The sequence below is a fragment of the Mustela putorius genome, unplaced genomic scaffold, assembly GCF_011764305.1.
Source record: "Mustela putorius furo isolate JIRA1106 unplaced genomic scaffold, ASM1176430v1.1 tig00537298_pilon_pilon_pilon, whole genome shotgun sequence".
Lineage (NCBI taxonomy): Eukaryota > Metazoa > Chordata > Mammalia > Carnivora > Mustelidae > Mustela > Mustela putorius.
This window is the reverse complement of record NW_025422436.1, coordinates 40,271-102,437: the sequence shown is the minus strand read 5'-3', so window position 1 is coordinate 102,437 and position 62,167 is coordinate 40,271. Positions and strand designations below refer to the sequence as shown.

General features: G+C 42.6%; 1 protein-coding gene and 1 pseudogene across 1 annotated transcript; one reads left to right on the top strand and one right to left on the bottom strand.

The window, feature by feature from the left end:
* Nucleotides 1–1,894: 1,894 nt before the first annotated feature.
* Nucleotides 1,895–36,082, bottom strand: LOC101694028 (doublesex- and mab-3-related transcription factor C2). The gene is given in 7 exon segments (XM_045074013.1): nt 1,895–3,240; nt 3,243–3,293; nt 4,278–4,422; nt 5,602–5,738; nt 6,411–6,568; nt 6,657–6,872; nt 36,016–36,082. Coding segments are annotated over 6 exon segments (813 nt in total). The 5' UTR covers nt 6,869–6,872; nt 36,016–36,082; the 3' UTR covers nt 1,895–3,130.
* A 281-nt stretch (nt 36,083–36,363) lies between these two features.
* Nucleotides 36,364–36,767, top strand: LOC123390307 (annotated as a pseudogene).
* The last annotated feature ends 25,400 nt before the right edge of the window (nt 36,768–62,167 follow it).

Here is a 62,167-nt window from a genome sequence, read left to right as displayed (position 1 = left end):
AATACTTTCCCTACATGTTGAGCTGTTCTTGGCCAAAAACCAGGAGATCAGACTTTTATGGCCCTGCAGTGTTCGTGTGCCCTACGATGGAAGAGGTTCCTTTCTGGGCAAGGGTTGAAAGCAGTGGAATGTTGGAGGGAACTCTTAATGGAACGTAAGAGCCAACTTAATTTTTCAGGAATTTTGAGAGCCAGCTATTGAGCACAGCTGTTTTAAAGACTGAATTATATAAAGTAGCAATAACATTACGTGCATTATACTAAAACCAAACAAAAATAACGCAATCAAAACTCATCAATCTCTAATTATTTTTCCTGCATTTTGCTATCACCTATGTTCTTGAGGTTATGTACGTTGATTGTACCTCACGGTGGGGATGCGTCTCTTCCCAATTCTGCCTTAATTGACATTATCTCAGTAGTTTGAAATTGGCAAATGCTACAGCACAGGTCATTTTCCCCAACCCACCCTCTCACCCAGAGAGCCTGTTATTAAACACTTACATTCATACCACCACCTGAAATTGATCCACTCTGCAGATGCTCTCATGTGGTAGATGTCCTCAGATCCAACCAATGCGGTTGTAAAACGCATGAGAGTCAAGGCCTAACTTACACTATTCTACAAAGTGATGCTTTGAATCTGTGAACTGGAGTAGCGTATGATGAAAAGAATTTTGCGTATTAACATTTATGACAAATTCCTAAGATGCTCATAATATGCCACCCTGAAGAGACTTTCTAAAAAGGTATAGTGTGGGGCACCCGGGTTGCTCAGTCAGTTAAGCGTCAGCCTTTGGCTCAGGTCACGATCCCAGGGTCTTGGGACTGAGCCCCACATGGGGCTCCTTGCTCGATGGGAGCCTGCTTCTCTCCCTCTTCCTCACCCTCTCCCTCTGCCTGCCTCTCCTTCTGCTTGTGCTCGCTCATGCTCTCTTTGTCAAATAAATAAAATCATAAATAAATAAATAGGTGAATAAGTAAATAAATAAATGTAAAGGTATAGAGCGGTGTACGTACACGTGTGCACTTGAGTGTGTGCATGTGTGTGGGGAGGTGGGGGCTGATGCATCAACCTCAGGTCTAAAAGGTTCTGCATAGAAGGGCAGGTGGGACTCAGAAAAATGAAAGGATCCAGAGCAAAGGGGCTCACGCCTTCTCCCAGTCTCCATCACTTCATTTCTCTTTTCCTCCCTCTTCTCATGCCACTTCCTGTAACTCCAAATACACTCTCTTTTTCCCAACTCAGCTATGGGATCATGGCACACCTTGGACAGAGTAGCACAACAGGGTTTTGGTCCCTTTTCCAGGCAATACTGCTTCCTTCCCCTGTGAATATGTGGGCTTGTTTATCTACTATCTTGGGGCGGGGGGTGGTTTGGGATCACTGATTTAAGTAGCAAATGAGGGAAGGGACAAAAGCATGAGATGGACGTCAGTCTTGCCCTGTGTGCCGAGTGATATTGCATGGTTATCTGGCATTAGATAAGGACGGGGAGAAGCCTGACTTCTCAAGGCCTGAAACAAGAAAACATAAGTTGTCAGATGTCACCACTATCAATCCTCTTGGGTAAAAATGAGGGAGGCAAGGAAAGAGGGAGAAAACACGATAGGAAACAGATAGGGCATATCCAATGGAGCTTTCTGTCTTTGGGGTGGGGTCTCCAGTTCTTCCTTTCTTTGGAGCATCAGCAGAGGACTGAGAAAAAAGAGTAGGTAAGATCTGATGCACAGCTACATATTGTTACCTTGAGTACAAAACAAAGAGATGATCTTTGTTTTCAAGGTTCAAATCTTGAAATGGCAGGCATATCTTTGAAAGACTCTTCTGACTGGATGCCTGCCATTTCAAGATTTGAACCTTTCACTCAGTGGTTGAGGTAGAGATAGATTATTGTTTAGAAGGTAAATTATTAGCTAATTTAGGGCCTGGCAGAGAAGGGAGTCTTCCCCCATCCGTCTTTGGCTAAAAATTTCCCCTAAAACCCTTGTGCAAGAGGGTGGTAATCATGCTTAGCTCAGAGAGCTGCTGGGAGGCTGTGTGTGTTTTGCATACACAGGGCACAAAATAAATGCATGAATATGAATCTTCCTCATATTTCATGAGTCCTTCAAAAGCAGGATCTGGGTCTAATTCACCTCCCCTCTTTGATTCTTCTGGCCATGATTGGCTTCAGTGTCCCCCACTATAGAGTACACATTGGACTAGAATCCAACCGGCATTCACTTGGCCATGGTTGGCCTGAATGGATGTTTTCTTTGGCCCACGTACAGGTCTTAAAGAAGAAACCAGAGCCGACATTTTAAAATGGAGATATTCTACATAGATATCTAGAATTCCGCTTTCTCTCGAAAAATCAGGAGCTGTGGCAGTGCAGAGTCCGCATTCCTGCATGGCAGCAATCGGCTGGAGCCAGGTGGCAGCTGGCCCCTTAGGTAGACCATGCACTGCCAGCTGGCCAGAGCCTGTCTGGACAGCTCCACTCATTTATAAGACCTGCTTGACGCTGCAGACAACTCAACTTGGGGCCCTCTGGACAGCTGGAAACAGTCTATGCCAGGCGGAAGGTAGGCACTTACTTGCTCAGTGAGTAAAACTCTTACCATTTTTTATCTCTACTGTTTTCTGGTCTAGTCGTGTTAAGAAATCCCAGTTATTGAGTAAGGTGATTCTCACTTTGGAACGTAAATGGAACATGTCTGTTAGAGTCAGGATGGTCTACGTTATACTGTGACCACAAACAATGCCTCTATCTCACTGCCTTACAACAGCAAGGGTTTATTATTTGTTCACACACATAAATGTGGACACAAAATGAAAACACCCTTAGATTTTGACAAGCATGGATATAGACGTGAGTGCACAGCTATGTTTGGAATCACAAGTCAAATGAAAACTCTGGCATATGAACACATGACCTCCTACAGAACCCTATTTAGAGACTGACCAGCTTAGATTGCACAACCCTGGTTTTATAAGAGACATAGAAGGCCCCAAAATACAAAGCAGTAAGAAATGGAGGTACAAGAATACGCACCCTCAGCCAAGGAATTGCCCCACATAATAAAAAGGGTCTGAAAGGCTTGTAAAAGAAAGTGAAGGTTTAAGAAAATGTTAAGCATATTGGATATTAAACGTTTTGCAAAAGCATAAGAGGAGTGAGGCCTCCTCTTCTGGGCTTCCAGGTCAAGAGGGAGATGCACCCCAGATGCCCAGTAGGCAGAGAAATGGAGCTGGCTCCCTGGGTCGCAGAGAAGGGTTAGGAGGCTGGGGTCCTCTATCTTCAGCAGGATCTGCAGAGAGAACGGAAGGCATCAGAGCCAGGTCATATCCACTTCCCCTCCAGGCTCTCCCCTCTCTTTTGTTTCACTCGATCTAGGCTTTGTCACCTGGACTACAGAGTGCAACACAGCACACTTCCCTGCTGATTTGCCCATCTCGGGTCTTGCCTCCTCCAATCCCTCCATCAGAGCCACCACATTTCTTTTTGTGGAGCCCAGGATCTCCGAATATGCTCCCCCCAGCTCACATATTCCCTGGCTCCTCACCACCCACAGTTTCTGGTCTAGCCCCTAAGCCTGGCGTTCAGGACCCCTGTAATTGGCAGCCTCTCCAGCCTCATCCCCTTCTGTTCCCAAAGTCCCTCCTTCACTCAGGTTGCTGCTTCACTCAAGCATCATATTGCACCCAACATTTTGGTCTGGGAATGCCCAGCCTTCCCTCTCAGCCTTCCCAGGCTTCAGGCTCCCTCTGGTCCTTCCTCTCCAGGCTCATCATTGAAACTTAGCCACAAAACACAAGGGAACTCTGAAGGCATCCAGGCTCCCCCTGGAGACAGGAATCAAAGACCAGATCTCCCTCCAGCCCAGGCTCTTATCACCTATGTGTATGCTGCCCACCACAGCAGACTGCAGGGGTGTGGGCGGAGAGTGTGGGTAGAGAGCTCTGGGCTGGGAGTGAGGAGACCTGGTGTTCCACTTGATAGGCTGCATGCCCCAGGGCAAGTCCCTGCCACCAGCAGGACCTCAGTAGCCTTGTTTCTCGACGCCAGGGCCCTGGGCATTTGCTTGTTGAGCACAGAGCTGGACAAACTGATGATTCACCGAGCAACCAGCGATTGCCATCTCTGGCATCAGACCAAGGAGCTTGCGTACCTGAGCCCTAGGAGGTTCAACCCACCAACCCCGGCCTCCCAGTTAGACCCTGCTTACCACAACGCCCTCCCCTTTCCCAACCATCCCCACCACCCCGTGTTCTCTTTTCAAGGACAAGGCTACTTGTCGCCACGCAGGGATGGAGCATGGAGCTGGAGCCAGAAGATGCCTGGGGAGAGTCTCTCAGAATCAGCAGAGCCTCGGCCGCTTCCAGTTTCCGCTGCCACTCTGAGGCGGAATCCGAGTCCTGGTCAGAAGATTCAGGGGCCTGCAATGGAAAGGGTGTGAGAGAATGGGACCTGAAAACCCATACCTCCGCACCTCATGGGGCCAGTGGCCCTTCAGTCCCCAGTTCCATGGAAGGTCCCCCCCCCACCCCCAGGGGCCTTCATCCTTTCCCATTCACTAAGCCTAGCCCCTGCCAGGGTTCTGGACCCCGCTATTTTCCCAGGATCTGCGGCTGCAGTAGGACAGGGCCAAGGGCGGCACAGGGCTGGAGGACCAGAGCTGAGTCTCTAGAGACAAGGAAAAGAGGGGCCTTGGGATTAAACCCTCTGACAGATACATAATACCAGTAGAGAAACAGGGCCAGGATCTTGCACTATCTGGATGTGGGAGTCTGAATGCCTGTTGGCCATTGGTCGTTGTGGCTTGCACAAGTCCTTTCCCCTGTTCAGCCTATTTTCCTTTCTATGTCCTTCCTCAACATCTCTCCTGACACACTAATTCCTGCCAGGATTTTCAAAACTCCCAGGCCAACAGTGATGGGTATGGAAAATCCCAGGTGTCCGTGGTCTAATCTGCAAAGCACCTGGAGAAATGGGGTCACTGTCCCTGCCCAGGGACTGCTTCTCACCCCCATATTCCCCAATCCCCATAGAACTTGAAGGACCAGCTTGGCTCATCTAATGGCCTGGGAGCTTTCTCTAATGACCTCTGGACTCTCCCTCTGGGCCCTGTGGCACTCACCGTCCTGCCCACCCCCTTCAACAGGACCTTCTCTCCCATCTATCTGTTTCCCCTTGGAATAACAGCCTCCAGCAGTTGAAGTCCTGCTGTGTGGCACTCCTGGACCTAGTCCTCTTGTCAGTGCTATGTCAGGTGTGGGATATTGTCCCTATCAGTACACTGCTAGTACACTGGAAATGGAGGCTTGGAAACGGAATGTCACTTGTGCAAAGTCTCACAAATAGGAGATGGCAAGGCTGGGAGAGCCCTGCCCTTGCCCGCTAGTCTGAGATGCTGCCTTCTCCACTCCTCCTCCCTGAACCCCTCCTCCCCCTGCCACTTCTTGTCCTGCTCCTCTACCCCGCACCCCATTCCTTCTCTTCCTCATTGGCCGCCTCCTCCACTCCTTCCTTCTATCTCCCATGGCATCAAGCACAAAGGTTGAGCACCTGGTCACACAATATACATCTAGCTCCATGGGCCTTCTCACTTTACTCACATCCTGGGCAGGGCAGGAGCCCTGTGGGTCTTCCTGGAAAGAGAAATTGTTAGTCGCGTCTTCAAGGCTGCTGGAGTCCAGGACAGAGACAAAGATTTTGGGGTAGGACTGGTCAGCAGAGCTCCTTGGGCGCTTGTCTGCAGAGGCAGAGAGCACAGGGTGGAGTCAGAGACCATGCCGGCCATGGAGAGAAGATGTGTATGGACATGTACTGGAATGAGGATAGGAGCCCAAAATGTCAGAGCTGAGAAGACCTTGAAGACCATCCAGTTCCTACTATTTATTTTCCACCTGGTGAAATGGAGACTCCAAGAGGACAAGTATTATTTCCTCAAGGTCCCGTGGCAAGCTGCAGTAGGATTAGGGAGGGAACTCATGTCTTCAGGACACAGAGAAGAGTCTGGGCAGTGGGTGAGATGGGAACTTCCCCCTCAGGCCCCAGACTCTCCTTATCTCCCTAGGGGTTGGGCAGGTTTGGGTGGGCCTCAAGCTGGGACATGATGTTCTCCTTCCCAGCTATGGAAAGCTGGGGACACCCTGGGTGAGCCTTTCCCTCTGAGCTCACACCACTCTTCCTCGCCCCCAGTCTGAGGTCTCATCTCACCGTGGACCATTTTGACCCCCCAGAGTTCTCTTTCCCACCAACACTTGGTAGATAATATTGATGAAGTTGGATAGGTGGGGCAGCTAAAGGCCCGAGGGGTAATTTGCCAAGGCGACATCAAAATTGGGTAGGAGGACTGGTGACAGGACAGCTCAGTGCTCCCTATCCCCAAACCCAGACACCCTCCCTGGCCAGAGACACTCACTGAGGGCTCCGGCTTGAATGGTCAACTTCTTGACATGGCTGTGAGCTTTGGGAGGGGAGGCCTCACTCCTCGTCTGCCCTTGAGCCAGGTGCCTCTTTAGGTTTTCCCCCTGCTCCCTCTTCAAGGCACTCTCAGCAGGCAAGACACTGTGGTGTTCCCTAAAGTGGGGAATAGCAGGTCTACAGTCAGTCACATTTTGGGGAGGCTCACCGCGCCCCCTCCCCCATTGTCAGACACTATACTCACGAGAAGGCGCACTTGTGACACTCGCAGGCCTTGAAGAGGCAGAAGTGATCCTGGTCCTTGATTTGGTCAGTGAAGCCATGGTTGTAGCAGCGGGCACAGCGACTCACAGCTCTTGTGGGGCCAAGTTCAATCCCCCACGGGGCTCCAGTCTCAAGCCCAATAGGGGGGTCGGAGGGGCAGCAGGGCACAGCAGGCATTTCATTGGGATCCATCGTCCTAGGGCCAGCCAGGAGTGGAGGTCAGGATGGCCACATGATCCCCTACCCTGAACGTACTTCCTCTGCCCTTTGAAAACCCCACCTGAGGTGCCTGGATGCTTCTTCACCCAGCTCATCACTGAAATCAGATCACACCCACCCTTCTCACTCATGCAGCCTCCTTCCCAGGAAGCCCGACTCACGCATAGCCTCATTCTAAGGAACTCTTGGCATGGCTCCTGTAAACTTTCAATCAAATCACTATTCTCCTTGCTTCCCTTCCCTCTACATAGACCCCCTTTTCAGGCATACGCATGCACTCATGTGCCCCCTTTCTTCAATTACTGCCTTCCCCTTCTCGTGTATCATCCTGTACTCTGCCATTCCTCATGATTTTTCCTGTCATGTACTTCCACAATTACCTTCCTAACCTCCTGCATTCATTCACTCCCTACTCATGATTCTAGCTCCCCCCATTCAATTCTATTATTAGTATGTCCTACATTCAACTCTCCTCTCACACCCCATCCTGATTTTCTTCCTGCACCCCACTGTAATCTTAATTCTTCTCTCAGCCCCCCAACACTTTAATCTGACACACCCTTTGTACCACCCCCCCCCACGAAATTTCATTATGCTGCTGGACCCCAAGCCCCTCTTTCAATAAGTATTTTTATGCATCCCTTCGATTATTCATTGACTAGATCCTCGCTGAGCCCCCTATCGAATGCCAGACCCTGATCTAGCCAACAGCCAACTCCTCACTGCAGTAATTGTTTTCTTCCACCAACAGAACCCTCTGTGCTCTCATGCAAACCCATGTACTCCCTGCTCAGCCTCCCAACAATCTTCCATGCTCCTCTTCACACTTCAACGGTCAGGCTTGGGTACACTTTCCCCACCCCTCACACCTGGGATGCACCACCTCATCTCAGGCCACCCAGTCATTCACTGCCACTGCCCCATCAGATTCAGAGGATCAAAGGCAAGGGCATGAGTCCTGCCTCAGGTTCCAGAGACCAGGGTTCAGGTGCTGAGGCAAGGGTTTTCCTCCCACAGCCATTCCATGGTTGTTGCATGGGGCGTGGGGGTGGAGAGGGAACGGGGCAGAGTGGAACATCAGGAGGTACTCCACTGAGGTTGGAGGAGAGGAGAAGGAGTTGGTCATCCCGAGCAGGAGGGAGGGAGGAAAGAAGATGTGTGGAGAACGAGGGCCCTATTCCTGATGCCAGCCTGTGGTTACCTCAGCCTCCCGCAAGTCGAAATCCAACAGCAGGGACAGAAGGCGGCAGGGAAGACCCAGCGCTCTCTCCCTTTCCCGCCCTTCCCACAAAGGCCAATGAGCTTCCAGCGCTGCCTTCCCCCTCCCACGGCTGTGACCAGTGACCAATGAGCTTCGAGTTCCATCGCAGTGCACCTACCAAAGCCCCGCCCCTCTTGCCTTCCTCCCACTTTTCCGTGTGCTGGCTTGACTAAGACAGTCAGTAAGTCGTGAAGTGAAGTGAAGTGAAACTTTGTGCTCCCTAAACCTTGTTTCCCAGACTTTGCTCTCTTTGGGTGTGAAATACAATATGTGCATGCATATTTAACTCGTGCCCTTGGTATCCTGTAACTGACTTTTATGAAATTCAGCATGTGTTTTTAAGATTCAACCATATTTCTATGTCAGGGTTTGTCAATGGGAAGGGGAGGGCGGGGCAATTCCGCACCCCCAGGGAACATCTGGCAGTGCTTGGAGTTATTTTGGTCCATCTTTGCGTGTCCCTGTGTCTGAGCTCCCTCTTCTGTTCCACAGATAAATTTGCCTATTTCTGTGCCAGTACATCATCTCCATTTTTACCTCCTGATAAGGCATCTTGATCTACCGTAGGGCAAGTCCCCACACCTTATTCATAACCTTCGAACGTATCTTCCTTATCCTTTGCCTTTCGCCCTTCCAGTATAAATATCGGAATCAGCGTGCCTTGTTCCTCGAAAACTCATTTGCCTTATATTTGAGTTGCATTTTCACTAAATCTGCGGATAAGTTAGGGAAGTATTGACTATCTTTAGGACACCCAGTATTGACTATCTTTAGGACACCAACATGGCATGTCTCTCCGTTTATGTGGGACTTCCTTAACGTTTTCATCTTTAGTATTTAATTTCGTCTTTCTGTACATTCAGATCCTGTACGTCTTTTCTTTTCTTGCATTTATCCCAAGATGGGCTAGAGTGCTGTTGCTCTTGTGCTAGTTATCCATTTAAAATGACATTTTCTAATTGTATCTAACTTAGAGAAATCCATTTGACTTTCTAAAAAACTATACTGACCTTAAAAGCCAGCCACCCTGCTAAACTCTGTGATATCTAATCATTTGTCTATAGATGTTCTGCGGTTTTTCATGAATCTGTGAGTTACAGAAGCCCAATAATCAATTTACAGGTTGCTTAAACCTGTACTCGTTGGCTAGGACATCCACTACAAGGTCGAACAGACATGACCAAATTCGACTTCTTTAGGGTGTCCCTAATATTAAATAGAATGCTGCCTACATTTCCATAATAAAAGGTGTTTGCTGTGTTTCGCTGTTTTCAACCTCCTTCACTTCCTCTCTTTGTTCCTCCATTCCTTCCTCCCTCTCTCCATTCCTTCCCTCTTTTTCTTGTTTCTTCTTTTCTTCCTTTCTTTTCTTCTTTCTTCCTTTCTCTTTTCTTTTTACCCCTTTTTCTTCCTTTTCTTTCCTTTCTCTCTCTCTCTCTCTCTCTCTTTCTTTCTCTCCCTCTTTCCTTCCTTCCTTCCTTCCTTCTTTCCTTCCTTCCTTCCCTCCTTTCTTCCTTCTCTTTATAAGATTAAGGAGTTTTCCTTATATTTCCAGTTTAATAAGTTTGTTTTAAAAATCAGGAATAGGTAGTGAATCTTAGTTTTTTGTCTCTATTGAAATGATCAAGAGTCCATTTGTTTATTCTGTTAATACAGTGTTATTTGTAGATGCTTTTTTTCAAAATCTTAAATGAAGCTTATAATCACACAAGGACAAAATTCACAAGTGTGTATCTTAATGAGTTTTCAAAAATTAAACATACACATTCAGTTAGCACCTAGAGCTAGCAACAGACTATGTTGGCAACACACAAACCTCTCTCATGACTCTATCTGTCTGTCTGTCTATCTATCTATCTATCTATCTGAATGCGAAGCCAGTTTTGCCCTCCTAGGATAAATGTAACTTCGTTACGGTGGATCATCTTTTGTAGATGCTGGGGGGTTCAGTTTGCTAAAATTTTGTTTAGAACTTCCACATCTTCTGCTCATGAGCAAGATTGACTTGAAGTTCCTCTTTCTCATACACTCCTTGCTGGTTCCAGCGTCAAGGTTTTCTAGTCTTACAGCCTGAGTTGGGCAATAGTTTCTTTTTTCTATCCTCTGGAAGTTTTGGTATAACATTGGGATTGCCTGTCTGGAGACTTTATTAAAACTTGACTACTAAACAGCTGATGTACCTGTTTTCTTCATTTTTTCCCCTTAAAAATGTGGATAATTTCAAACATATACAAACAGGGTTTGCATATAAACTTAACAATTTCCAGGTTCATCACAGTAGGGCTGTGCTCCTGGAACATTAGCTTGCATCAGAATCCAAATAAGCTTGTGAAAACAGATTGCTGAGCTCCACATCTATGGTCTCAGATTTAAAAATCTGGGTGGGACCCAGAGTTTGCTGCTTTTCTGGCAAGTTCCCTGGGTGACTCAGATGCTGCTGCTGGCGGAACCAGACTTTGAGAACACTGTACAAGAGAGAATAATGAGGGAACCTCCAAGTATCCATCCCTGGGCTGCAACGGTTAACTACTCACAGCCAGTTTCATTTCATTCATATCTTCTCCCCTCTGTCTCTTCCAGATTATTTTCAAGAAGATACCAGAAATCATCTCATTTTATTGTGGAACACTTCATCACACAACTCTAAAATATGAGCAATGCATTTTCCTCAACTGTCTCTTTGAAAATAGATTAAAAAACACACAAAGTTGAAGAGTGAACATTCTTTCACCTAGGTTTCATAATGTCCCGTTGCTTTCTATCTCCTTTTTCTCTTCTTTTTGCCTAACCACTCAAGTTCCAAACATTTCATCCGATTACATCCATATGTAGCTCCTAAGACCTTGGATATTCTCCTAACCATATAACTATTGTCTCACTGAAGAAATTTAATAGTGGCATGATAACATCATCTAAGTCCATACACGGTCCATATTCCAATTTCCCCCAGTTGTGTCCCAATGATATCCCTTTGAGGGTCAACAGTTCAATCAAGTATCATACATTGCATTCAGTTGTCATGTCTCTTTAGTATCTTCTAGTCCCAAACACAGGCCCTCAACTTAAATCTTCCATGACCATGACATTGTCCAGGAGCCTCGGCCTGTTTGCTTCCAACGTGTCCACAATATGGTTTTGCCTGATATTTTCCTCCCATTTGGATGATTTCTGTTTAACATTTTTGGCAAGGATGTTAAATAGGTGCTGCATAGTTCACATGACATCACATCTGGGAGCTCCTAAGGTCGGTTTGTCTGACAGTCGGTGCTGCTATTGGCATTACTCAGTTTGATCACTTATTTATGGTATCGTTGGACAGATCAGTCCACTGTAAACATCACTTTGTCCCTCTGTGACTTATAAGGAGTCTGTAGCATGATATTTTGATACCATGTGGGTATATTGTGCGTTTCCTCCCCACAGAATTTCACCTCTTGGCCTTGGTTTTTGTTCCTGCTTCTTGTGTGATTGGGTTATTACTTTGGTGGTTGAAAAATGGCGACTTCTTATTTGCTTTCATAACTTTCTACATTTACTGATGGACATTTTGCTGTAAAGATGAACATCCCAGCCCCCCCCAACCCCCACCTTGTTGCTGTGTGCTGCTGTTGTGTTTGTAGTAGCAGAGAAAGATGAGAAGCCATTCAGGTGTTGTGTTCAAAGAAACATAAAGAGAATAAAGTGGACAATATTAGGAGACATGTAAACAAGTTTAAGATGAATTTGGCAAGAATTTCTCTAACAGTCCGAACATAGTGACAAAATCTATTGTCTGAAATTAACAACAGCAAAGTTTTTAACAATGATTAAGAGGACCTGAGTTATAAATTTAGTCAGCTGTAAAATGGCTTGGATCCTTTGTGTATGCACACACACACACACACACACACACACACATTCTCTCTCTCTCTCTCTCTTTCTCTCTGTCTCTCTCTCTCTCTCTCTCTCTCACACACACACACACATACACAAACATTTTAGATGGGCATATGCTAAAAAATATAAATAAAAAACACTATTTCAGTTCAGAATGTATGTTAGAAAACTCTGGCATCATGTATTACATTTCACAATAGGCAGAATATCTTCCACTAAGTCTATATAATACAAAACCCTTCTGACAAGGTGAAAGAGGAATTGATTCAAAACCTGAGAAAAGAATTCAAATACCTTATTTTCACCATCACATGAGTTGTGAGACATGAGACCCTGGCCAATTAATACTTTAAGTACATTTTGTCTCCAAGGACTTTCCAGTTTGCAAAGACACGATTTATAGCTTAAAAATTGAACTCACGGCACAGGTATTGTGGAATCCGTTCTATCGTTTACAAAAGAATTTGAGTTAATTACAAAACAACAGTTTCTGTCATGAAGGGCAACAATCTAGCTCTTATGCTGGAAATCAAATTTCATTGTTGTTTTAAATCAAGAGTCTAATGTTTCTCTTATTCTTCTTCTCACTGTGTGATACATATTGAAAACACGGGTGCTTCAGGTTTCTAAAGTAGACTATATGTCAACTGTCATGGATAGAGTTATTAATGTCCTTCAGTAAATATGTGCAAATGTGGTGATTCATGGTAGGTTAATTTCCTGAGGTGAGAACTTAGATTATTGATTCGATGCTTTTCCTTTTACTTAATGGAAGCCCTTAATAATATAAATTTCCCTTTCAGCAGTGCTTTAGCTTTATTCCACTAATTTTTATATGCCTTATAATCATTTCCATTCATTTCTTGATGTGCTGGAGCATTTTCCCTGTAGTCCATAGATTGGGTGGCCTCCTTACCACTGGGTGTTGTTAAAAGTCCTGAAATCATTTCAGCAGGGATAGAGCAGGTTGCTTCCTTACTGCCTGGTGGGTATAACTCCAGAATTTCCACATGATTGATTTCCACTAACATAGGAGGGGCATAATAGCCCCTGCTTCTGCCAGTCAAATGTGGAATTCTAGGCCTTCCATTAGACCATTTACTGGCTTGTGTGGGCGCAAGGCCATAGTTTGTTCTGTGGTGGTTAGTGGAAGTGGAGCGGTTAGTGTCTGGCTAGGCTGCCACTTTTCTTGACCCTTATGCTAGAGAGAGCAGACTTTTGTTGTTGTTGTTGCAGCGGTTTTGTTGGTGTTGTCCTTGCTGTCGTGGTCAAGGTTGTCATCATCATTGGTTTGCCTGTGCCTTTTGCCATTTCTGGGTACCTGGTTTCTTCAGCTCAAAGTCTGGGATATATGACACAGAAAGAAAACCAAGGGAACACACCATTTTGTCCTTCCTTTGCTTCTGAAATCCCTAGTTGTTCTGCCTTCTCCTCTTCACTTTGCAGAGTCCTATGTTTATTTTATATATGGTGCCCAGGGTTTTAAGTTGTATTTAGAGGGAAGAATAGGGAAATGTGCTTCTACCCTATCCTCCCAGAAGCAAAAGTCTCTATATGAATTTAATTATAAGTCCTGATTTTTAGCATGCGTTTGGATTTAAAATTAAATTTAAGTTCAATTTTAATCCAAATTAAAATCATTGAATTTTAAGTGAAAATTAAAATTAAATACAGCTTTTGAATTCAATATATTTGCCTTTGATTAGAAACTCTAATTGCAGGAAATAAGCACATCTATCTGATAAGCTTTTTGAAAGGTATACCTAAAAATGCACTTGCTTTGAAGAAACTGAAATTGGCATTCGAAAGATTACCAGGTAGATCAGGAATAATGAAAGCAATTCTATCATAGGGGAACACTCAAATTTTAGGTTGGAATAATAGTTTCAGGGGGAAGTTTCTCAGCCCCAAACCCCCCAGCCCCCTCAAAACTGGTGTTTTCCCCAATTTCTAAGGTCTATCTACTTCATTGAGTTAATATTCAGAAACATACTTCAGCTTCAATAACCAAATATAAGTATTCCTATAAAAGCTGTTACAATGCCAATTGGGAAATTCAGTAGATGGGGCAAATTCATCACTTAGTAAATCCATTCATTTTAGGCGAGTTGATTTTGTTGTCACCCAACATCACAGAGCGTAACAGGGAGAAGCCTGAACAAACAGCGGTGGGGGGCTCTTCTCCCGGCCACTGTCCACTGTCCATCTGTGCAAGCACACAGAGGGAGGAACCCATCGTTGGCCAAATGATTCAAATGGAATCTGAGTCTTTTAATTTGGATCACTGTAATAGATTTTGCAGGCTTGTGGCATTTCAGAGGCTTGTCAATAGTAATTAGAGCTGATATTTAGGGGGCATTAGCTATTTGCCAGATAATGTACTAAATGTTCTACAGACCTTGTCACATTTAATACCCACCCCATTATTACCCTAAGTTTTGCAAACTGGAATCTGAGGCTGAGGAGAACTAAGTAATGTGCCCAGCTAAACCAAGTTTCAAATGAAAAACTGTCTACCTTAAATAATCAACAGTTGTGGGCTCTCGACATCTTTATAGACATATTTACCCAAGGTTCCAGAGTACCTTGAGTAATCAAGCCCTGAACAGACAGGTTGTATGCTAGCAGGCATCTCTTGCAGTTCAGAGGGTTTCACATAAGTAGACATTGTATATAAACTCAGATTTTAGGCTATTGTTGGGTATCTTTGATCAATTGTCAAGTGATATTCATCAAATATGCAGAGATTGATTCAAAAGGAGTAAGATGGAGCTATATTCCCATACTGTGGTGTGAAGAGTAGTCTTTTGGGTCTCTTCTATGTTTTATCCAAGAAGTCTATCAATAACCATCAGGGTGGTGGGCTGCATGGACATAAAAATAAACCATTTCAGTGGAAAATGCTAACTTGGTCCTATGGAATTATGAAAACCAAGCTGGTTGTTTCAAATGAATCTCTGTTTCTAACTCTTCATATGGGAGATCTCTGCAGTCCTTCATCTGCATTCTTACTCACTTGAGGCTCTCAGCTTCCTGAAGGGATTAGGAGTGAAATTAGTTGTGACCAGAGATATTAGTTCAGGCTTGCTGCCAAATATCCAGGTGAAAACCTGGTTATATTTAAGACATGAAGGCCAAAAAGAACTCCCCCTGAGCTGAATTAAGATATAATTTGGTAACTGGGGCGCCTGGGTGGCTCAGTCAGTTAATTGCCCCGCTCTTGATTTTTGGCTCAGGTCATGATCTCAGGGCCATAGGTTCGAGCCCATGCGGTCAGCAGGCTTCGTGGTCAGCAGGAGTCTGCTTCTTTCCCACGTCTTCTCCTTCTGTCCCTCCCCCTGCTCTCGCTCTCTCTCTCAAGTAAATAAAATCTTAAAAAAAAAAAAAAAAAGATATGATTTTGTGACCAGATGCAGGCTTGGCAATCAGTATGCTTCAAATGTTCCAGTTAAATTGATTTTTTTCAAGAGTGACAACTTTTAGATCAAAGATGGTATCTTGCACATCCTAGCTCCCACAGCTCCTGTTGTAGTCCCTTTCACATGGTCAGTGACCAACGAAAATTATTTCTCAAGAAACATGTAAGCGGCAAGCACAGCAACAAACACCATGATAGACAAGCACAGTAAAAGGTTGTACTGGAAGCCAGCCAACCAGGAAGGAAGAACCTCTGAAAAGTCTGCCCTTCCTGAAAGCCATGCAGAAACTGGCAGAAAATTTCAGAATCCATATCTTGGGAACTCTGGAAAGTCACCAAAAGCATGCAACAACCTCTGTACGTTTATTCTAGAGAAACAGGTGAATCCCAGTAGGAAGAGTGAGCTATGTGGCATTTTAACTGGCCCTATTCCTTGCTCCTCTATCCAACTCTGTGGTAGCCTTGAATATGGACAGCCTGCAATCGCAGGGAAAGCCAGCAGCCCGGCAGTGGCCAGAAGGGGCAGAAAGGAGATGGGGCTCCTGCAAAGTTTCATTTCCAGAGAGTTGTCATTATTTGATCTGTCTGGTTGTTCCCTGGATGACCTCACTTGCATGGCTGTCAGTATTTGGACTGACTCATACCTTGCCCATTTAAAGTGCCTCTTCCCTGAGAGCATTTGTCAAAAACATTTAGGGGCAATAGTTTAACATTGCAGCTGCCTCAGGCAGTAGGTAACACTTGGAGTGAACAACAGGTGAACCAAAACCTTAAAAAGGGAAAAACCGAGGAAATGAGATGTCCATAGGGACTTTAAAAAAAGCTATGACATCAGGCACCTGGGTGGCTCAGTGGGTTAAAGCCTCTGCCTTCGGCTCAGGTCATGATCCCAGGGTCCTGGGATCGGGCCCCACATCGGGCTCTCTGCTTGGCCGGGAGCCTGCTTCCCTGTCCACTCCCCCGCCTACCTCTCTGCCTACTTGTGATCTCTGTCTGTCAAATAAATAAGATCTTTTAATAAATAAATAAATAAATAAATAAATAAATAAAAAGCTATGACATTATCCCTATGAATCTGAAGGCCAGACACATTCCCAAGATTACAGCATGCCCTGAAAAGACTCAAAAAGGCCCCACGCTACCAACTCTGGCTTATTTTGAGGCTCTCTGACAGCAGAAATGAAGGCTGTTACAGAGTGGACCACTGCCTGGCTGAGTGTTGAAGGCATGTCCAACATACACACAGAGCTCCGTGTCAATGACTGAGAGTCTTTGCAGTTATACAGGCATTTAAAGGCCTCTCTGCCCAGTCATTAGATAACCACTAAGCTAGCCAAGCAGTGAGTTCAGTGGCCACACACAGCAGAGGATACAGACTTTACCTAAGTAGTTCAGAGAAGTCACTAAGCAAACAAATGACAACAAGAATACTGAAACCAAACAGCAACAGCAAAACCTGGAAAGGGGGCAGAATCTGAATTCCAGAGTTGCCACATTCTCTTACTTAGACTAGATGTCCAACCTTTGACCAAAACCTATCTGACATGCAAAGAAACAGGGGAGTATGGGACATACAAAAGGATATACCCAGATGTTGGACTTACTAGTCAGAGACATTAAATCAGCTCTTGTAAATATGTTCAGCATCTAATCAAAGCCATGTCCTATGAATTAAAGGGAAGTATGAGACTGATGAGTCATTAAATAGATACACCATCAAAGAGATAGGAATCACTTTAAAAATATCAAACAGAAATTCTGATTTGAAAAGTATAATAACTGCATGAAAAATTCACTAGATCAGCTCAACAGAAATTGCAGTTGGGATTTAAAAGAATCACCGAACTTGGAAGTTAAAGCCAACTGAGACTATACAGTCTGAGGAAAAGAAAGAAAAAATAATGAAGAAAAGTAAACAGAGCCTCAGAGACCTTATAGGACATCATTAAGCACACCAGATTATGCATAATGAGAGCCCCTGGAGGAGAGGAGAGGAGAGGAGAGGAGAGGAGAGGAGAGGAGATAAAGGGAAAGAAAGAAGATTAGAAAATTAATGGCCTGATACTTCCCAAATTTTGTTAAAATTATTAATCCAGAGAAACAAAAAGATCTGAAACTCCATGGCGGATAGACTCAAGGAGATCTTCACCTTGAAACAACTTAGTCAAACTCCTGAAAACCAAAGACAGTGAGAGAATGTTGAAAGCAGAACCACAAAAGTGGCTCATCACATACAAGGGATTCCCCAGTAAGATTAACAGCTGACTTCTCCTCAGAAATTATGGGGCACATGATACAATGAGCATTGGGTGGTAGACTCAACTAATGAATCATTGAACATTGTATCAAAAACCAATAATGTGCTACACCTTGGCTAATTGAATTTAAATTTAAAAAAAAAAGTTAAATGACCCGGCAATTGCACTACTGGGTATTAACCCCCCAAATACACAAGTATGAAAAGAAGGGGCACCTGCACCCCAATGTTCATAGCAGCAATGTCCACAAAAGCCAAACTGTGGAAGGAGCCAAGATGTCCTTCAACAGACAAATGGATAAAGAAGATTTGGTTCATATATGTAATGAGATATTACTCAGCCATCAGAAAAGATGAATACCTGCCATTTTTGTCAACATGGATGGAATTAGAGGCGATTATGCTAAGTGAAAGAAGACACCAGAGAAAGACAATTATCATATGGTCTCACTCATAAGTGGAATATAAGAAATAGCGCAGAGGATCATAGGGGAAGGAAGGGAAAACTGGATGGGAGGAATTCAGAAAGGGAGACAAACCACAAGAGACTCTTGATTCTGGGAAACAAACTGAGGGCTGCAGAATGGGAGGTGGGTGGGGGGGGGGGGGGGTAACTGAGTGATGGGCATGAAGGAGAGCACATGGTGTGATGAGCACTGTGTGTTATACACAACTAATGTATCATTGAACACTATCTCTGAAACTAATGATGTACTACATGTGGGCTGATTGAATTTAAATTTGGAAAAGAAAAGAAAAAATAAAAGAAGCCATGGGGAACAGAAGATAGTAGGAAGTCATATTCAAAGCGCTGAAAGAAAAAGACTGTCTGGCAAGAATTCTCTATCTGGCAAGGATTCTCTATCCAGCAAAACCATCCTTCAAAAATGAAGGTGAAATAAATAAAGCCATTCTCAGGTAATGAAGAACGGGGTGAATTTATCGCTAACAGGCCCGCCTTACAAGAAATATTAAGGGGAAGTCTCCAAAAGACACTAGAGAATAATTCAAATCCATGTGAAGAAATAACGAACATCAAATACAAGTGCATGAAGAAGCAATAATTATAGAACTACCTGGATGGGCTTAAAAGGTATAAAGAGGCAATTTTGATGACAATAGTAGTACAAAGGAGCTTGAAGGTCCGGGGCTATTTAAGATCAAAGTTTTTACATAATATTGAAATTAAGTTGGTATTAATCTGAATTAGATTCTTTTAAATTAAAATCTTAATTGTAATCTGTGAGGCAACCACTAAGAAAATAATTCAACATTGTAGTAAACAATAAGGGAACAAAAATGGGTAAGAGAGAAAATACTTTTCACACAAAATGGCACCTCAGTCGTGTGAGAGAAAAACATAAAAACATGAGAAAAAAAATGACAATGGCAGACATAAATCCTCCAATATCATTAATTACATTAAATGTAAATGGAATGAACACTAGAAGGCAAAGAAGCTATTGGCAGAATGTCATACAGATAGAAAGCAGAATGGTGGTTGCCAGGATTGTGGGAAGAGAAGGGAAATGAAGAAGAATTAGTGTTTCATGGGTACAGAGTTTCATTTGGGGTAAAGGAAAAGATTCTGGAGATGGAAATGTTGATGGTTGCACAACAATTTGTACTTAATGAAACAGAGGTGAGTGCCTAAAAATGGTTAAATGTTCAATTTTACATCGTGCATATTTACCACAATTTTAAAAAAGGAAAAAATGAAAAAGGAAAGTCATCCATTTCCCATTGTTTGGGCAACTGAATATTGTTAATCTGGCAACATACCCCAAACTGATCTATAGATTCAATGTGATCTCCAACAAAATCCCAGCTGACTTCTTTGCAAAAATAAATTAGCAGATCCCAAAGCTCTCACGGAAATTCAAGGATTCGAGGATAGCCAAAGCAATCTTAAAAAGGAAGATTAAAGTTGGGGGACTCATTCTTCCCAATTTCTAATCTTACTAGGAAGCTCCAGCAATCAAGACAGTGTGGGTCTAACATAAAGATACTTAAATAGATTAATGGAATAGAATTACAAGTTCATCAAAAAAACCTTTCCTATCTATACCCAATTGATTTTTAAATAGGTGGCAAGATAATTATATGGGGTAAAAAAGAGTATTTTCAGCAAATGTTACTGGGACAACCGGATATCCACATACAAAAGAATGAAATTGAACCCAATCCTTGTCTCACTGCACATACGAAAATTAATTCAAAATGGATCTCTGATCTAAATAGCGACAAGTGTAGAACTCTTAGAAGAAAGCATAGCAGTAAATTGTCATGACGTGGGGTTAGGCAGTGTTTTCTTAAGGCCAAGGAACTAAATAAAAAGAGATATATTGGACTTTGTCAGATTCTAAAAACGTTATCTGCTGCAAATAATACCATCCAGAAAGTGAAAAGAGAACTTGAAGAATGGGGAAAGTATTTGCAAATCATATAACTATAAGGAACTTGTACCCAGATGATATAAATTAGTTTTACAAACCAGTGATAAAACATATAACCTCACTGAGAAACGGGTAAAAGATGTGAACAGTCACTTTCCCCCAAAGATAGAGAAATGGCCAATAAGCACATGAAAAGTGCCTTGATGGCATTCATCCTGAGGGAAATGCAAATAGAAACCACAATGAGAACCTACTTTACACCCACTAGAATAGCTAAAATCAGAGAGGGAAGGTGATTGCTATTGAGGATGTGGAAAAATTTGAACCCTTGGGCATAGCTGCTTTGAAACACAGTCTGCCATTCCCTCACATATTAAACACAGGGCCATCATATAACTAAGCAGTTCCAGTGCTCGATATATACCCGAGAAAAATTAAGATATATATCCATACAAAAACTTGCATACCAATGTCCGTAGCAGTATTCTTATAATGCCCCCAAAGTGGAAACAAACCAAAAGGCCATCAACTGATGAATGGATACATAAAATGTGAAACAGCCACACAACGGGATGTTATTTGGCTACAGAAACAAAGTACTAAAAAGCACTCCAGAAGGTGGTGGTGTAGGAGGTTCACCACCTCCTGCGGATGCACTGAGCCAACTGCATGTATTGCAACTCACTCTGAATGTGACCTAAAGACTGGCAGAGCAGTTCTTCCACAGCTAAAGTCATAAAGAGAAGGCTACATTGAAAAGGGTAAGAAGAGCAGAGATGCAGCCAGGAACCAAACCACCAGTGTGGCTACCCACAGGCGGGGGGGGGGGGGGGGCGGATATCACAAGTACAGAGGGGTGGAGGAGCAAAGGAGCAAGGGCATCAAGCCCCAAAGCAGGCACCCCTGGCCTTTGGGACGTGCACCAGGAAGACTAGTCCCCAAGAATTCTGTCTTTAAAAGTCAGTGGAGCTTAACTCTGGGAGATTTAAAAATCTGTGGGGCTTAACTCCCACTGTGGGATTAACATATTCCAGTGGGGTGTAAAGTAGCTCTGGGAAACTGAGTATCTCCTCTAAACAGCTAGCACACTATATCACTTGGCACGAGACCAAGCATAGAAACAATGCTTTGCAAAACACCTGGGTTATATGTGAAGGAGATTTATTGACTAATTGTGGGATGTGTGCTGGGGGCATGAGGATCTGTAGGAGCTCTCTCTGGGAAAGGAAGTGACCTTTTTTTTTTTTCTTGCCCTCCTTTAGCCTAGAGAGCTGGACACTTGCAAAAGCCAGATCTGACCCTCTCCATCTACCTTGCTAGTACCACTTGCCCTGCCCCAGCATTCACCTGTAGGCCACCCCACCCAATCATTCTGCCCTAGCAGGCACCCCACCACCACCACCACCACCACCACACTGGCGGGCAGCCTCAGCTGGAACCAACATCCCCTGCAAGGAGAGTACCACCCCACAAAACCCAGTGATCGTACTTAGCCAGGACCGGTATACTGCCAAAGACAGTCCTGCCACAAGTAGGGCACGGGAGACGAACACCCCCCCACACACACACAAACCTGCCTGCCATAGGTGCAGCTGAGTTTCTCAGCCAGCTGTGCCAAAGGCAGTCCCTGCCCACCAGTGCACATGTAGCAGTTGCAGCTGAACATTGCAGATACTTGAGCTGCAGGCCAGCTTTGCCAACCATTGAGCCCACAACTGGTGCAGCTGGGCATCTCAGCCAGCTGTCCAGGGGGCAAAACCTGTGCCACGGCATGCCCACAGTAGCTGCAACTGGGCTTCTCAGCCAGCTGCACAAGTGACAAGCCATGCCAACCACTGCTCCTCCAACAGTCATGGTTCAGCCACAAAAAGGAGGGTGTACACAACCCACAAAGGGAATACCCCTGGAGTCCCTGGTTTGGGTGACCAGCGTGGATTGCAGTACAGGGCACCACAGGATGCCTTCATAAAACCACTATGTTCAAGACCAAAATATCTCGCTGACCTAGTTAACACATAGAAACAAACACGGAGAGCGGGACAAAATGAAGACACGGAGGAATATGTTCTAAATGAAAGAACAAGACAAGACCACGGGAAAGAGCTAAATGAAACAGATAAGCAAACTGCCTGATAGAGGTGAAAGTAATAGTTATAAAGATACCCACTGGACTGGAGAGCAGAGTGAATGAAGCCAGTGAGAACTGCAACAAAGAGGGAAAAAATGTAAAAAACAAAACAAAACAAAATAAAACAAACCAGGGCTGAAGTACACAGTGACTGAAAAACAACAACAAAACCACTAGAGGAAATTAACAACATATTAGAGGATGTAGAAGAACAGGTTCAATGATCTGGAAGCTAGGGTAAATGAAAGCAACCAAGTTGAAGAGAAAAAAAAAGTTTTTAAAATGAGGATAGGTTAATTGAAGAAATAATAGCTAAAAACATCACTAATCTGGGGAAGGAAACACACATCCAGGTCCAGGAAGCATGGAGACCCAAGAAAGATGAACCTAACGAGGTGTGCACCAAAACACATAATATTTAAAATGGCAAAAAAATTAAGGATAAAGAGAGAATCTTAAAAGCAACAAGACAACAGCAAAGAGCTGTGTACGAGGGAAACAGGATAAGGCTAGCTGCTGATTTTTTTTTTTTTTTTTTTGGCATAAACATTGCAAGCCTAAAGGAAGTGACAGGATATACACGAAGGGATGAAAAGAAAAAAGGAAAAAAGAAAAATCTCTACAACCAAGAATGCTCTATCTAGCAAGGTAATCATTCAGAATTGAAGGAGAAATAAGAAGTTTCCCGGACTAACAAAAATTACAGGAGTTCACCACCACTACACCAGCCTTAAAAGAAAGGTTGAAGTGATTTATCTAAGTGGAAAATAGAAGGCTATTACTAGAAATTTAAAAGATTATGAAAGGAAAATATTTCACTGTTAAAACATACAGTAAAGATAGCAGATCTATTGCTTATAAAGCTAGCAGTAAGGTTAAAACACAGAAGTATAATCAATTATATCTACAAAAATTATCCAAGGGGTACACAAAATAAAAAGATGTAAAACATGACATCATATACATAAAGTGTGAAGGGGGAGTAAAAACGTAGTGCTTTTAGAATGTGTTTGAATTTAAGTGATCACCAACTTAATATAGACTGCTATATACATAAAATGTTATATATGAGCTGATGGTAACCACAGACCAAAAATGGATGATAGATGCCCAAAAAATAGAGAAAGGAATCCTGGAGTAACATTAAAGAAAGGCATCAAACAAAGAGCAAGAGAAGAAGAGAGAAACAGAGAACTACAAAAACAACCAGAAATCAACTAACAAAATAACAATGAGTACATACCTATCAACAATTACTTTAGATGTTTTAAGTATTCTAAATGCTCCAATCAAAACACACAGGGTGACTGAAAGGATAAAAAAAGCAAACCAAGACCTATCTAGATGATGCCTAAAACTGACTCACTTCAAACCTAAAGACACATGCAGACTAAAAGTAACAGAAAGGGAAAACGTATTCCATGCAAATAGAAGTGGAAAAAAAAAAAAAAAAGCAGAGGTAGCAATACTTACATCAGACAAAATAGACATTTTTGTTTGTTTGTTTTTGTGTTTTTTGGTTTTTGGGTTTTTTTTAAATTAAATTTATTTTTTATTTATTTTCAGCATAACAGTATTCATTATTTTTGCACCACATCCAGTGCTCCATGCAATCCGTGCCCTCTCTAATACCCAGCACCTGGTTTCCCCAACCTCCCACCCCGCCCCCCGGCCACTTCAAACCCCTCAGATTGTTTTTCAGAGTCCATAGTCTCTCATGGTTCACCTCCCCTTCCAATTTCCCCCAACTCCCTTCTCCTCTCATTATGCTGAGTGAAATAAGTCAAGTAGAGAGAGTCAATTATCATATGGTTTCACTTATTTAGAGAGCAAAATAGACTTTAAAACAAAGACTATAGGGGCACCTGGGTGGCTCAATGGGTTAAAGTCTCTGCCTTCAACTCAGGTCATGATCTCAGGGACCTGGGATTGAGGCCCACATAGGGCTCTCTGCTCAGAGGACAGCCTGCTCGCCCCCGCTCCCGCCTGCCTGCCTCTCTGCCTACTTGTGATCTCTGTCTGTCAAATAAATAAATAACGTCTTTTAAAAAAGATTATAACAAGAGATAATGATAGGTATTACATAATGATAAAGGTATCACTCCAAACAAGAGACTATAACAATTGTAAATGTGTGTAAATATGTGACCAACATCAGAACACCTAAGTATATAGGCAAATATTAATGGACACAAAAGGGCAAAATTGACAGTAATACAACAATAGTAGGGGACTTTAACACCCTACTTGCATCAGTGGAAAGACCCTTTAGTCAGAAAATCAATAAGGAAAGAGTAGCTTTGAATGACACTTAGACCAGAAGGACCTAATGTATATATACATGACTTTCCATTCCAAAACAGGAGAATATTCATTTTTTAAAAGATTTTATTTATTTATTTGACAGACAGAGATCACAAGTAGGCAGAGAGGCAGGCAGACAGGAGGGAGGGGGGAAGCAGGCTCCCTGCTGAGCAGAGAGCCCGATACGGGGCTTGATCCCAGGACCCTGAGATCATGACCTGAGCCGAAAGCTGAGGCTTAACCCTCTGAGCCACCCTGGTGCCCGAATATTCATTCTCTTGAAGGGCACGTGGAAACATCCTCCAGGACACATCACATGTTAGGCCACAAAACAAGTCTCCATGAATTTAAGAAATTTAAAGCAGACCAGCCTCAATTTCCAACCACAACAGGACAAAACTGAGGTCGATGGCAAGAAAAGAACTAGAAGACACACAAACACATGGAAGCTAAACATGCTACTAAGCAACAGGAGGGCCAATGAAGTGATTAAAGAAAAATAACTAGGGAAAAATGAAAATGGAAACACTGCACTTCAAAATCTTTGGCACTCAGAAAACACAGTTCTAAGAGGAAAGTTTTTGAGAAAAATCTCAAATAAACCATCTAACCTTACACCTAAAAACCTAGAAAAAGAAGAGCAAGCAAAACCCAGTGGTTCAAAGGAAGGAAATAATAAAGATCCCAGTGAAAGGGCACCTGGATGGCTCAGTTGGTTGAATGTCTGCCGTTGGCTCAGATCATGATCCCAGGGTCCTGGGATCTAGCCCCTCACCAGGCTCCCTGCTCAGTGAGGAGCCTGCTTCGCCCTCTCCCACTCCCCCTACCGGTGTGCATGCTTTCTTTCTCTCTCTCTCTCAAATACATAAATAAAATCTTTTTTTAAAAAAAGATCACAGTGAAAATAAATGAAATAGAGACTTAAAAAATCAGGAGAAAAAGATCAATGAAACTAATAGCTGGTTCTTTGAAAAGATAAACAAAATTGATAAACCTTTAACTGCTTTAGCCAGACTCATCAAAGAGAGGGAGAGGGAGAGAAGGAGAGGAAGAGAGAGAGAAAGAGAAAGAGAGGGAGAGAACTCATAATAAAATCAGAAATGAAAGGGCAGTTATAACTGACACCACAGAAATATGAAGGATCGTGAAGGACAACTACAAAAAAAAATTGTATGCCAACAAATTAGATAACTTAGAAGAAATGGATAAATTCCTGGAAATATGCAGTGCTCCAAGACTGAAGCCTAAAGAAATAGAAAATCTGAACAAACCAATTACTAGTAACAAAATTGAATTGGTAAGAAAAGAAACATCCAACAAACAAAATCCAAGACCAGATAGAGCTTTGCAGGTGAATGCTACCAAACTTTTAAAGAAGAGTTAATGCTTCCCTTATCTGGCTATTCCAAAAACTGGAGGAGAAAAGAATGCTTCCAAATTTATTGTAAGAGATCAGCAGAGATACCAAAACCAGATGAACCCACTATAAAGACAGAAAGATACAGACCAGTATCCTAGATAAACAGAGATGCAAAAACCTCAACAACATACTAGCAATTTGAATTCTGAATTCAAAAATACATTAAAAAAATCATCTATCACAACAAGTTGGATTTATTCCAGGGATGCAGAATGGTTCAATATATGCAACGTGATATACCACATTAACAAAATAAAGGATAAAAATATGATTGTCTCAGTAGATGAAGAAAAAGCTTCTGACAAAATGCAACATGTGTTCATGATAAGAATTCTCAAAAACTGGGTTTAGAGGGAATATACCTCAACCCAGCAAATGCCACATATGACAAATGTACAGCTAACATCATATTCACTGGTGAAAAGCTGAAACCTTTTCCTCTAAGATCAGGCATAAGACACGGATGTCTACCCTCACCACTTTTATTCAACATCCTATTGGAAGTCCTAGACACAACAATTGGACAAGTAAAAGAAACAAAATATATCCAAATGGGTAAGGAAGAGAGAAAACTGTTGCTATTTGCAGGTGTCATGACACTCTATATAGAAAACCCTAAAGACTCCACCAAAAACAAAACAAAACAAAACACCAAATAGTAGAACCAAAAAATGAACTTGAAGTTGCAGGATACAAAGTTAATATACAGAAGTCGGTTTCATTTCTATATACAAATTACAAGATAGCAGAATGAGAAATCAAGAAAACAATCCCAAAGACAATTGCACCCCAAACAATAGAATACCTAGGAGTAAATTTACTTAAGGAAGTGAAGGGCCTGTGCTCTGAAAACTATAAGACATTGGTGAAAGAAACTCAAGATGACACATATAAATGGAAAGAAGTACATGCTCTCTGAGTGGAAGAATTAATATTGTTAAAATGCTTATGCTACCCAAAGCAATCTACAGATTCAATGCAATCCCTATCAAAATACACCAATAGTATTTTTCACAGAACTAGAGCAAAAGAATCCTGAAATTTGTACAGAACCATCAAGGGTGTTGGATAGTCAGAGGAATCTTGAGAAAGAAGAACAAAGCTGGAGGTATCAGAGCCCCAAATTCCTCACTGTACTACAAAGCTGTAGTCATCAGAACAGTGTGGTACCAGTGCAGAAATAGACCCACAGTTCAATGGAACACAATAGAGAGCCCAGAAATGAACCCACATGTATGTGGTTAATTAACCTATGGCAAGAAAGGCAAGAACATACAATGGGGAAAGGTGGTCTCTTCAATAAATAAAAGCAGTCTCTCCAAAAAGCAGTCTTTGGAAGAACTGGACAGCTACATACAAAAGCAGGAAACTGGACCACTTTCTTACACCATACACAAAAACAAAGTTAAAATAGGTTAAAGACCTAAATGCATGCCTTGAAACCATAAAACTCCTAAAAGAAAACATGGGTAGTACATGCATAGATATTGGGCTTAACAATATTTTTCTGGATATGTCTCCCAGGCAAGGAAAACAAAAGCAAAAATAAACAACTGGGACTCTATCAGACTAAAAAGTTTTGACACAGTGTAAGTAACCATCAACAAAACAAAGAGGCAGCCTATTAAATGAGAGAAGATATTTGCAAATGATATATCCAATAAGGGCTTAATATCCAAAGTAGGTAAAGAACTTAGGCGACTCAATACCAAAAACGAAGCAAAACAAAACAAAGCAAAATACTCTGATTTAAAAATCGGCAGAAGACCTGAATAGACGTTTCTTCCAGTGGAGATATACAGATGGCCAACAGACACATGAAAAGTTGCTCAATATCACTAACCATCACGGACCTGAAAATCAAAACCAGACAGAGATAGAGCCTCACAACAGTCACCCTGGCTGCTATAAAAACGGGAAATAATAACAAGTGTTGGTGAGGACATGGAGAAAAGGGAACTCTTGGGTGCTGTTGGTGGGAAGGTAAATTTCCAAATTTCCAAATTTCCAAATTTTCACTCTGGAAAACAGTATGCAGATTCTTCAAAAAACAAAAAATGGGACTATCTTACAATCCAAAATTTCCACCTCTCAGTATTTATTCAAAGAGAACAAAAGCACTAATTTGAAAAGATTTATGCACCGCCATGTTCATTCATCGTGGCTTCCTTTACAATAACCACAATATAGAAGTACCTGTCAGTAGACAAACGGATAAAGAAGCTGTGGTATATATACAGAATGGAACTTTATTTGGTCATTAAAAAAAAAAAAAGGCAGTGAAATCTTGCCATTTGTGACAGCATGAAGGGCCCTAGAGGATATTATACTAAGTGAAATATATCAGATAGCAAAAGATAAATACCATACGATTTCACTTCTATGTGGAACCTACAAAGCAAAGCAAACAAACGAACAAACAACAACAGAACTAAAATAGAAGCAGACTCACAAACATAAAGAAAAAACTTGGTGGTGGCCAGAGGGAGGAAGGTTGGGGGATGAAGAGGTACAAACTTCCAGTGATGAAATAAATGAGTCACAGTGATGAAAAGTACAGTATAGAGAATACAGTCAATAATACCACTATAACTTTGTATGGTGACAGATGATAATTAAATTTATTGGAGTGAGCCTTTTGTAATGTATGTAATTGTCCAGTCACTGTGTTGTACACCCAAAATGAATATTATATGTCAGCTATACTTCAATTTTAAAAATGCATAAATAAAAGTTTTTTAAGTGGAATGACGTGGTGATACATGATACAACCTCGATGAACTTTGAAAACATTATTCTATGTAAAAAAAAAAAGAGATATAGTCACAAAAGTCCACACACAGTATGTTTCCAGCAAGTAGATTTAATTATGGCTTAAATTTCAGGTGATGTGGTTGTGGGAAAATGGGAAGCAGCAGGTAATGGACACAGAGTACTTAACAAGTGAAAATATTCTAAAGTTTTTTCATAGCGATGGCTGCACAACTCTTAAGTATGCTGAAATAAACTGAATTGTAAAATTTAAATGAGTTAGTTGACTGGTATGTAAATTGTATCTTGACAAACTGTTCTTCACTAAAAGAAACGTTAGTTAAATGGAGTTCTGCAGTCAGAAGTAAAATGATACCACACAGAAACTTGGATTGGTCTAAAGGAATGATTGAAAAAAACACGTGTGTGTGGTGTGGTGTGTGTGTGTGTACATATATACACACATGTATATATACATATACACATATATATACACATATGTGCACATATATGTATATATATGATATCATTTTCTCATCTACAAAGTTATAAAAGACAGTTGGCTATTTATAACAAATTAATATGAAAGGGTAATGGTGTCTACAACGTATGTAGAAGTAAAATATATGCAGAGGATGCACCAAAATGCCAGGAGGAGAAAATTTCATTGTATATGAAATGGTGTCTGTTATTTGAAGATAGAATATAACTTAAAGGTGGATATTGTAAGCCCAAGAATGACCACTACAGTAAAATAAAAGAGTTGTAGCTAACTTGAATGAGAGGAAAAAAGAACAGAGAAAGAATGTGACAAATAGTAAACTACCATCAAGTTTGCAGTCTTAAGCAAAATGTATTGATAATTACACTAAGTTTAAAGGACCTAGACACTTGAAGACAAAGGTAGATTTCCAGATGGAAGAAACTGAGACCACACTATATGCTTTCTACATAACTTTCTACAAAACTTGTAGATAGCATATACAAAGATGCAAATAGATTAGAAATAAATAAGCAAGAGAATAGCTGAGTGTGTACATGACTATCAGACACATCATACTGAAGGATATGACCAGAGGCAAAGTTGGATATTCCATGAAGACAGGCTCTCTATTGGGCCTTAAAACAAGTCTCAAGAAACATATAGGGGCTGAAATCATACAGAGCAGGTTTCCTGACTGTGACAGCATTAAATGATAAGTGAATAACATAAACATGGCATACAAGTCCCATATTACTTGTAAATTAAACAGGAAAATTTTTAATAACCCGTAGGCCAAAGAAGACATCACAAAATAAGTTAGAAAATATTGTTAGTTGAATGGAAATGAAAGCACAGCATAACAAAACTTGAGGGATGCAGATAAAGCAGTGCTTAGGGGAAAATTTATTGCATTGAATGCCTATACTGTTTATTTATTTATTTATTTTAAAAATTTTTTATTTTTTAAGAACAAGGGCCTCAAATCAATAACGTATGGTTCCAAAATATAATAAAGAAGAAGAGCAAGTCACATAGAAATGGGACGAGGCCCATTAAAAAGAATATAGATAGACAGATGAGAGTTCGATAGCTAGATGGAGATAGAGATCACCAGAAACAGTCCCTAAAGAAATAGATGCATCAAAATTACTAGATGGAAGCTAACATGACACCATAAAAAAAGAATTCTAAACAAAAAAATAAAATAAAATAAAATAAGATAAAATAAAAGAACTCCTTTAAATATGTTCAAAGACCTAAAGGAAAACACAAAGGACCAAAGGAAATCATGAAGATGATATATGAAAGAAAGGCTCATAGAAACAAAGACAAACTACAGTGCCGAACAAAATTCTAGAACTGGAAAATACAGTGACAGAAATGGAAAATTCACTAGAGGGTTTCATCAGCAGACTTGAGCAGGCAGAAGGAACAATCAATGAACTTGAACAGAGATGATTTGAAAGTATTGAGTCTGAGGAGCAAAAGGAGAAAAGGATGAATCAAAATGAAGAAAGACTAAGAGGTTTCTAGGATTCCCTCAGGTGAAAGAATATATGCATTACAGGAGTCCCAGAAGGGTAAGGGAGCATGCAGAGAGATTATTCAAAGAGATAATGGCTGAAAACTTAGCAAATTTGAAGAAAGGCATAACTATTCAAGTCCAAGAAACCAAAGGATCCAAGCAAGATAAACATAAAGACATCCACCCCAAGACACATTGTAATCAACCTGTCAAAAGCCAAGGATAAAGAGAGAAGAATCTTCAAAAGAGCAAGAGACTAAGTGATTCATTATGTATAAGGGATCCCCTAAGAAGACTATTAGCAAATTTCTCAGCAGAACTGTTGAAGTCCAGAAGGCAGTGAGATGATACATTTAAGTGCTGAAAGAAAAATATGGACTCTGAAAAACAATCTGAGGGGTTTGAAGTGGCGGGGGTGTGGGAGGTTGGGGTACCAGGTGGTGGGTATTATAGAGGGCACGGATTGCATGGAGCACTGGATGTGGTGAAAAAAATAATGAATACTGTTTTTCTGAAAATAAATAAATCAATTTAATTTTTAAAAAGTTAAAAAAAAAAATAAAATGCTGCTAGTACCCTCAAGCAAGAACAGTATTTCCAGGAACACTGTCCTTCAAAATGACAGAGAAATAAAGACATTCTGAAAGAAAGAAAAGCTGATGGAGTTCACTACTACTAGGCCTGCCATCCAAAATACGTTAAATGGAGTCCTTCAACTTGAAACTAAAGGACACTAGACAGTAATTTGAAGCCATACAATACTAATAGATTCTCCAGTAAACCTAAATATCTCCGGTAAACCAGAAAAACGGGTGTTATTGTAATGTGCATTTTTATCTCTATTTTTGCTGTTATAGAATATGAAGGAGAAATGCATAAAAATAATAATAAGCCCACGTTAAGGGGCACACAGCATATAAATATAAACGTTGTGAGATCAATAATATAAAAAGGGAGGCAAAACTGTAAAGGACTAGAGTTTTTGTATGCAATTGAAGTTAAGTTGGGATCAGTTTAAGATAGATTGTCATACTTTTTAGTAGGGCGTAATATGCAATCGCCATGGTGGCCACAAAGAAAAATATCTATTGAGTACACACACAGAAAGACAAGAAGGGAATCTAAATGTGAAACTACAAAAAGCAACTAAACATAAGGAAGAAAGGAATGGAGGAAATGAGGGACAAACAAATGACAAGGAATACAGAAAACAAAAAAATAGAATGAAAAAGTAAGTGTTTCCCTACCAGCAATTACTTTAAGTGTATCAAATGCTTTAAACTCTCCAATTAAAAGACACAGATTGGCAGAATGGATTTTTTAAAATAATTGATACGTCTATATGTGCTCTACTACAAACACACTTGAGATCTAAGGGCACACAGAAGATTAAAGTGGAAAGATGGGAAAAGATTTTCCCCTGCAAAACTAACAACAACAACAACAAAACAACAAAAGAGCTGGAGTGGTGAAACTAGTATCACACAAAATAGAATTTAAGAAAAAAATACTGTCAAAAGAGACAGTGAAGGTCATTATATAATATAAAAGGGGTTGATGAACTGGAAATATATAATAATTATAAACATATTTGCACCAAATATCAGAAATCCATGGACAGAATTGAAGGGAGACATGGTCACTCTACAGTGATACAGGGAGACTTCAATACTCACTTTCAATAATGGGTAGAACTACCACACAGAAGATTGAAAAGGAAATACAGCACTTGAACAACCCTGTGGAACAACTGTATCTAACAGACATACAGAGTACTGCAGTCCAAAAAAAAAAAATTACACAATTCTCCCTAGTGTACCTGGAATATTCTCCAGGATAAACCATAAGTTAGACAACAAAACAAGTCTGAATAAATTTGAAGACATGGAAATCATGCAAAGTATTTTTTCCCCAATCACAACAGGGTGAAACTAAACTTAGTAGCAGAAGAAAAACAAATACGTGGAAACTGAATTGGAAATTGAGATTATTTCATAAAGAAAACTTCATTCTTAAACGGGTTCACTGGTGAGCAGTACCTCACATTTAAAAGAAAAAAAAATACTAACAGTCCCACAGAACTTTTCCAGAATATCCAGGAAGAACACTTGCCAATTCTTTTTATGAGGGCAGCATTACTTTTACACAAAAGAGAGAGAGAGAGAGAGAGAGAGAGAGAGAGAATTGCATTACAAGGGAAAGAAAGCACAACAGACCAATATCCCCGATGAACATAGATTTAAAACTCACTTATGAAATTTTAGAAATTTAAATCCAATGATGTATGAAAAGTATGATCCATGACCAGGCAGACTGTATCCTAGGAATACAAGGTTATTTTAACATTTAAAAAAAAATACATCACTATTTTGCCATACCAAGGGAATGATAGAAAAGCAGTGATTATTGTAAGGGCCTACTTAATCAGAGGGAGCCATTTTGTTGTTTATGCAGTAAACTTAGATTGACCCTATGCAGTAAACTTAGATTGACCCTGCCCCTCCCAGAGGAACTTACTTGCAAAGCCCAGATACAAGGGCGGGTCAGGCCAGGTAGATTCATCCAATCAGTGGGGCACACATATGTCTACTAGGGTGAATTGTAATTCAATTGGCCGCCTGTGTGTGACCTAACATGACTGTGCAGTTTTCTCTGTGTATTGCAATCTCATTGGCCACCTGTGTATAGCCCAGCTAAACTACCTCTATAAAAGTTAGTCCGTAAGGCTGGGAGGGGTCGCCTCTTTGCAAGAGACAGCCTTGATCGGTCAATTTGATTCCTGATGCTTGGCGCGAAATAAAGCTTTGCTTGACCTTCGCTTTGTATCAGTCTCGCTCCTTTGATTACGGACCCTAACATGATTATCACAATATATGACAGAAGAGTTATTTGATAATATAAAACATCCATTCATGATTTAAAAAAAAAAAAAACCATCTTGTATCTTAAGAGCATAAGGGAACATGCTCAACCTGAAAAAGTAATTCTACCAAAAACCTGCTGCTGGCATCATACTTATGGTATGATACTTATGGTATCTTATCATAAGTACTTATCATACTTATGGTATTTATGGTGAAAGACGGAATGCTTCTCCTATAAGATTAGGAATATGGGAGAATGTCCACTCTTATTGTGTCTATTTGACGTGATATTTGAGGTCCTAGTTGATGAGATAAGGCAAGAAAAGGAAATAGAAGGCATACAGATAGAAAAGGAAGAAGTAAAAAACTGTATTTTCACAAAGCATGGTCGTCTACAAAGAAAATAGTAATCTAGGGGAAAAAAAGGCAACAGAAACCAAAAATCATCTCCCAGATCTAATAAACAATTTAATAATGTCACGGGACAGAAAGTCAATATAAAGAAAAGTGTTTTTTATTTCAATATGCTAGGAACAAATATCTAGAGATGGAGATGTTCTTATATGTCACTTACAATAACAGTAAACTAATTGGAATACCTACTGAGAATTTTAATGTAATCTGTGCAAGACTTGTACACAGACACCTATAAAATATTGCTGAAAGAAATTAAAGAAGACCTAAATAAATGGAGATATGCTATGTTCATGGGTCAGAAGACTCACAAATTTTAAGATGCCAAATCTCTAGTAATTCTTCCAGGGATTCACCAGAATCATAATTACAATGAAAAACTGTTTCTAAAACTTATACAGAAATGCAAAGGATGTAAAATAGCCAAGGCCATTTGGGAAAAAAATGAAGATGGAGGACTTGCACTACCAAATTCCCTGACTTAATATAAAGGCATGGTAATCAAGACAGTGTGGTATTACTGTAAAAATAGACATACAGATCAAAGGATAAAATAGAAATCCCAGATAGACTTAGACATGTATGGTAAGTGGATTTGTGACAAAAGTTCTAAGGTAACTTAGTTAACTAATAATTAACTAGTGGTGCTGGGAAAGGTGTAGCTCCACAATGGGAAAAGAAAGCACAAAGAAACTTCAATACCTCATGCTGTATGCAGAAATGAACTCAAAATAAACCATAGATCTAAGTGCAGATTGTAAAATTGAAAATCTACAAGAAAACGTATGAGAAAACTGTTGTGTTGTGAAGTTAGGCAAAGATATTTAGGTAGAACATTCATTCAAAAGGTATGAATCACAAAGGAAAAATAATCAATGGACCATTGTCAAAATTACACACACACACACACACACACACACACACACACACACACACACTTCTGCTTCTCTAAAACCAGGGTTTGATATCTCTGTGTGGCACCATTTTCTACTCCTGTACCAGAACCTCACGACTGACCTTGACTTCTACTTAATCCCCAGAACAGGGTCTACTTACTTTTTGGTTACAAAATCTCACTTTATTGCCCTGGGTTTCTGCTTGCAAAGCACTCCCCTTTCTCTATTTCCTTGTCAACTTCTTTCCTCACTCATTTCAGGCGTGGGTCCTCTGGGAAATCTCCAAGACTCTCTTCTCTCTCCCGAGGCTGGGAGGCTGTCCATCTTCAGTCCTCCCATAGCCATGTAAACTTCTTTCCGTTGCTCTCCACTGTAACCATCCTTCTCTTGGCTTCTCTCTCACAGAGTGGCTTGCAGCCCCAGCCAAGCCTCATTCATTCCTAGAACCCTAGGCCATGGCCCATTGATAGGTTCCCAGAGAAGATTAGCCCTGAATCCTCACAGTTATATAAGAGAGTTTTTCTTAAACAACACTGTTACTTCAAAAACCAAATAAAAGATTCTGAGGCCGCCTACTTCCTCTTTTCCTTCCAGGTCCTGTTTGCAAGGGAGCTCCTTTGAAGTCAGTGGTTCAGTTTGCAAGGGAGTTCCTTTGAAGTCAGTGGCCCAGACCCTCATGGCTCTTAAGTGGTGAAAAGGGGGCATAAGTAGACAGCTTCACTTGAAACCCAAATGTCAAAGATGAAATTTCATATAGCAGAACGAGGCAACAATGAGCTCTTACCTCACTTGTTTTGCTCTCAACCTAGCCCCACCCAGACCCTTCCCCTCTGTCCCTTACATTTTCCAATCTACCCACTAGGCCCCAAAACACCCATCCCTCTACCCACCAGATGCTGGCTCATAGATGTGGTATCTCACACAACCCTCTGAGAAGAAAAGCTCTGCTGTTGATTGGGACTATGGTTGCCATCACCTAGCTCACCCTCCTTGCTTTGATAATTCATTTGGACCCATACACCTCCCCAGGGCTTTGATGTACATAATCCTGTGAACCTAAATGTGGGGAGGGCCCACGTGAACCCCCCGTCTATGGCAACCCCACCAAATGCCACCCAAAACTCACCGTCTGCCTGAACACCTCTGCCTTTTTCGGCCAGCAAGCAAAACCCTGACTTGAGCCTGTTGGGAGGTCCAGAGAAAATAAGAGAGAGAAAGAAAGAAAAGGACAGGAGGGGTGGGAGTAGAAGACACGGGAACAAGGGGGATGCCACATACCAGAAATGTATCCACTCCTTGAGCACAGTGCACTCAGCTGTAGGAGGGAGGAAAGACAGGGCGGGGCCAGAGGGGCTCGAGGGTGTGGAGGGACCAGGCCCTTAACCTCTTTGCGCCAAGCAGAGTGAGGAGCTCTGCTGGTCTCTTCAAGGAAGTCCTGTCCGTCACTACTGGCACATCACACTCTCCTGGAAGCATGATCTTCACTCCCTTCCTTCCACCTCCTGACCTAATGAGTCTGCTTTCCCTGTTATCATGGGGTCAGCTCCCAGGGGCTGGGGTTTGCACTATAGTGGTCCCTACTCTATCCCCAGCACCTGGAATAGGGTCAGGGATGCACATAATGCTTATTGAGTGAGTTAAGGAGTGCCAGGGAAGGAAAGGACCACGTGGGATGAGGCTATTTACTCTTCGTGTTTCTTTATTTGTTGTTTGTTTTCCAGAACGTGAAAGACACCAAGGAACTGGTTTTTCTGTCTGACACCACAGAGAACCCATCCAGTGCAATGGCCCAGGCTCACCCAGAGAGCCTGCTGGTCCCCAAGGGGCTTGGAGGAGCTGGCTCCAGAGGGCCCTGGCATGTTTCACCAGGTCCTTCAGGTAAGAGCTCAGAGCCAGCCTCTGCCTCTCTCACTGCCCACAGCCAAGCCAGCACACCTCTGCTTCCTACCTGACCCAGAACACCCCCAGGCCAGGCCTGACTTCCCCAGAGTTCCCAAGGTTACAGCTGTCACTCTGCTTTGCCTTTGTAGGGGAGGATACCAGACACTCGAAAACCGAGATCATGGGACCCACAGAGACAGACCCATGAACGGTGGTTGATCCCACTCTGCTGCCGCATCCCCCTTGCTTTCCTCAGTTTCTCAGTCCCTGGGCCTGAAATAAAGGCCGGCACGCCTGACTCTTTCTGCTTCAACTTTTCAACAGTGTAACTTGCGACACTGACACCAGCCTCAGGTGAACTGGGGGTTTTCAGTTGTGGTGGTGGTGGGGAAGGTGGCAGAGGGAGGGAGTTAGCATCTTACTTAGCTCTGTAGGCTGTGCACCTGCCTTCTTGGGGCAGTGCCACTGGTTCCTCAGTCACGGTTGTAATGGACTTTAGCCCAAGAAGAGTGAGTGTTTCACAGCAGACTGCTCTGACCCTAAGTGGGCGCGGAGGGGGATAACTGCAGGAATGACCCTACACCACACACAGTCTTCATATCTGGGAATAACTGGACAGTGCTTATATGGAGGGGAGAGGGAGGGACACATGCAAAGAGAATCTCTGGGGCCTAAGAAAACCTCTTAGACTCATATAGGTATAGTCCGCTCCCAAGCACCCGACTCAGGCACAAGACTGAGCCTCTTCAACAGGCGACCTCCTCTCTAACTACAGATTGCTCATTTTCATGGTGAGGTTCTCTTTCCCCTTTCCTGAGGTGGTCTTGATGTGTACTGCCTCATAATATCAGCACAGGTAGTCTATCAGAGTGGTTGGAGCATGTATGTCCCTCCAACCCGGCAACATGTAGAAGCCCCGCTAGATATTGCAACACCTAGAATCACCGGGCCAATGGCAAAAAAATACAGGATGTGTCCTTTAATACCAAAGAGCCTAACTAGCACACAGAAACACCAAAATATTTGTCCCCCCTAACTCATGTGGTCCCCTATACAAAACCAGGAGAGGAAAAAGTACTTGTACAGGGGCTTGCTGTGGCAAAAATACAGGATGTGTCCTTTAATATCAAAGAGCCTAACTAGCACACAGAAACACCAAAATATTTGTCCCCCCTAACTCATGTGGTCCCCTATACAAAACCAGGAGAGGAAAAAGTACTTGTACAGGGGCTTGCTGTGTGAATTCATTACCTTTAGTTGTTGTGGAGATCCAATGCCTTTAATGAAGACTCCCTAGTGAAGCTCAGGTGAGGTAGGGTTCGGGTACAAAACCACATTTGGGAGTCTCAGAGCCCTTTCATGGCCCCTTTCCTATATCCCTGAAGTGCAGCCAAGGTGGGACCCATAGGTACAGAACAGAGGAAGCTGTTAACTTAGTGCAACAGGTTTGCTTTAGGTCTGCTGTCTCAGCAGCCATTCCTGATGGCCTAGGAACCACCTCTCTTCCCACAATGCCTCTGTTGTCCTAACTCAGTGGCCCCCGACTCAATGGGAATGCTCAGCTCCATGTCACTGCTTCTTCAAAAGGCATTGAGATCTCACATCCTGGGTCTCAGCCCTGTCCAAAAGAAGAGAGGAGCTCCAACTCTTAGGGGCTGCAGAGACTGCTGGGCATCTGCTCCCTCACAGCTGCTGTCACATCAAGTCACCAGACACGACTGGGGGCGTCAGGGAGAGTCTGGGCATGCACATGCACGTGCACCTCCCTGTGCGTGCGTGCGTGTGTGTGCGTGTGTGTGTGTGTGTTAAGGATATGAACATTTGTGGAAAACAAGAAATGATACGGTAAAATCTGATAGATAACCATCTGATAGATAAAATCTGATGGATAAACACAACTCGGAAGCCACACTCGAAACCTAAGCAGCAGAGATGGGAATTAATAAAGCAGGGCTTGGCAACAAGGAGCCCTCACTTTTGTTCCTCATCCTTGGCACAATTCCACCTTATCTAGGGATTCTCCAAACCGAGAATTTTATTTTCCAAGCCCTCTCCCCCGCCAGGCCCAGAGCCACCTGCCCACTACCCACCAGATGCTGACTGACTACCCAGACACAACCCTACACATCATCTCTCGAAAAGAGTGCCTCTGCTTTTGATTTGGCCTCAGACTGCCATCACCCACTTCAGCCCCTCTTAGCTTAGATACACCACGTGGCCTTCCCTGCCTCCCACTTTGTACAGGCCTTTGGATTCCACAGCCTCGCAGCAAAAGATACTTTCCTCTGCCAACCCCACACTCACAGGATATTCCTCCTTATGCCTCCCCATTAACATCCCTGTTCTCCCTCCTGGGAGAACCGTGATCTCTCTGGCTGACCTTGAGCAAGTCCTCCTCCCCCTTTCTGTGAGCTCAGCACTTTTAGACATGATTGCCTGCATTTTCAGTAAGTCATCTTCTCCCAGCAGTGCCGGTCCTTAAGCCTTCTGGTTCTTCTCTAGCTGTGCAGGACTCAGAATCAGCCAATAAACACCCTCAAATATGCCCTCCCTTATTGTCCACCATGACTAGGATTGAGTGAATTTGTACACTCTCACAGGGGTCCCGTAACCCCATGAACAGTCGGAGCACACAAAGGCAATTACATGGTGGAGGGGGACAGAGAGGTCAGCAGTAGGGAAAGGTGTGGGTCATCAGTTTTCCATCTTTGTTTCTGAAATGTGACTGAACCCAAGTTCTGAGCTCTCCTCCTTTGCTTAGATCCCTACCCTGACCCTTAACTACATCAGCTCCCGAACCCTGAACCCGAGGGGATGGCTCCGTTGGTGAGGAAAGTGGACAGTTCCTCCGGGGGAGGCATGGGATCAGCAGGATCTCCTGGCTCTTATGGCGAACAAGATGACCATTGGCGTGTACAAGCAAGCAAGAGATTACGCATGTTTTGTTTGTGTTTTTGTTTTTTATCTCATCTACCCTCATTCTGTCTGGTCCTATATCCCAGTGAATCTTGAGCAGCCTTAGGAAGGGGGCAACGTGTGTCCTCTGCTCCGCCAAACATTGTATAGCCTACTGTGTTATAGGGGTTTCATGTGAGTCTGTTTTATTCTCCACTCATCCAAAACAAGGAGGGTGGTATGAACTCTGTTGTGAGGTCACACCAGCAGCATGGTATCCAGAGCCAGGATCTGGTCCCTGGTCGATCCACAACAAGGGCCCTTCCATTACAGCAGTGCAGCCCAAGCACCATTGTTCCCGGCTAGGAGCCATGAGCCCCAGCTCATTGTCTTAAAGATGGGGATTCTGTGGGCAGAAGACACGAGCAGACATTTCTCCAATGAAGACATACAAATGGCTACCAGACACATGGAAAAAAAAATGTTCATCATCACTAGCCATCAGGGACATTCAAATCAAAACCACATTGAGATATCACCTTACACCAGTTAGAATGCCCAAAATTCGCAAGACAGTAAATAATGTGTGTTGGAGAGGATGTGGAGAAAGGGGAACCCTCTTACACTCTTGGTGGGAATGCAAGTTGGTACAGCCACTTTGGAAAACAGTGTGGAGATTCCTGAAGAAATTAAAAATAGAGCTTCCCTATGACCCTGCCATTGCACTACTGGGTATTTACCCCAAGGATACAGATGTAGTGAAAAGAAGGGCCATCTCTACCCCAATGTTCATAGCAGCAATGGCCACGGTCGCCAAACTGTGGAAAGAACCAAGATGCCCTTCAACGGATGAATGGATAAGGAAGATGTGGTCCATATACACTATGGAGTATTATGCCTCCATCAGAAAGGATGAATACCCAACTTTTGTATCAACAGGGATGGGACTGGAAGAGATTATGCTGAGTGAAATAAGTCAAGCAGAGAGAGCCAATTATCATATGGTTTCAATTATTTGTGGAGCATAAGAAATAACACGGAGGACACAGGGAGATGGAGAGGAGAAGGGAGTTGGGGTAAATTGGAGAGGGAGATAAGCCATAAGAGACTGTGGACTCTGAAAAACCATCTGAGGATTTTGAAGGGGCGGGGGGTGGGAGGCTGGGTGAGCCTGGTGGTGGGTATTATGGAGGGCACGTATTGCATGGAACACTGAGTGTGGTACATAAACAATGAATTCTGGTACGCTGAAAATAAATTTAAAAAATAAAATAAAAAAAAAAAAAGATGGGGATTCTGTACTTGCAGTCCTACACCCAACAGAACTAAAACAGTAAGGGGGTCAGTGTTCCTTAAAAAAAAAAAAAGATTTGATTTATTCATTTATTTGAGAGAGAGAGTGGGGGGGGGGAGAGAGAGAGAAAGAGGAAGGGCATGGGGAGGAACAGAGGGAGAAGCAGGTTCCCCACCGAGCAGGGAGCACGACACAGGGCTCGATCCCAGGACCCTGGGATCATGGCCTGAGCTGAAGAAAGATGCTTAGCTGACTGAGCCATCCTGGTGCCCGGTGGCGGAGGAGGGAGTTCAGGGTTCCTGGGTGATAAGGTCACCTAGAGACAGTTGCCACCACTCACTGGCCAATCTCATCCCATACAACACCCCACTGGGGTATTATTCCTGCTAATAAAATGATGGTGGGAACCCAATGAGAGAAAGAACTACATCTGCCATATGCTTCACCTATTGCTCCCTATGGTCCCCCGAGGCAATTCTACAGACCTCCAGGGAGCTCCCTAGCATGGTGTGAAAACCACTGGTCTCGTGCAAAAGATGGAGTTGAATGGTGGGCCTTTCAAGCACAGAATAATGAGAGAGCGAACGTCACAGGGGTCCCCATCAAATCAAACTAATCTTCTGTTTTCTTACTGTTTTGGGGAATGCTACATCTCAGTGGGACTTCCAGCGTGGGGCCCTCAGCTTCCCAGGGTGGGCAGCTCAACCTTTTAGCCTTCTCAAGGGAGAACACACTCCCAAGGACCAGTCCCACTCTGGAGGGACCATCCTCCCTGCACCAGTTATAAAGAGGGGCTTCATAACTGGTGACTGTGACTCCAGTGTAAGGATATGTACTGAGATCTCGCCAGTGGGGGAGGGTGGGCAACATGGAGTTTGTTTGAATCCATGACCCTCTCAGCCAATTTTGTTCATCACTGTCCATCTTCAGACACTCCTGGTGTCAGTCACAGACGCAAGGCAGGCGGACAGAGAAATTGCACTCACAGAATGCCCTCTCACTTGTGGGTTTTAAAATGTGTGCTAAAATAGTAGTGGGAGAGGGGGTGAAGGGAAAGGGCATGCTTTGAGAGACGTTTCACATAGGGTAGGTAGGATGGCACTGTTTTAGTTTGGAGGTGGGCCCGGGTGGGGAAGGGCAAAGAGGAGCCAAGGATGACACTCGGGATTCCAGCTTGAGTGACCTGTGGTCTGGGGTTGCCATTCATCAAGATACGGATCACAGGTGGAGAAAGCAGGATTCAGAGGGAGGCAGAAGACATCAGGTCCTGACTTGGACTCTGCTAAAATCCATAGAGCGGATGCGCTGACGACCAGCTACCTTACATATACTTTTAATGACAAAGGAAACCAACAGAATTCTATCCCACTTGTGTGTGTTTTTTTTTACATACATGATCACACACGTAATGAGAGTGTTGTGTTTTGTTGTATAGTGTAAAGGTGGGGCTTGATATTGGTGGCTCTTAGTCATTTGGGAAATGCTAGTATGAAACTTTGATGTGAATGGAAGAGGCTGCCTTAGGCCCTGACTGGCTACCCAAGAGCTGACAGAACCCTATGTATTCCAGGGGCACCCATAAACCATTTGTGGCACACACCATGGGGGATGGATTACGAAGGTTCGACCTTGGATTACTTGCTCATCAATGTCCTCTGGGGGTGATGAGGGGAAGGTGAAGTATCTAGGCAGGAGCTAGACCTAGAAACCATAATCCTTATGCTCTCTACTTGCCATGAGAACTAAATGAGATAAAACCTGTAGAGGAGGGCCAGGCAAAACCTGGCCCCCAGTAACAGTGACTGGCCATATTTCCCTACAGGACAGAAACCATGATTTTCAGGGGGTGGCGTTTGTAACACTGCCAGGCATACGATCAGCAGTGGGCATTTAATAATGAACAGTGACAATAGTTACCATTCATCTCATATGGACTAGAAACAGCTCTGTTGTGTCTTTTTTTCCCCTGCAGTTAACCTGAATGGTCAACTTGGACTTGTATCATGCTCCATGCTTCTTAATATCTCCCAGTGCTCTTAGATTTACTTCATTAAACTCCACAGCATTCTTGAGGGGTTGAAGACTGATGTTGTTACCCTTTTGTGGGGGGAGGGGGACAAGTACTGGGACTCATAGGAACAATAGTGGTCTGCCTCAGGGTAGGGCTATGGGGATTATTTGGGACGCCCTTTCCACAGAGCAGCAGGTGTTGAACCGGGCCCAGAGCCAACACTCAGCAGTTTCCTTGAGGTCAGGCCGTTCAGTGTAGGCTTTGGATCTGATTTGTCCTCCAGACCTGGGCCAGCATCCATTTGCATGAATATCATGAAGACACTAGCAATAGCTGAGAGCTCTTGCTATGAGGAGGATTACGGGCTGACGAAATGACTGCTGGATGAATACCACATCTTCTTTTTCAATCAAGCTGGGGTCCAAGAATCCCCCTTCACTCCAACTCAAGAAGTGAGGGTCAGAACTGTTACTTTGGTGTTAGAGAAGTGGCCAAGAGAGACTCCATTACTTAGCCAACGTCACAGTCAGTGAGGGGTCTGGATCTGCCCTTTAGATCTCCTGACCCTCATTAGAGTCTTCTTCTGTCCAGCAGGCCCCATGTCATGCCCCATTCTTCTGCAACACCTTGTTGTGGGGGTCTAAAGTAGGCTCACTCTTTTGCAGGTAAAAGGGGGATAGTTTTGCTATGTACTTTATTCCCTCTGTGCTTGGGAGGAGGCAGGGGTGAAGAGGGGCCTTAGTGTTTGCTGACAGCCTGCCACGGGCCGGACTCATTACTTAGTTTCCAATTCTTGCACACACAAAGTTAGGATCTCAGATTAGCATCTGGGGGCAAATCATTGTACCTTCTCAAAGTCCTGCTTTCCCAGTTTAAAAAATTGGGGCAAGTATTACCAATTTCGCATGGTTGTGGTGAAGACTAAATAAAGCAGCCAGTATGTACACCCCCAGATGAAAAGCAGCCATATGAGAAGACACAAGAAGTGCAAAGAGAAGTGGGGTCCTGGGAGAAAACATGTTCTTCAATTAGGACAGACCAAAAATCATATTTACGACGCGCAGAGAACTCTGATGAAACAATTCAAGAAACACACACCCACAAACAACAATAGGAAGGTTAGCAACAAATTGAACAGGCCACGTACAGCATTGCAAATGGCCAATACCAAAGGAATGGGAGCTCAACAGCACAGGCAATAACGGAGACAAAATAGCAAAATGAGTTTACATTTTTCAAGTTGCAAATTGAAAAACATTTTAAAAAATTCATGATGCCAAATGGGTATCACACACTGATGTTTTGTGGTTCTTTGGATTCTTTGGAGATTCTTTGGAGAGTCACTCTAGCACAGAATAACCAACTGTAATATATTTACCCAAAGTCTCCTTCTTCCTGCTGCCACAGACCAAAACCAGAAGCAGTGTGGGACAACGGATGTTTCCTAGCACAGGGCCCTGGGGGCGCGGATGTCATGGCCTTTAGACCCATTCCAGTGTTCTAGTAAGCCATTTTTTGAGCCCCGGACACTCCCCTTGAGCATCCTCAAGGTCAGGACCTTGGGAGGGATTCCCAGAGCCGAGCCTGAGCCTTGATGGAGCAGCCTGACACTCAAAGAATTACAGACAAAGGTCTTGGGGTTCTCTTTGAGACACAGGTTTCTAGATCTGTGCTTCCTTCAATTGTCCTACCCTGGCTTTCACTAACACATGGAGGAGAAACCTGGAGTTTGACTATGCATCGCTAGCAAAGCTAGGGCTCTGCTCATTGCGAATTGGGGGGCGAGGGGGGGCGTCCTCAGAAATTTGGCAGAGCCTTCCTATCTACAAACTGAGATTTTGCATATGAGGAGGGGGCTGGTGAGGGGAAAGGGCAACTGACAGTGACCTGGGTTTGAATTTCATTAGAGCTCAAAATAATGCACAAATCAGACTTCCCTTAAGTCTTTGGGCTTATATAGTCATAAAAAGAGTAATGTAAAAGTTGGGAGCCATCAATTCCGATTAGTCCCCTAACCATCTATGTTCTATGTTAATGTAGAGTGGGGAAGCTGGAAGCCTGATTAGAGTGTGTTTAAGTGAGAGTGAGGGAGGAGAAAGGGAAACAATGATATTAGTCAGTGAGGCATCTCAGTACTTGAAGGAGTGGCAGAGAAATGCCTGAACACAGTGTACCTAGCTGCAGGATGGGATGATGGAAATCCGGGCCAGGGAGGCGGGGTGGAGTTTCAAGGAGGGGACAGGCCCTTAACACCTCTACAGCCAGTAGCATGAAGAATTCTGCTGGCCTCGGACAATAACTCCTTTCACACACGCCATGCACATTGCACTCTCAGAAAACATGAACTTCCCTGGCAGTCTGTGGCTGCTGCTGCTGCTGCTGCTGCTGCTGCTGCTGCTGCTGCTGCTGCTGCTGGGTCCTGACCTGGTGAGTCTGATTTCCCTCCAGCATCAAGGCTAGATCATCAGCCCCAGGAGGGCTGGGATCTAGGTCTCTAGAGAGTTCACTGTTGTATCCCCAGTGCCGAAAACTGAGCCTTGTGTGCACATAGTGGGTAGGCCCTCAGCAAACACTTGATGAAAGAAGGAATGTCAGTCCTGGGCAGAATGATTTTTCTCTATTTTCCAGAACAGGACTGACTCAGCTGAAGACACTGTGCCTTTCATGTATTTTTGTCAGCATCGTGCAGAACGCATTCAAAGGCACAGCCTGGCCCGGGGAGCCTGCCGGTCCCCAAGGGTCTTGGAAGAACTGGCGCCAGAGAGCCCTGGCATGTTTCACCAGGTCCTTCGGGTGAGAGCTCAGAGCCAGCCTCTGCCTCTCTCACTGCTCACAGCCAAGCCAGCACACCTCCCCTTCCTGCGCAAGCCAGAGGGCCCCCAGGCCAGGCCTGAATTCCCCGAGGGCTCCCAAGGGCCCAGTTGTCACTCCACTTTGCCCTTATAGGGGAGAATACTGGAAACTCGGAAACTGAGACCACAGGACCTGCACACACCTATGAAGAGTAATCCAGCTCCCCCTCTGCTGCCACATGCCCCTATTTTCCCCGTTCCTCAGTCACTAGGCTTAAAATAAATGGGGCACACTCGATTCCTTTGGCTTCATGATAGTTATTGTCCTTTTACACACCAGCAGCTGCCTCCTGTGGTTTATGGTTTGCCTCTTTTGGTGGGGGCACTGGGGGAGGGTGGTGCTGGGGAGAGGGAGTTACCCCATTACTTAGGCATATGAATCGGTACTCCTGTGCCTTGGAACAGTACTGCTTATTTCTCAGCCGCTGTTGGGATAGGACTGTGTTGACAGAGAGTAATCGTTCCACTGGTTCCAAACACTTCAAAAAGGATGGCTGTTGGACCATGATTGACTGACAGTCATAGGGGTGGCGGACGAGACTAGTGAGTGGAGGGACAGGGAGGTTGGGGTCAGAAGGAGGAGAGAGCTGTTGCAGAACCCAAGGCAAAATTTTAGAGGTGTGAGCACCACTAAGTTCTAATCTGACCACAACGACTCTCACCGCACCTTTGGAAAGAGTTCCTCACAGCACAGGGCCTCACTCGTCCGTTGCCTCAGGTCAGTTATCTCCTATTGTGACACCATGTCTCTTTGTAAGCTGCTCTAAGTAGTATTGCAGTGAAGTATCAGCAGGGGAAGATCTGAGTCTGGGGAGTACTTCCGGGAACTGGGAAATGTCTGAGATTTTCTGGGACTGTTCTGCTCCTGGCTAAGGCTGTACTAAGGGAGTCCCACCCCCTGCAGTCCATACCCCCATGGCCTAATGGAACCACTTGGTGCCTGGGAAACTCCTGAGCCCCACCGGCCTCTCGACTTCCTGCATTTGGCTCCAAGTCACACTGAGGAAATGTGGGGTGCAGAGGCTCTGAGACTCCATTCTTCTCTTGTATTTTCCACTTTTAGAGTACTTTCTCCTATAATGTTCCAAACTTGCAGAAGAACAGAGAGAACAATACAGCAGTCACCACCCATACCTAACACCACTTTGCCATACGTGCTTCAGCTCCCTCTCCACCTTTGAGTTAAATATCATGGACACATGTAAATTATCCCCAGCCCATGCTCACTCATCTCCTTCCTAAATTAGGTCCCCTCCCCGGTGTCGGAATAATCCTAGGTAGGTCTTCATGCAGCTTCGGAGCAGTTCCCCCTCCTGCATGGTTGGCCCCCACATCACCTTAGAAATGGCCCCCTGATGCCTCCCAGTGAACATGGGGGATTCTACACCCCTGAATCCCAACCCAGAGGGCAAAAGCAAGAGCACCACCACAGCTTTTACAGATAACCCAGAACCCAGCCCTCTCCCACCCATAAACTTGTTCTGTTGAGGTGGGCCCCGTCACACTGTGGCAGCTGAGCTCTTCATCTGTTTTATTCAGAGAGGCCAGGAACACCACCCTGGGTCCTGGCCATGCTCAAGTGTTCCATCCACACAGGTAGATGGTCTTTTGCCTGCTGCTGTCTGCACCCCAAGGGCTCAGTGACCATCCCAATGGTGGCGATGGGGAAGAAGGCAGGACCAGGCAGACCTGAGTCCTGATGAGACCCATCCAGTGGGCCTACTGGAAGCTGGCTGGGATAACCAGGCCATACAGCACTGTTCAAGGTGACCCACCAACCATTAGCTCCATCAAGGCACCTGATACCTGCAAGGGCTCACTCTACTGAAACGGACAGAGGGTTTGTGTGGTAGGTTGCGTTCTAAAAGGGCTTCTACAGATCCCTACATCCTGGCACTCATTCCCTGGTACAATCCCTTCCCTTTGAGTGTGGGCTAGACCTAGTAACTTGCTTCTAACCAACAGAATTTGGCAAAAGTGATGGCATGCCATTTCTGAATTTAGGCTAGGCCAAGTCTGTGACTTTCATCTTGCTGGAATTCATTCTCTCTCTCCCTGGCTCTTCTTGTGTTCTTGTTCTGATGGAGAGAGCCACATGGCAAGGAGCTGATGGCAGTCTCTGGCCAACAGCCTGAGAGGAACTGAGGCCCTCAGACCAACAGCCCACGAGGAACTGCATCCTGACAGGAGCCACATGAGTGAGCTTGGAATTGGATCTTCCCCCAGTCAAGTCTTTCGATGAGACCACCATCCCTGGGCTGACAGAGACTTGATCGCATCCTTGTGAGAGATGGGAAGTAGAGGATCCCGCTAAGTCATACCCATGGTGGTTCCTGATCCACAAGCCCCTGAGATAGTAACCATGTATCATTTTAAGGTACCATGTTTGGGGGTGATCTGTTATGCAGTGGTGAACAGTAATGAAGGTAGCAGCAATCTCTGGAGGCTAGGGGCAAGAGACAGAGGCCTGACTCAGGCTGGGAAGGGCTTCCCAGGGGCCAGAGTGACATAGAACGTGCCCACATCCTAGTCTGACCTGCTGTCTAGTCCCAGCCTTGTCACTAATCACCTGTGTCACCTTCGGCAAATCATGTAAAGTCTGGCTCAGTTTGTTCTTTTGTACCATTTGACTGATAACCAGCTTGCAGGACTGTTGGAAAGAAACCTGTCAATTTAAAACCCACACGACAGAATGTCTGATAGATACTAGGCCCTCAGTAAATGGCAACCATGAGTCTTAACATAGTTGATCTGGGACCCTGCATGCACCTTACAGGAGCTCTCCAGTGATCCAGGAGGATTTCAGTACTCAATAACAAGCAAACATGCAAACCAACCAACGAAACAGCCAACCAACATGCAAGAACCAAACAAAACCCAGGCAAAAATATCTTTCTACCAAGTGGTACAAAAGCGTTTGTTCTCTAGGAAGGGAGGCATATCAGAGTGGATACTTTTCTAAAAAATTCTGATGTGAGGGAGGCAGTCCCAGCTGAAGGCTATATCCCTTTTACAAAGGAACCAATATTCGCATTTCTCTCCCCCTCTCCCTCCCTCCCTCCATTATTGTTCTCTTCCTTACTCCCTCACTCCCTCCTTCCCTTCCTCTCTCTCAGTTGCCTGTTTCCAAGATCCCATCCCCACAATGCTGCCTCTTCTCACACACTTCACACCTACTAAATACGCAGCACCTTCTTATGATTTCCTTGTTTTAGTTGAGATAAACTCATATCAATATTCTCATTTTGTGCTGGTCTCCAGGTCCCCCAGGCAACAGAGGATAGCCCCTGGTTACTGGCTTCCGGGTGGTGGTGGGGGGGGGGGGAAACAGCTCAAATTAGGTGGCCCTCTCCATAATTCCCTAGAGCTGGTGCATTTAGAAAGACCCATTTACACAATATAGAAATCTGCACAGGGATGGGAGCTCAGGACACAGTCCAGACCAGGAATGGAAACATCTTTCTGGACTACCCAGATACAAAATAAGACAATTCTGTAAGAGCCCCTTCCCACTTTCCATCCAGGATTTTTGTCTCCAGGACCTTCCTTCAGACCTTGCACCTAAACATTTGGACTCTGCTTCTCTCCTACAGTTCTCTCTCCTCTCTCTCTCTCTCTCTCTCTCTCTCTCTCTCATGTCTAAAATTTGCCTTCTGACCCCAAAAGGAACGTTCAATTCTACCCTGTCTAATGGTGCACTCCTCTGACACCACAATTTCCCTAACTCAGCTTTCCACTTGTCCTTCTGGTCTTTTGTATTCTTACCCCTATAAAAATTGTCCTTCCTTGTAACCATATCTCCCCAGCCCTTGGTCGCCTGTTCCTCCTCTGCTGTGCACACAAACACACAGGATCCTTTCCCCCATCACAGCATTTCATATGTTAAACTGTCACCTCTGGAGGGTTCATTTACATGACTGTCTCACCCAGACTCTCTTCTCTGGGGCAGGAACAACCAGTCCCTGATGCAGGGATTTTACATACAGCAGGGACCCAACAAATGTTTACTGAAAAAATGAGTGAGTGGGTGTGTTTTCTTTAAGCCTTTATTGTGCCTATACACTCTAGTCAGGATACAATGGTGAGCAGTATCCTTCTTTTATTTCTTCCATCGTGGAGTCCAGAGCTTCCTGCCCAGCAGAAGCTGGATGTTTCCAAAGTCTGGGCTGAGAGCAGTCTTCCTGGAAGTGCCAAAGGCCTTTCTGCATTCCTGAAATGTATGTGATCTGGCCAAGTGTAAGCAGGGCAAAGTGTGTGAGACCACGGAGGATGCAGAGATAGATGTAGCTGCTGCCCTCCTGACAGATCCTAGGCCCAAGAAGCAAGGTTATTAGACCTCCTCACTTCCTCTTTCAGTTCAGGACAGTGCTTGGAGGCAGAACCCTTGGCTGTGATGGTGCCACTCTCCAGCCAGTCCAGTCGATAAACAGGGGGTATAACTTGGCATCAGCATGACAAACTCAAGTGGCAATGGTGAGATTTAATGGAGCAAGACTTGGCAATAAGACTTCACCTGTATTTCTCAGCAACCCCTAACAAATATATTCACCACCACCAGAGGGCTTGACCTACACACACACACACACACATACACACACCACACACACTCTCACACACACACAGAGCATCACACATTATACCCTTACAGGAAACAGCCCTGCTGATTGATTTGGATCCTGGCTGTCCTGACCCACCTCAGAACTTCGTTGCAATGATGGCCCATTTGGATCTGTGCACCTGCCTCTTTGCCCAGGCCCTTTGCTTTTGAAGCTTCTCAGCTCCAGAGGAAGACATGTCTGATCTATCAATATGAATCACACTGTTCTCACTCACCATCTGACTACAAATACCCCTGTTCTCATTCTGTCTGCCTAGGGGAGACATCAAACCCCCGTTCAGGTTCAGACAAGCTCCTACCTTGTTCCACTCAGGCCTCAGTTTCCCCCGTGTGTAACACGAAATCTTGAACAGTTTGCCTCTCACAAACCAGTGATGGTATGCCATTCAGAGGACTGCCTTCTGTGTCAGCCACAGAGACTTGATATAGAATCGCCATGGGCACTGTTGCACTGGGGTCTCTTTTCCATGTGGCTTCCCATTGGGGCTTTTTCCTAAGATGCTGGCTGACACCTCAGGCTCCTCATCCTACCCAGAGCTTCCAACTCCATAGGTCAGAGCTGTGGGGTCAATGGCATCTCCTAGCCCAGGTCTCTGGTGATGAAGGCAGATATCGTGGCCTTAAGCCACACTGAGACTTTTCAGGAGCTTTAGATAATGCCCTGGATATATTCTGGTGCAACCTAGAGGGAAAGAACTTGGAAGGGTTACCCAGGGTTCTGTCCGGTCCCGAATGAACTTCGAGATTTTTAATAACGGCGTTAAAGTGCTCCGGGTCACGCCAGGCCATGATTTTCTAATCCTGTTCTGCCTCCCGTGGCTGACCTCGACTTCCACTAATGCACAGAAGACAAAGCTGGGTCTGGTTGCCTGCCGCTGCACAAACTCAAACTGTGTTGGACCTCTTGGGGTACTGACGCTGGCTGACTTCTTTCCTTACTCACTTAAGGATTTCCCTCCATCGGGCAACCTTTACCGACCCCCAATTTATCACCTAACACTGAGTGTTCAGCCCGAGCTCTCTCAGAATCCCAAAGTCTCTTTCCAACCCTCTCTATTATAATTGTCCAATTTCTTGTCCCCTGTAGTCCAGGAGCTGAGGCGGTAGCTGAGTTTCATTCATCTCTGTATCTCCAGGGCCTGACGTGTGAAAGGACCCAACGGAAGACCAGCCATGCACCCTCACTGTTTATGTAAGGGAGACTTTCACCAACACCTCCCCCCATAATCCAACCATAAAATTTGCAGAATTTTAAAATGTTGACATCATCAAATGTGAAGGATGAAGAAAAAATGGATGCCATCCTATACTATGCCCCACGAGTGTGAATTAGTATTGCGTTTTTGGACAGTCACTTGCCAGAGCTTATCAATATCTAAACACATATATCTCTTTCTTATTGAGATATAGTTCACGTACAATAAAAATCACCCTCTTAAGGTGTACAATTCAGTGGTTTTTAGTATATTTTCAGACCTTTGAAACCATCACCAGTCAATTTCAGAACAGCTTCATGATTCCCAAAAGAAACCCCATGTCCATTAGCAGTCATTCTCCATTGCCCCCAACCCTCAGCTCTACAAAACCATTCATCTATTTTCTGTCTTGTAGATTTCCCTATTCTGGAGACTTCATGTAAATGGAATTATACAATATGTGGTTTTTCTGATGGCTTATTTCACTTAACATAATATTTACAAGGTTCACCCATGTTGTGTCATGTATCAGTACTTCATTTTCTTTTCCAGATGAAAATATTCTACTATATGGATATACCACTGATGTCTATCTCTTGCTCAAATAATGGACATTTGGGTTGTTTACACCTTTTAGCTATTTTAAATATTGACATTATGATCAATCCTATACAAGTTTATGTGTGGACCTATGTTTGCAAATTGTTTGGGGCATATACCTAGGAGTGCAATTATTGGTTCATAAGGTTTATGTTTAACCACTGAGAGGAACTGCCATACTGTTCTGCACAGGGGTCGCACCATTTTACATTCCCACCAGCAATGTGGGAGAGCTCTAGTTTCTCCACATACTCTCTAGCTTTTGTTATTGTCTGTCTTTTTATTATAGCCATCCTGTTGGTTGTGAACTGGCACCCCACTGTCGTCCTGATTTGTATTTCCTTAATGACTAAGCATCTTTTTGTGTACTTATTGGCCACTGGAATATTGCCTTTATTCTATATTTTTAAAGTTTATTTGTTTATTTGAAAGAGAAAGAGAAAGAGAGAGAGAGAGAGAGTGCATGAAGGGAGGGAATGATGGGGGGAGGGGAAGTAGACTCCCTGTTAAGCAGAGAGCCTAATTCTGAGCTTGCTCTCAGGACCCTGAAATCATGACCTGAGCCAAAACCAAGGGTTGGACGCTTAACACCGACTGAGCCCACCCAGGTGCCCCTGGAATATTGCCTTTAGAGAAATAGTGATTCAGGTCTTTGCCCGAATATTTTAGCATTTTTTCTAGCTTTACTTCTTTCCATATCGGGCACAATGGACACTGAAGCACAAATCAACAACAAGAAAAAAGAGAGAGAGAGAGATCCACTAGAGATTACTTACATTACAGTTACCTAACAAAATTTATATATTAGTAGACATACATTCAGTTCTTAGGTGTTAGGTTAGCCAACCTTTTTATTTTTTAATTTTATAACTGAGATACAACATGAAGTTTTAAAGTGTATGATGTATTGATTCGATACCAAAAGTAGAAATAAAAGAAAACAATCCCCTTTACAAAAATCAGAAATGATTACCACCCTGGGTCTTACACCTCCATCACCTCACATTATTATTTACTTTTTCTTTTTTGGGGGGTGAGAATTCTTAGGATCCACACTCAGGGAATTTCAAGTGCATAATACAGCATTATTAACTATAATCACCATGCTGTACATTTTATAAGTCTTTAATCCATTTCAGCTTAATGGCTGTGAGTGGTGTGAGACAGGGATCCAGTTACATTCTTCTGCATGTGGTTTTCCAGTTTTCCCAACCCCATTTTTGAAGAATTATCCTTTCACCGTTGAATATTTTTGGTTCCCTTGCCAAATCTTTTTGGCTTTATAAGGGAGGGATTATTTCTGGGCTCTTAAATCTGTTCCATTGGTTCATGTATCCATTTCTATGCCACCACCACTGTTTTGCTTAAAATGGCTTTGTAGTATAATTTGAAATCAGGAAGTGTGATGTGCCCAGATTTCAGCTTCTTTCTCAGGATTCTTTTGACTCTTCAAGGGATTTTGTGGTTCCCTATAAATTTTAGAATTGTTTTTTTTTTTATATTTATGTGAAAAAAAATGCTTTAGGAATTTTTACAAGGATTGTATTGAATCTATATCTGGCTTTGGGGAGTATGGACTTTTTAACAGTATTCGTTCTTCCAATCTATGGATGCAGATACCTTTCAATTTGTGCCTTCTTCAATTGCTTTCATCAGAGTCCAGTAGTTTTCACTGTACAGATCATTCACTTCCTTGGTTAAATGTACTTCTAAGCAAAAAAAAAAAAAAATTAATTTAAAAAGTTTATTTCTAAGTATTTTATTGTTTTGGGTGATTTTTGTAAAGGGGATTGTTTTCTTTATTTCTACTTTTGGTAATTTGTTGTTAGTGCATAGAGACATAACTGATTTCTGTATGTTGATTTTGTGTCCTGCAACTTTAAGTTAGCTGATTAATTCTAATAAGTTTTGCAAGACTCTTTAGGATGTTTTCTGTATAAGATTTTTTTTTTTATTATGTTCGATTAGCCAACATATAGTACATCATTAGTTTTTGATGTAGTGTACAACGATTTATTAGTTGTGTGTAACACCCAGTGCTCATCACAACACCTGCCCTCCTCAATACCCACCACTCGGTTAGCCCAATCCTTCATCCCCCTCCCTTCTCTAACCCCCAGTTTGTTTCTCAGAGTCCAGAGTCTCTCATGCTTTGTCTCCCTCTCTGATTTCTTCCCATTCAGTTTTCCCTCTCTTTCCCTGTGGTCCTCTGTGCTATTCCTTATGTTCCACATATGAGTGGAACCATACGATAATTGGCTTTCTCTGCTTGACTTATTTCATTAGCACAGTCCCCTCCAGTTCCATCCATATCGATGCAAACGGTGGGTATTCATCCTTTCTAAGTAATATTCCACTGAGTAATATTCCATTGTATGTATAAGATTATATCATCTGCAAACAAAGACAATTTCACTTCTTCTCTTCTGATTTAGATGCTATTTCTTTCTTTCTTTTTTTTTTTTTTTTCTCGCCTGATTGCCCTGGCTAAGACTTTCCTGTACTATGTTACATAAGAATGGGGACAGTGGGCACTCTTGTCTTATTCCTGATTTTAGAGGAAAATATTTCAACCTCTCACCGTTGTGTATGAAGTTAGCTTTGGGCTTATCAGGTATGGCCTTTACCGGTCTGAAGTATTTTCCTTCTACATCCCCCGTTTTTTGAGAGATTTTATAATGAAAGGATGTTGTATTTTGCCAAAAGCCTTTTTGTATGAGTTTTAGTTCCATTTTATTAATGGGGTGTACCCCATTTATTGATTTGTGTATGTTGAGCCACCCTTGCATTTCAGGGATAAATTTCACTTGATTATGATGGATTATCCTTTCAGTATCTGGTTGAATTCAGTTTGTGAATATTTTGTTGAGGATTTTTGCACCTATATTCATCAGGGATATTGGACTGCAGTTTCATTTCTTGCAGTGCTTCTGTCTGGCATTGGTACCAGGGTAATGCTGGATATGTGAAATGAGTTTGGCTGTGTTTCATCTTCTGCAATTATCCGGAAGACTTTGAGAAGAATTGGAGTGAATTCTTCTTTAAACATTTGATATACTTCACCAGTGAAACGTTCTGATCTTGAGCTTTTCTTTGTTGGGAGGTTTTTTCTTTTCTCAAAGATTTATTTATTTATTTATTCATTTATTCATTTATTTATTTATTTTAGAGAGAGAACAAGTGCTAATGCGGGGGTGGGGGGGCGCAGACTGAGAGAAATCTCAAGCAGACTCCCACTGAGTGCAGGGCCCAATGCAGGGTTCAGTCCCCCAACCCATGAAATCATGACCTGAACCAAAATCAGGAGTCATATATCCAACTGACTGAGACACCCAGGCACCCCAGGAGGTTTTTAATTACTAATTCAATCTCCTTAGCAATTGGTCCGATCATATTTCCTACTTTTTAATGAATCAGTCTTGGTAGGGTGAAAGTTTCTAAAAATTTAACTTTCTTTTGGATTACCCAAATTTTGGCATATAGTTGTTGTTCAGTGAACTTTCTTATGATCCGTTGTCTTTCTGAAGTATCAGTTGTAATGTCTCCTCTTTCATCTCTGATTTCTTTTTTTGAGTCTTCTCTCTTTTTTCCGGGTCTTCTAAAGGTTTGTCAATTTTGTGTATTTCTTTGGGAAAACAAAAAACAAAAAAAAACCAGCTCTTAGTTTCACTGATCATCTTATTGTTTCTCTGACCTCTATATAATTTGTACCTGTTCTGATTTTTTGTAATATCATACCTTCTGATAACATTGGGCTTAGTTTGTTCTTTTTCTAGTTTCAGTTTTAAAATTAGGTTTTTTGTATCTGATCGTTTGCTTTTTAAGGTGGGTGTTTATTGCCACAAAACTTCCCTCTTGGAACTACATTTGTTGCATCCCACACGTTTTGGTATGGTGTGTTTCCACTTTCTTTTCTTTCAATATATTTTTTAATACCCCTTTTGATTTCTTCTTTGGCCCACTGGCTGTTCAGGAGCATGTTGCTTAATTTCCACTTATCTGTGAGTTCTCTAGCCTTCCTCCTGTTATTGATTACTAATTTCACATCACTATGTCTAGAAAAGATACATGGTATGATCTGAATCTTAAATTTGCTTAGTCTTATGTTATGAACTGTTGTATGATGTATCATGTGAAATGTTCTGTTTCCAATTTCAGAGAATGTGTATTCTGCTGCTTTTGTGTTGTACGTTCTGCATATGTCTGTTAGGTCCATTTGGTCTAAGTATTGTTCAAGTCTAAGTTTCCCTTACTGATTTTAGGTCTGGATGATATCTTCACTGTTGAAAGTGGGGTATTCAATATCCCTACTATTATGTTGTTATCTATTTCTTCCTTCACATCTCTTAGTATCTGAAGGATCTCTCAGATCTGCTGGTTTAATATATCTGCTGCTCCAATGTTGGGTGCATGTATATTTACAATTGCTGTATCTTCTTGATGAACTAAAGCCTCAATCATTATGTAATAGCCTTTTTGGTGTCTTGTTACATTTTTGGCTTAATTGTATTTTGTCTTATGTAAGTGTAGTTACTCTTGTTCTGTTTTGAATTCTACTTGCATGGAGTATCTCCTTCTGACTCTTCCCCTGTGCGCTTATTTGCACCCTTTTAGCACAAGTGAGTCTCTTGTAGGCAGCATGCATTAAGTCTTGTTTCTGTTTTGTTTTCTTTTGCTTTTAAATGCACCCAACCATTCTAGATCATATGTTTGGAGAATTTAATCCATTTGTATTTAGAGTAACTCTTGATAAAAAATTTATAAATTCCATCTTATTAATATTTTCTGGTTGTTTTCTTCCTATCTGGCTGCTGCTTTTGTGAACTGATGATGTTCTACAGTGGTATGCTTTTTCCCTTAGTTTTGTTTTTTTTTCCTCCTCATCCCATTTTTTAATTTGTAATATTTCTTTAATCTGAGTATAATTGACACATAATGTTACATTAATGGGTTTAAGACCTAAGTATGAGACCTAAATCCATACAAATCTGGAAGAGAACATAGTTGGTAATTTCTTGACTTCAGCCCTAGCAACATTTTCTAGATATGTCCCCTCAGGCAAGGGAAATGAACCAAAGCAAAAATAAACCACTGTGACTACATCAAAGTAAAAAAGCCTTTGCACAGAGAAGGAAGCCATCAACAAACCAAAAAGGCAACTTACTGAATGTAGTGGTGTGTTTTGAGTCCCTTCTCTTTATCATCTGTGAATCTGCTATAGGCTTTTGCTTTCTGGTTACCAGGAGACTTACATAAAACACCTTATAACAGTCTGTTTTATGCTAGCAACTTAACTTCAATGACATACAAAATTCTACTCTTTCTTTTCTTCTTTTATGTTTTTGATGTCACCCTCTGCCTCTTCTTATATTGTGTATTCATTAACAAAAACAATTGTAACTGTAGTTATTTTTACTACTCTTGTCTTTTTACCTTTTATGCTAAGTTTAACTGGTTAACAGATCACCACATTACAGTATTAGAATATATTCTGGAACTTGGCTATGTACTTACCTTTGCCGCTCTTTCATATGCTTTCATGTTACCAATTTTCACCCTTTCATTTCACCTTAAAGAACTCCTCTCCACATCTCTTGTAAGGTAGGTCATAGGTCTGGTGGTGATGAATTCCCTCAGCTTTCGTTTGCTGGGAAATCTTCATCTATCCTTCCTTTCTAAAGAATAACTTTGGTGGATAGAATATTCTTGGATGGCAGGTTTTTTCTTTCATCGCTTTCAATTATTATCTCACTCTCATCTGGCCTATAAAGTCTCTGGAGAGAAACCTTCTGAGAGCCTTATTTGTGTTCCCTTGTAAGTTATGGCTTCTTTTCTTTTTCTGGTTTTTTTTTTTTTAAACACATACTGTATTATTTGCTTCAGGGGTACAGGTCTGTGAATCATCAGTCTTACACAATTCATTGCACTCACCATAGCACATACACTCCCCAATGTCCATAACCCAGCCACCCAATTCCTTCCCCCTACCCCCCACCCCAGGAACCCTCAGTTTGTCTCCTGAGATTAAGAGTCTCATATGGTTTGTCTCCCTCCCCAGTCCCATCTTGTTTTATTTTTTACCCTTCCTTCCTCCCACAGCCCCATCTTGTTGTATTTTTTTTCCCTCATTTCCTCCCACAGCCTCAAATACAATGAAATTGTATCTCCAGATTCTTTTTTTTTTTTTTTTTTTTCTTGCGCTCCTGTGACTTCTCTTGGTCTTTCACACACCAGCCCAGGTGCTGCTAGTCTCCCTTTCCTTTTCATAAAGTGGCACTAAAGCTCAAGATTGTGTTCTCTCCCTGGCCCACAGTTTTGGACCAATTTTCTGTGCATGTTCGCTAGCCATCTCCCAAAGGTCACTGTCACTGCCAACAGGTGCTTGCACAAGAAGCCTACCATAGAGTGTGTGTGTGAGAGAGAGGGGGATTGGGGGGGGGGTTGAAGTGAACTGAGTACTGGGGCTTTCTGAGGGCCAGTCAGTGTGTATGACTGACATTTCTAATGGCTCATGAGTGGCTTTCTTGGCGTTCACAAATGCAGCTAATAGGATCCATGTTTCTTTAATGCCCTCTGGAGTCCCATCTGCTACTCTCCCTGCGTCTTCTAGGTCCCCTCACCCAGTCAGTGCAGTGTATGATTCAGTAGTCTTCTCCAATGCATTCACACTGCATTTTGTTTCATTTTGATTTTGTTTTTGTTTTCCTTGCCCCAGTGGTGTGCTGTAACTTCTGCTCTGGTTATCTTGACTGCCACAAAAGCTCTCTCCTCTGTGGGTGATTGTCTAAAGCAGGCAAGGATGCTTGTGACATAGGGACAAAGTGAAAGAAAGTTTAAAGAACATATCTGCATTGCTTGATTAGCTTTCACTGAGAATGTATGACATAAGAATTACCTCCATAAGAAAACACAACAAATGAAACAGCTCAAAATTAATTGGCCAAAATAATACAGGTTTTCTGTTTATGACATAAAGTGATAAACGATCTTGGAGACAAGATCATTGCATTTATAACCAGGGTTTCAACATTGACAACATTTCTGAACTCTACTCCCTCACATTGGTGTTTTGTTTTGTTTTGTTTTTTGTTTTGGTTTGGTTTTTGTTTTGTTTTGTTTTGTTTTGTCAGCTCTCATGCCTATATCATACTCTTTCAAATACTGCAAGTTTAGAAAACCTTTTTGGCATATGTTAGTGCAAGCATACCTATGTTACAATCTCCTCAAAACGGTTTTGGCTATTTTATTGTCCCACATGAACTTGAGAATCAAATATTACAAGTTCCCTCTAAAGATGTGCTTGGATTATCCGCCCATAATTGCATGAGCAATAGAGAGAGATACAGGGAGGATATAATGTATTTACACTAGAAAAACCTCTCTTATTTGAAAATTAATGGACATCTGCTAATTTAAGGATTTCTTTTTGCATTCCTCATATAAGGCTTAGAGGGGTTTTTAAAATATGGCTTTCACTTATATTCATGTAAATCTTATACTAGATGCTATTGCTAATGTAATCCCTTTTTAAAATTTGAGGTACAATTGACATATGATATTGTATTAGTTTTAAGTGCATGACATAATGATTTGGTATAGGTCTGTACTGTAAAATGATTACTGTAAGTTTAGTTAACATCTGTCATGGGACATACTTACAAATTTATTTTCTTGTGATGAGAAATTCTAAGATCTACTCTCTTTGCAACCTCAAATATACACTAAAGTATTGTTTACTATACTCACTATACAGTACATTACATACCCAGAACATATTTATTTTACAACTGGAAGCCTGTATGTTCTGAACACTTTCATCCATTTTGCTCATCCACCAACCCTCCAGATATGTGGTATATGTAAGATACGTATATATCTCATTGTTCTTTTCCTTCATTTGTTTTATGGTTTTGTTTTTTTAAATCTTTTTTAAAAAATTTTTGGTTTTTTTTCCCGTGTTCCAAAATTCATTGTTTATGCACCACACCCAGTGCTCCATGCAGTACGTGCCCTCCATAATACCCAACAGCAGGCTCACCCAACTCCCCACACACCCCCCTCCAAAACCCTCAGTTTGTTTCTCAGAGTCCACAGTCTCTCATGATTTGTCTCACCCTCCGATTTCCCCCAACTCACTTCTCCTCTCCATCTCCCAACGTCCTCCATGTTATTCCTTATGCTACACAAGTAAGTGAAACCATATGATAATTGACTCTCTCTGCTTGACTTATTTTATAAATTCCAGTTAGTTAACATACAGAGTAACATTAGTTTCTGGTATACAACATAGTGATTCAACACTTCCATACAATACCTGGGGCTCATTACAAGTGCACTCCTTAAACACCATCACCTATTTAACCAATCCCCCACCTACCTCCCCTCTCGTAACCATCAGTTTTGTTTGGTTTTTAGTTTCAATTGTTTAAATTCCAGTTAGGTAAAGCACAGTGTAATACTAGTTTCGGGTGTAGAATTTAGGGATTCATCTCTTACATACAACACCCAGTGCTCATCACAAGAAGTGCCTGCCTTACTTAATACTCTTCACCCATTTAACCCATCCCCCCCACCCACCTCCCCTTCAGGTACCCTCATTTGTTTTCCATAGTTGAGGATCTTTTATGGCTTGCCTCTCTTTTTCTTCCCCTCATGGTTCTTCTGTTTTGTCTCTTAAATTCCACATATGAGGGAACACATATGGTATTTGTTTTTGCTTAGCATAATGCTCTCCAGCTCCATCCACGTCATTGCAAATGGCAAGATTTCATTCTTTTTTTGCCTGAATAATATTTCATTGTTCATATATACCACATCTTCTTTATCCAACATCAGCTGATGGACATTTGGCCTCTTTCCATAATTTGGCTCTTGTTGATAATGCTGCAATAAATATCAGGATGCACGTATCCCTTTGAATCAGTATTTTTTTGTACTTTGGGTAAATATCTAACAGTACAGTTGCCAGATCATAGGGTAGTCCTATTTTTAACTTTGTGAGGAAACGTCATACTGCTTACCAGAGTGGCTGCACCAGCTTGCACCAGTCCCCAACAACAGTGTAACGGGGTTCCCCTTTCTCCACATCCTCACCAACATATGTTGTTTCCTGTCTGTTAATTTTAGCCATTCTAACAGGTTTGAGGTCCTATCTCATTCTAGATTTGATTTGCATTTCTCTGATGGTGGGTGATGTTGAGCATCTTTTCATGTGTCTCTTGGACATCTGTATGTTCTCTTTGGAAAAAAGTCTATTCATGTCTTCAGCTTATTTTTTAACTGGATTATTTGGTATTGTGGGTTGAGTTGTATAAGTTCTTCATAGATTTTTGAATACTATCCCTTTATCAGATATGTCATTTGCAAATATCTTCTCCCATTCTGAATGTTGCCTTTTAGTTTTGTTGATTACTTACTTCTCTGTACAAAAGTTTTTTATCTTGATGAAGTCCCAATAGTTTATCTTTGCTTTTCTTTCCTTCGCCTCGGCAGATGTATCTAGTAAGAAGTTGCTATGGATGATGTCAAAGAGGCTACTGCATCTTCTCCACTAGGATTCTGATGGTCTCCTGTCTTACATGTAGGTCTTTCATTCATTTTGATTTTATTTTCAAGACTGGAGTAAGAAAGCGATCCAGTTTCATTCTTCTGCATGCCACTGTCCAGTTTCCCCAGCATCATTTGTTGAAGCGACTGCCTTTATTCCATTGCTTTGTCCAAGATTAGTTGACCATATAGTTGTGGGGTCCCATTTCTGGGTTTTCTATCCTGTTCCATAGATCCATGTGTCTGTTTTTCGGGCCAGTACTGTACTGACCTGATCACTATACCTCAGTAAGATAACTTGAAATCTGAAATTGCGGTGACTGCGGCTTTGCCTTTCTCCTTCAAGATTGTTATGGCTATTGGGGATCTTCTGTGCCTCCATACA